Here is a 53,670-nt window from a genome sequence, read left to right as displayed (position 1 = left end):
TATATATATATATATATATATCTTTTAATTAGCTTCTTTGTTATTTGCCTTTGTAATAATTACATTATTTATTGTCCATTATAATCTACAACTTTATTTATTTATTACTTATTTCTTTAAGTATTTATTTATGTTCATGTTATAATATTTTTGTCTATGTTATTTATTTCTGTATTTATTTTTAATTATGGCAGGATTGGTCCTCCATACAACCACCTCATAAAATAACAAAATGAAAACCGCAATTTTTATTTTTATTTTTTTTTTTTTTTTATATATATATAGAAAAACCCCTAACAGGGATAATCATAACCTTAGGGGATTTACTGTATTTTTTTTCAGTAACCATAATAAGATAATTTAGAACCCCAAACACGATATTTAAAATCTATTAGTTTAATTGTTATAACTACTCATCATCTTACATTAACTCAATCTAGAACCACAAATGTGATCATTAAAATTTAATTGTGGTTTATTTGCCCAACCCATCTTTCCAAAGCTAGGAGTAACAGCCAGGTATTTGCAAAGATGGCTGCCAAATAAAACAAACAACCTCTGATTTATTGTTCAGTGAAGCTGTAAAAAAAATTTACTTCACATAATTGTTGCTGGAATACCTTAGATAAAAAACAAATGATAGAGACACAATAGGATTTTTAGTATTATTATTATTATTATTATTATTATTATTATTATTATTTGTTCAAGTTAGGCCTAAAGCCATGCAGCTGAGTTAATTAAATGATTAAAAGAAAATCCTGATTGCACAACAGAAAGAGGATTTCTACAAGTTACAGTTTGTAAGTATGGAATTTTAGTATTTTCTAGATCTGGATAGGTATAGCAAATAATAAGAGGATCATCCATCCATCCTGCAGAATGAAGTGGATCAGAGAGGGAGGTTTCAATCCAGCTTGGAGGCGAAGGGCTTTGTAGTGTCCAGGGGATTAGTGTTGTAGAGTGGCAGGTGAGCAGGAGAGCATGAAGGGAGAAGATGCAGATATAGAGAAGCTGAAAGTGATGGAATTGAAAATAAAGGATAATCCAAGAGCTTCTTGCAGAGTAGAACTTGAACAAACAGATGCTTGAGGAGTTTGCAGTAGGATCAGATGTGTCTTTTCTCCTGATCTTTTTATATTTGCAAACACCTCTTTAATTTAGAGATAGACCATCGGCTTGCCAACATTTCTCTATCTGTATTGGCCTATAGGTCCATGTGTTGACCTTTTCATTGGTTCATTTAGCAGCCATGCTCTGCGATCATCTAAAGTGCATGCATTGTATCTCCCCTGCATTTTCTATGTAGCTAAATTGGGGACATTTTTTTCAAAAGCATGTTTTTTCACCATTTATGACCTACCACAGAACAAGCGTATATATTGTTACATGCTGCCATTTTCTATTCTTTTTTGTTTGTTTGTTTCATTGAAGCTCATTTTTATTATGGTCAAAAAATTAAATAAAAACCATCAAAATAATTATAATAATAATTTTATCCAATTAATTTCTTTGTGGTCAGTGCTGCCCCAACGTGTTGTTCACCACAAACCAAAATAAATCGTTTTTCAAGATCATGCAAAGTTCAATTTGAATTCCAATGTTTTTTTGTTTTGTTTTTTCTGCAGCACAGGAACAGCCAGCAGATGATTATGTAGAGATGACTTTAAAGCATCAGCACACTTCTTCTCCAGCAATGGACCTGGCTTTTTCAGGTGCAAATACAGGCAATGTATTTATGAACATCTCACAAAACCCTTTGGTTCATATTCTCTGCTAATGTAATGGTGCTGCTACTCCTTCTTGTCCTGTCTGGCAATGTGGCAATGCCTTGGCAATACATACTGCCATTTTCTGAAGCATTATGATGTGCATGACAACATTACAACCCTTGCATTCCAAGTGTGAAATAAGTTTATTTCACCTAAAAAGAATCCTAAAAAGTGCAATTAACAAACAGAAAAATGTTTGTTTGTTTTTACTTTTTTTTCTGAATACAAGCTCCATCCATGAAAAATTTGATGTAAAAAAGTTGAAAAAAAATCTATTTCAAAGCAGAAAAAAAGTATTTGGAGTTTTTACAAAAACTTTTGTAAACACTGACAACATTGTGAAAATTTGAGAAAAAACTTTATAAATATTATAAAATATTATCCACTTGAAAATTAAGTGTTTAATGTAGTGCAATCATATCCTTAAGTTTACCAGATACACATGAACACACTTAAAGGTTCACAAGAAAATGTTCAAACAATAAAAAAAATACAAAAGTCAGAATGCAAAACACAACAGGAGCACCCTAATGGTGCGTTCTCACAGAAAGCGGTGAAGGTAGTGATTTCCATGAGTTCACTGCTCTGCATTTCAGATGCACAGTGTTACACCCTGGACCGCTTTATCAAATAGGAGGAGCTTCAGCTGTGGGAAGCTGACACCCCAATGATGTGGGGGGAAAAAAAACAGCAAATAAAACACTTTTTTTTGATAAACATGACTGTAATAAATTCTGTTAATGCTTAAACGTGTTTCTTTTATGTGTACACTGTTAAACATCCCTTCTCACATTGAGCCGGGCTAATCAAATGATGATCGAACAACCTCCAAGTAGATGATCTGCAGTTCATAGAAAAAAATTAAAATAAGCATGATCTCACTACAATCATCAACAATAGATTTATACTTCACATAAATAAGGAGCTAGGGCTTTACCAACAAGTGCACAGTCCAATTCATTTTTTCTATCTTTTCAGCCACAGTTATCCCCACAGTGTTATGTCTACAGCCTTATAAATTAGGATAAAGCCATCATCGCCTAAAGGAAAGAATATAGTGAATATGTGGCCCGTTCTGTAGTGACACCTTGTAGACTCTACTTTTTGTCTTTTTGCCATACCCCAATTTAAAAAAAAAAAAACAGTTTTCTATTGTCTCATCAGGTTACTCCCCCAATGCATTCTGCTTTGTGACAATGAAGTTTAGAATTTTCACACTGGATGAGACAATATTTATTGCCACACAGAGATTTCAAAGTGACTCAGCAGCTTCTAACAGCGACAGAAAAAGCTCACAGCTGTTCTATTTGTGGAACATCTTTAACTCCTTTGTTCTCCACTGCACTCCTGTAGGAGGATGTTTTTTTTTTATTGACTACCTGTCACAGGAGAGTCAGAGATGACTCTGTGATGTAGGACAAAAAGATGCTTTGGTAAAACAACAAAAAGAGAGAGCAAATCCAAGTGAGTCAGTATCAGAGAATTATAGACTACAACACTTCTGCCACCTTTGTTTTAAAACGCTCCAGTGAAAGATTATTAATCTTCTAGGAAAAATGTAAAAATTCTTGAAGAAGTTAGATCTGATAGTATGTTGATAATATGAATGAATTAGAGCAAGAGCTGACACATCACCAGTTGTAGACGATGTGTTTATAGACAATTCTATAATTGTTTGTCAGGAACTTGGCACTGATAACTGGCTTAATTATTTATTTTATTCACCTGTCTAACCCCCTCCAGTTTCTTGTTACTGTTCATCTGATACACCTGCTCTTGCCTCTATTTAACCACTCCAATAGCCAGTCCCTGCTTTGGCTTCATCCTCTGGATTATCCTGCCCTTCGTCTGCCCAGATCTTGTCTCCTACTTGTTCTCCGTCCTCCAGGTCTGTAGCATCTGCCGCAACTTGTTGGCAGCTCACCAGCTGGATCCTACCGCATTCTCTGGGCACGGACTAAACTATTTAACCAGGTTAACGGCTAATGTTCATAATTTTCCTCCGCCAGATTTACGTGGTCACTAACCTGTGTTTCCTTTCTGCAGAGATTCCTGCCTTAAATACCCTAGTTGCTGTTATTCCAAATCTGACGTTTTTTAATAAAATCTTTTGAGTAATCTCAAAGTCTGTCTTGCCTTGAATACTGGGTCCTCTGTTTGAGCTTTGACATTTTTCTGTACATCTCCTTTGTTTTGAAATAGGCTGCAGACATCTACAACTGATATGTACTGTATGTTATTATCAATAACTTTTGCCAAGTGTTTGCCTCAAGGTATCAAAGTCAGTCAGTCATAAAGTCTCTGTGCTGGAAGAAAAACCTCTACACACTGCTGGGGAAAAAAGGTGTAGCAGGGAATCTCTGATAATGTGTGTTAATGACTATAGTGATTAACACATAGTGAAAACAACAAGTTCTCCACTGCATTCCACTTCACTGACCTGTCAGTAATTTCATAATTATTCCTGATTGCCTTGGCAGTAATTGTGTGGCTGCACTCCAAGCAGTTACCTGCCCACCATAAATGTGTTTTTCCAAGTTCAATATCTGTTTACTTGTTCTGCTTATCAATTAGCTAGAACTGAAGTGCATAACGTGCCCTTTTGAATTTACTCTTTGGTCTGTAATATAATTCCCAATATGGCAGAAAATACATAAGAGAGAACGATGAAGTGTCTCAATGAAAGCAGGGTCTGTTTTTTGCAATGACACACATCCAAATATCATTTTTTTGCATTTTGACAAAATGACCTCCTTAATGAGTTTGTTGATTGTAGTGGTTGTGTTACTCAAATGGAAAATGTAGCATCTCTGCATTATTAATAGTAGTATGCCTACCTCGCTCCACCACTTCATCAATTAGGAGCACCTTCTCTCGCTTTCCCAGTACCTGACGGACCTCAACTACACTGAGCGGGACATGTGACCTATGTAGTGTGGAAAGCTGAACAAGAGTTTGGGTGCCAGTGTCCCTGGGTCACCCAGATCCAGCCCAGGAGCTTTGGCTGGATAATAGCTAATAGATAATAATCATGGCCTTCTGTGCAGGGAGACAGATCAACCTAAATTAGTTTTTGAATGAACAAAGATTTGTCTTTACTATTTTACTTAAAGGTATTAAAGAGTATTTTTCACAAAAATTAAGTGTCCAGATTAATCTAAAATGAACTAATTGATAAATGGCATTCTTGCACTTATGGCCCCCCCCCAAAAAAATAAAATCCATAAACTTTGGCCATGGTGAGGCAAACAAAACATAGCCAATCTACTTTGCCTACTGTCAAAAGTGGATGGCTACTTAATTGTCAATTAAACATTTTACGTACGTGCCGCCATGATGTTATTTACATGGGCTCCAAGCGTAACTCATACGCTGTTTGGCTAGTGGTCCACCATTACGCCGAAGGACGAAGAAGTACTCCTACGCTTGTTTGCTGCTGCAGCTTTTTTTAAGCTATTTTTTCAGTCTTTTGTGTAAACTGGACCAAAAATGGCTGAAAAGTATTTTGACAAACCTAAACAGAAAAGAAAGCCTGTTTTCAAAGCTAGGGTAATTAGCAAGACAGGTAGCATTACTTATAAGGATCAAACTTTTCTGATGGTAAAAACTGAGTTTATGTGCCGATTTTGTCATCATGGAATGTTTTTTATTATGAATATGCTGGATAACTTTTTATCCGTAGGTCCTTACAGAGAAGTGGAATATAAACAATCTAAGATTAGATTTATAATACGGCCTCAGGATCACTTCAAAGGTAGGAAGTCGGAGCTTTATTCTAGAAATTGTGATTTAACATGCTGTTATTTCTTTATTAATTGTGTTTCGGTGCTCATGGTTTCAATACAATGATTTTGGTGGTTGAAATGTGGAGAATCAAAGCTTTCTAAGGATGTATAACATGTCTATATTGGTAAAAGTTTAAACTGTGTTAAAAAACGGAGCGCCAGTGTTATGGCAGGCAAGTATTTATCAGTGTTCATCACAAACAGCCGTCTGACATATATCTTCTACCACAGAATGCTCTTTCATGCCTTTAACCCCATTTCACAACCACAGCAAGCCCCTGAATGGTTAAAGCAACACAAATTGACAGGGTTTACATTTTTTTTTTTATTTTAACATTTGTCCACCACAACCACACATGTTGCTTTGCTCAACCAGTATTCACTGCCTGCATTGTTTGACAGGCATCCTCGACATCTTCGACCATTTGTTCACTCCTGAACACACTTTTAAATGGGAATAGCATGGAAATCACTTATTCCAATTGCCACATAAAAATCAAACTTTATCAATGGGCTTTTCTGTCCCCAGAGCTAAATTCTTTACAAAAGCTGTCTGCCTGAAGAGAATAACACATCAGAGAATCCAGAGATTTGGTCAGTCTAGAGAGATACTGTAAAGAGCAATAATTACAAGATTTATCTCTCTGTCTTAACACTAACCCTGTGGCTGTGCTGTGATACACGGGGGGAGTGGTGGACAGAGTGCTTCACCAGCGGGTATGTGAACAGTTGCAGCTGACAGATTTCATGGAAGTGCAATAAGTTTTGAATTTTGCAAGGGTTTTCAGTTTCAATTTGACACAGGCAAAATGTGATTTCTGAAAACTTGAAAAGCCTGGTATTTAAGGCATTAAAGAGGAAGTAACAAGATAACTGCCAGAGGGGACACACTCAGAAGATGACCTTTGTTTTGAGTGACTTGAATAAAATAATCAAATACTCCTGACTTGCAAGGAATGCAGTGTTTAAAGCCCATTTTATAACATCCAAGTAATGTTATGCTGTTATGCAATTGAGGACAAGCATGTGATTCCTGACACCATCTTATAAAAGCACATGGAGTCAACAATACAGTCATGGTAAAAAGAAATCACACCTCCAGTCAATTTTACAAACTTAATATATATAAGAACTAGTCTCTATCAGGTCCTTAAATTCCAAGTGTATTAGACCACAGATATGAGTGTGTTACTATTTATTTAACAAAACAAGTTGGAAAGGTACAGTGCCTAAAGCTCATTTAAACATTTCAACCTTTAGCAACACTTCAGGCTTCAAACATAAAGATATAAATTTGTTATTTTTTTTTATGAAGAATCAACAAGTGGGACACAAACATGAATTGGAACAAAATTTATTGGATATTTTAAACTTTTTTAACATACAAAAAACTGAAGGACTGGGTGTGCTAAATAATTCAGACCCCTTTAGTCGATACTTTGTAGCGCCACCCTTTGCTGCGATTATAGCTTTAAGTCATTTGGAGTCGGTGTCAGTTTTGCATATCGGGAGTCTGACATTTATGCCCATTTTTTTTGCAAAACAGCTGGAGCTCAGGGAGGATGAAAAGGGTTTGTGAACAGCAGTTTTAATGTCTTTACACAGATTCTTGATTGGATTCAGGTCTGGTCATTGGCTTGGCCATTCTAACACCTGGATATGTTTTTTTGTGAACCATTCCATTGTAGATATTGTCTTATGGTTTGGATCATTGTCTTGCTGGAAGATAAATCTCCCTTCCAGTCTAAGGTTTTTTTCAGACTCCAACATGTTTTCTTCTAGAATGGTCCTGTATTGGGCTCCATCCATCTTCCCATAATTTTCTACCATCATCCTTGTCCCTACTGAATAAAAGGAGTCCCAAACCATGATGCTGCCACCACCATGTTTGACAGTGGGGATGGTGTGTTCAGGGTGAAAAGCTGTGTCGCTTTTACACCAAACGTTTTGTGTCGTTGCCAAAAAAGATTGATTTTAGTTTTATCTGACCAGAGCACCTTCTTCCATGTTTGCTGTGTCTCCCAGGTGGCATGTGGCAAAACTTTAAAGTAGATGTTTTATGGATATCTTTAATTAATGGCAATCTTCTTGCCAGTCTTTTATGAAGGCGAGATTTATGCAGTATACGACTGATTGTTGTCCTATGGACAGAGTCTCCTATCAGCTCTAGATCTCTGCAGTTCAACCAGAGTGATCATGGGCCTCTTGGCTGCATCGCTGATCAGTCTCCTCCTTGTTTGAGCTGATAGTTTAGAGGTACGGCCTGGTCTTATTTACAGTGTACTGATACTCCTTCCATTGCAAGATAATCACTTGCACTGCACTCCTTGGGATGTTTAAAGCTTGGGACATCTTTTTTGTATCCAAATCTGTCTATAAACTTCTCCACAACAGTATGATGGACCTGCCTGGTGCCTTTATACAGAGACTTCATTAAACACAGGTGGATTCTGTTTATCGTCATCAATCATTCAGGTCAAGATAGGATCATTCAGAGATCTTTACTGAACTTCTGGGAAGGCTTTGCTGCATTGAAAGTCAGTTTTGTAATTGTTAAAAATGTTTAAAATATCCAAAAAATTTAGTTGCACTTCATGATGGTGTCCTACTTATTGTCGATTCTGTTGGGAGCTGGAGAAGTACCACCTTCCTCCAGCAGAGTCCGCCGTGGATCCTCCTGAGCCGAGCCTTCGACGCACCTGAGGTTCGTTCCATCATCAGAGGATCCACAGTATAAAAGCTGTCTTCAGACCTTGCCTCGACGCCGCAGTGTTGAATCTAGTTGGTTAGCACCTGTGCCAAAGAACCTTCTGAGAATCTTTTGTTGCCCTCTGAGTCCTGCTAGGATTCTAATCCTTTTTGTGTCTCTGTTTCCAGGAAACCAGTTTTTCTCTGTGAAGCTCTGGATGAGCTTATTCCGCCGAGCCTGCCCTCTGAGCCAAACCCGAAGACTTCTCTCTAGATTTTCCCATGCTGCTCTGGATTAAGAGCTGGAAACCCAAAGCCAAGGTCTGCTCCTTCATCAGAAGTAAGACGCTGAAGCAGTTATAGGACTCTGCTGAATCAAACCTTCTCTGGACCCAACAGTTCCTCTCTCTGAGCTCAACCCGGAACCCTCAAGGTATTAACCTGAACATTACAAACCCAAACCCAATTGCTCTCAAAGCTAACTGCTCTGTTATCTACACAGACTCCAGTGAACCAGTCCCCAGGCCTGAACCACTTCCAGACATTATTCCATGTGCTTGTGAACAATAAACATTGTTAAAACTTTTACTCTTGTTTCCGCCTCCGTGGTGTTCTGCATTACTGGGTCTCATCAGTGAACCCATCATGACAGATTCTTCATAAAACGTTTTTTATATCTTTATCTTTACAGGCCTGAAATGTGGCATAAGGTCAAAAAGTTCAAGGGGGCTGATTACTTTCGCAAGCACTGTAAAATAAAAAACATTTATGAAATGTAGAAACCCTACATTTTACCTAAATGTGGAAAGAGGGTGTATTTCCTTTTTACAATTGCATGCTCGCATTTTGATGTTTTGTAGTCACACAATTCCTCTATTAGCTCTTAAGAAAATCCTCAAGGATATAAGAATATGAGGACAAAATTAAAAAGGAGGAGCAAAAAGAAAGCTCAAAATCAAATCTTGACTGTAAAAAAAAACCATGTAGGTATTAGTTTCTCAAATACTTTTATGAGTATACTTTTTCAGGTTTTTAGATTTGTAGTAATTTCAAACGACACAGTGATAGCATTTCTTTTTATTCATCTTATGTTGAGAGAGGAGGATGAAGGAGGTAAACGGATAAATCTTTTACTGATTCATAATAACAAGGAATGGAAGACAAGTCCAAGTTTGTATTGTAAACTGTATGAAATGTTTCCTTTTAGTAATTAATGATTCTATTTACAATATGCATTATAGATTACGGAGGAGTAGGAATAAATACATATACAGAGGTGGTCGTCAAACAAATGAAGCTCATTACATTTTAAGCAGTGTTTTTTCAATGCAGTATTACTTTTACAAATCAGTCCTGATGGCAATATGGGGACTTCCTTTAGTGATTCACTGCCAAATCTTTACAAAGACATACCCCACACACCCACACACAAGCGACAGGTCTAGACTCAACCAGATTTGCATTTAAAACATCCAGTTACAGACTATGATCTCAAATAAATACCTTTAAAGTTCACAGGTTTACATGGCTATTCCAGATATTGCTTAGAAACCTCTCAGTTGAATGACAGAGGGGCCAAAGATAGCTGTCTTCAAGCTCTTTTTTTTATATATAGGTATCCTTAGCAACATTTAAGAAATGGTTAGTTTCCATTTTTGTTTATTTTTGACTGTGTCTTTCACCTTTTACACTTGGGTGCATGATTCAATTTTGTTACTTCCACAGTTGAGATGAAAGTCAAGAAAAAAATAGTGAAAGCTGAGATGACTTAGACATAAGAGGAATCCATCCATTATAGACTTATTCAGCCTTTAACTCCACAGATCACTGGGCGGAGTCGCAGAAGAAGTTTATTTTGGGGTTAGGGGAGGAGTCCTGATGCCTCGTTGATGAAACCTTAGGCGCGGGCATGTTTTTGCCGTCACGTCGGGTCACCGTCATTGGTAAATAGGCTGGACATACTCTGGGGGGAAGTAACCCACGCGTCCATGACAACGACCCCTCCAACGTACGGAGTCAGAGCAGTCCATGATTTCTATTACATCTCCACGCAGGAAGCGCAGCTGTGACGGATGGTGGGGGGTGAAGTCGAAGAGAGCGTGAGCGTGGTGAGAACGCTAGGTAGAAAGAAAAAGAGAGAAATATTTGTTAGAGGCTGTGGGACAGTGTTTTTCTAAACAAAAAAAACTACCCACCAGTGGGTAGTGGGAATTTATGGGATATGGAAAAGGATTTTTTATAGCAGTTAGTTAAAAACGTCCACCCCCTGTAGAGATACATCAATGATAACATAGAATAGAATAGAACAATTTTATTGTCTACCATACACAAAAATGGCAGAAATTTGCCTTTGGCTTACTCACACACAACAATGTAATAAAATACATTAACAAACAATTATAGAAGAGTTCATTGCAGACACAGCAGCAGCAGATTCGCTTCATCAAGGGAATGGAACAAGTTACAACTTGTTCAGCTCCTTGATTTGCAGAGGGTACAAATAATTTCTGTACACATTTTTTCTTGGCACAAGGAAATCTGGATCTCTGCCATGAGATGTTGTGCCGTTGAACTGTATGGCATCCTGTGCTACATGTGCAACTTATGCCTGAGGCTAGGTGGAGTACCACAGCTGTGGAAGACCTCTTGTGTGGTATCAGTGCCAAAGAACATCCAAAAGACCTCAGCAGCTAAAGGCCGGTTCATCAGCTGACTTCACAGATGATGAAGAACCTCGAATGGTTAGTCTTACACCATCTATGCCACCTGGTGAAGACTTCATTGAATTCACTTCAGTTTGTGTACTATCCTTGGGTTGTGGCAGATAATGCTATCATCTTCCTCCTGCACCAAGCTCTGACTCACCTACTGTAGAGAAACCTGGAAGCACTGTGAGGATTATGTTAGTGGAATCCTGATGTCTACTCGCTGCTAGCTATTTCAAGGAAGGTAAAGAATCATTTAGCTAAAGGTTATTGGTTCTTGATTAAGCAAATCATTCAATAAAACATTATTTGGCCAAATAATTTTTTATTCACCTCGTGGATTTGCATTGTGAATTGATCTGAAAACATTCCAATTTCTTTAAAATTAGTGAAAAGCTAATTTGATCATATCCCAAATTATTCCAGATAAACTTTGGTTTCAAACACAGAATCCATCTTAAACTGTAAAATGTTTTTCAACCGTTTTCCCCTTCCTCTTTTTACATAGTAGTTAGTTTAGTTTAGTTTTACTAGTCTTAGTTGAGAGTGTTAAACTGAAATCCGTTTCACTTGGAGCTGAATGATTTTTGTTAATAAAATCGTATATTTTGAACAGAAGTTGTGGTGAATTTATTCCATGTATGTGCAGAACTAACTGTTTGACCATGATTAGTGCTTGAATCACTCTTTTATCTATTGTTCCAACACACAGTTAGTAGGACTGTGTGTCATAAACAGTATATAACAGCTGAAATAATATCTGATTAAATAAGATATTTTACCACCCCTACAGGGGAGGGCAATAAACATCTTAAAGTATCAGAAACATAAATTCCCAGCGGGCTGGGAATAGAACTTAACTATAGAATCATGACACTATCGTCATCTGTGATCTCATGACCAACCCAATGCACTGCATTACTCTAATGCTGAGACAAATTTATTTGTTGTTGGCCTGTAATCTTACTGCCCTATTTAACAACTCTGCCAAGTTTATTTTTTTTTTTAGCAGTTAAATGACCAAACCAAGAAACAATGTTAAATGTCAGTACGATCTCAATTAAGAACTGATAAACCCTCAATAGGATGTGGTCACTGACTTTAAAACCCCTCAGCTGGTAAAGCAGGAAGAGCCCTTGCTGTGCTTTGTTCTAAACACAGTCAATATATTCATTAAATGTAAAAGAATTGTCCAAAATTATGCCTAAGTATTTGAATGAGTCCACTTGCTTTACATCCTGTCTGTTTAATTGAATTGGTTTAAACAGTGGTTTTGACAGTTCCTGTTTCCGTTGGCTACTAAGGCACGTTTCTTTAGTTTAATTGACATTTAACTGTAGATTACTGTTCTGAAACCATTTCATGAGATTGATCGTTGCATTTACATAGAGAGCCATTAAATAAGCATCTGTGAGACGTGCCACCAATGTCGTCAGCATATTTGATCAATGTTACATGGTCATATCTCAGACATATCTGATTTAATTTGTGTATATTGAAAATAACAAGGGTGATAATATGCACCCTTGGGGCAGACCTGTATTTAGCACTACACTGTCAGACATATTCTGCTATAACAGAATAATCTGTTATAGCAAATGTAGTAGATTACAGTGCTGCAATCTACTAACAAAAAAGACCTGTCTGGCAACATGAAGTAGTGTAAAAAATCTCCAAAAGCATCATGTCATGGTCCAGTTTTAAAGAAACTCGAATGTGGGATTAAAAACCAATTTACTGACATCTGCTGGTCCAGAGTACTGCATGCCTTAAATGATCCATGGGAGACACTAAAGTCCAAAGCCAGAACCGGCCAAAGATAACAAAAAGACTGTCTCTCATTTTTCTGAAATATCTTTACGATCCCTACTATTTGTGGAAACTAATAGTGAGAATTGATATGAGAAAAGTGTCACTTTTTAATTCTGTTACATCTTTTTTAAAAATAAAATAGCATTTCAAAGAAAAAGAAAACCATGCCATCACTCCAAGTTGGTGGAGTGATAAAATGGCCAGTTTGACCTCCTGTGCACCAAGATTATACAGCAAACATCAAAATATGAAAAAATGTATTAATTATTAATGTGATGTAAAAGATTAATTGAACCAAAGGTTGGAGAAACTAGTTATTTTGTCTGGGTTGAGGCTGCTTTTTAAAATAATGTTAATTGTTTTAAAATACTTCAAAACAATTAACAGCCTCTTACTAAATTTATTTCCAGTTTTGTGAAAAGTTTAATCAGGACTTTCATGCCTTTTTTTATGCATTTATCTGATCTTTGTTTGTCTTTGGAATAAAGTAAAGTTTGGTCTTAAACCAATGTTTTTTTTTCCTTTCTTTCCTTTACTAAATAATATTGCAGTTCTATACTGCTTTGGAAATTATTTCAGAAAAAAATCATAATTACTCTAATAAAAATGCAAAAATGTGGCTAAAGTGAAAATGTGACTCAGTAGTATTCACACTCATTTCAGCAATGAAACATTGAATGTCTGGAAAGCATGAGTCATCATCAGAGACCAGCGGCCTCACGTATGTAGGAGGGTTACGCTACAGGGGACTGGGCTAAGATGCATGTGATTTAATAAACTTCAACCCACGGCTTGCTGTAGAACTATAAATCAGAAACGATGGATCAACATGCCTTTAAAAACACAATGATGCACATTTGTTCTCAATTAGAAACTACTGCATTCATTTTTTGCATCCAAGACTAATTATATATCTTTAAAAAACAACCTGGTGAAAGAAGTACTGCTACACATTCAATGATTTGTATGCAATAATATGTCTGCTAGTATTTCTATTATTAAGTCTTCATATTATTTTATCTCAGAGAGAGATCAAATAATTTATTCATCATCATTATTTTTTTAAACTGTTTTTCCAAACATTTCAAAGAGGATGGAAGGCAACACTCCACTGAAAGAATGATAAATCTCAGACAGAAAGGGTTGTGTACATATATGCAACATGTCCCAGTTAAAACCTCTGGGTTAGCAGCAAACTGCTTTTATGAGATAGACTAAATATCCATCCATCCATCTTCTCCCGCTCATTCAATCAGGGTTGCAGAGGACCCGGTGCCTGTCTCTGGCAGTCTATGGGTGAGAGGCAGGGTACACCTTGGACAGGTCTCTAGTCTGTCCCGGGGGGCAACACAGAGACACACAACCATGCACATACACACACTCACTTAACTTAGCACAATCTAGAGATGCAAATTAACCTAATAGTTATATTTTTGGTTTATGGGAGGAAGACGGAGTACATAGACATAACCCGTGCATGCACAGGGACAACATGCAAACTCCATCCGGGAATCAAACCCGGAACTTTCTTGCTGCAAGGCAAAAGTGCTACAAACTGTACAACACCGCAGCCCACTAAATAACCTTTGAAGGTAAAAAGCATAAAAAATTAAGATGTGCAAGAATTCATTAACAGAGTGTAAATGGCTCAAAGCGGTATGATTAGTCTACTTTTGGCTAATAAGAGAAAAAAAATCTCAAAAATCCATTTTGTGGCGTTAGAATCCAGCACATTTCCTTTTTAAGCTTCTACCTGTGGCTCTTTGTCTGTTTTAATGCAAATGAAAAATATTCACTAATAATTAAAAAAGGAGAAAAACCATAAAAAACAATTTTAAGTATGCCAAACTATTCAAAGAAAAAAAAAAAATTTCCCAAATTTTTTAAAAAAAAAAAATCAACTTTCAACAAATCCTCCTCTTAAAACCCATAATTTATTAAACTTTTTAAATCTAGCACACTTTTACTAAACTGCTTATTTTACACAGATATACTAGTGCTGCCTGACAAGCAGCATGTGTTTTCATAAAAATTTCATCAGGCAGCTTCATGAAACACAAAATCTACACAACTCATACTTTAAAAATGATAGAACTCTAACATAAAAAGGTTATTACAGAATAAGAGAAAATAAAACAGCTTGAGACAAAAAAAAAGTTTAAATATAGAATGATGAGCAGGACGATCAGATAAATGGACCCAGTGATAAGAAACAGTAAAGCTGATGTGAGCCAGGCTTTGGTTCAATCATCAGCTTTCTCTGTCTTGCTGTGTTTTTCCTTCAGCTTCGACAGAAGTCATGCTTTTCTTCTCCCCTGATAGCCGGCCTCCTCTGAAATGTGTTGACTGGTGAAGTAAAAGCAGTTTAAGAGCAGCAGAATAAAGACTGCTATTTTAGGAGGAGGCATCTTAAACGTAACTAACCTCTTAGCTGTCAGTCGTGCTCCCATGGAGGAATGTGGAAGTGCTATGAGCTTGGAGCAACGGGAGACCGAAAAGAATACCGGTACTAATGTTTTTATATTGCATTTGTAAAAAAAAAAATGTGGCAAGAGTGATAAGTTAACATTGCTGAAATTTTGGATATTACTTTATGTTTGTCTATCAACTTGTTTTAATTGTACTTTTTTTTAAATAATGTTGTTTCTACTGTAAGTTTGTTATATGTATTGATTGTGATGCTTTTTAGTTGAAAATGGACCCCAAGAAGACTAATGGGGATCCTTAAATAAACAAACAAAGCTTAGGGGGGAAATCTAAAAGACACAGAAGGGTTAGATTTAAAACACAAAGATTTTATGTATAATTGAGCTGCACTGCAAAAAAGATCTAGAAATAAGTAAAATCCCTTAACCCTATAATGCCTGTTTCTGAAATGTTTTGCGTCTGACACCTTTTGCATAATTTAATGGTAAAAACTTTGCTCAAAATCCTATTGTACACAATCAGTTATACCTGATAACAGAGGGCAGAAGACTACACAAAAAATAATCTTGACTTATCACATAGTAATAAATTATTAATATCAAAAATGTATTTCAGTTTTTTCTTTTTACATATTTTGTTAAAAGGGCAAATAAGGAATTAAAACCAAAAAAAAGTAATTTTCTGTTTTGTTTTATTCTTGGATCAGGCTTTAAAGGGTTAAATTAAGTGTATTTATCCTTAATTTGAGTAGGTAGGTAAAATGATTTGCCAATGCAATGAGTATTTTTGCTTTTAAAATAAGACAATTAAATAAAAGGCACTTGAAATAAGACAATGCAAAGGTTTTTCTTATTTTAAATGTAAATGTTTTTGTTCCATCATCAAAGTGTCTTACCTATCTCCTCAATTCAAGAAAAAAAGCATTTAATTTAAGAAAAAATTACTTATTTATATTTCCATTTTCTTGCTGTGCGCACTTTGTGATGTTCCCGGTGTTTAGATCACCGGGAACACCAAGGCTTTTGCACTGAGAGAGCTCCTAGTTTCTAAGAACCCTAGAGTCGTATTCTGCTGGAGGTTCATCTCTGCTATGAGTGGCTCTCTTCTGTCCACTGTTGCCACATGCCCGCTCAGTATGAGGTCCTGCTTCAAAGATAATGGCTCATAGCATTTGGCTGGATTTTTTTTAAGAGCAGGAAACGAAACAGATCTTTACTTCATTTTATTCTAATTGGAACAAACTAGAAAGTATGCAATCAAACCTAATTTTTTTCCATTTGATCGGACCAAACTGACTTAATATTATTGTTAATAAGATGGATCTGGTCCTAAAGTGTGAATTAGAAATCTAAATGCATTTTGAATTAATGTTTCTTGTCTGTGATGTGAAAGATTCAATGTATGTTAGTTTTTTTGCAAGGTATTATATACTAATTGGGAATGTTAAGGGTTAGGGTGTGGTACCTTGCCATGTCCGTGCATCTGAGTGATGTATAAAAGAACAACCTATTCATCTTTCTGTGGTACCATGTGATCAGTGATAGTTTGGAAGGAGTAATAGGGCCCATCCATATTGGCATCCTCTTCAGTACCCACTCAAGCCCAGAGAGAGGCCTCACAGCAGTACAATCCAATCAGTAATGGAACAGACGGCAACTTTGTTCTAATTTTATCCCCACAGTTTTCCACACATGACATTTAAGACTTTAAAAAAAAAGCCTCTCATCCTTTGATTTTTAACCATGGAAAAAACAAAAACAATGACAAAAAAACTGATGAGGGGGCATATGAAAGAAGGATCCAAACTTTGTATTGGCAGAGCTTTTCATATGAAGACAACAACAAAGTGGCACAAGGACACAAGGAGAGCAGGGATGGGGTGGGGGGAAATATGTGGAGAAAAGGGCTGAAAATGATTTTCTGTTCGGTCACGCACAGATAAAAAGAGTCATGTAATGAGCTGGGAAGAATTAGTTTGGGAAGATTGACAGCACAATGGGGGTGACAATACAAAAGGCAATGAGATGCAGCGTTTAATTAGTTCCAGTCTGTGATGCTGACCCATATAGATGAAAGGAAGAAGTTATTTTATAAGATATTGATTCAGTGTTTGTCAACTTCAAAAATGTTGACATGTTCATTCATAGTTCTGATAGGTGTGGCGTTGCATTAGGTATTTATGTATCATAATGCTTTGCAATGAGTAAAGTCAATGTGATCCATAAATCACACTAAATCATTACTTCTTGACCAACATGCTTAGCCATAACACAGCAAAAATTAAAAGCGGAGCGTTATTCTACCTAAAATGACTAATAAAGTATTTTTGAATTAGGTGACTAGGTTTACTGTAGGACATGTTTGTCTCTTTTGTTTCAGATAGTCTCATTTTACAGCATTCAAGTTGGTTGTTTTTTTTTTTTTTATTTAGGCTCTTTTTATATATCAGCTTTGAAGTAAAACAGATGCATGTCACTCGCAAATAAGAAGAAAACTTTGGTAAAAAAAATCAGGCTATTAAAAAATGTGATTGTATTTTGTTGCATCGGTGTCTCTCAATAATTCTGACCATACTGCCACTCTATTTAGGACGTACAATTTATCCCACTCTTATGTTAAAACTCTAGTTTTGTCTCCTGAAGCATTATTATAACGCTCCGATGCACCTTCTCCAGATATGCTTGTTAAGAGAACTGCATGCATTTCCTTTCAAATCACTCCTAACATATGGTTTATTTAAGGAAGAACCTTTTTTAGACATGAATATTATATTTGTAATTCAAATATATTGAATATAAATATTCAAACCTGCTTTATCCAGTTATAGTAGGTATAGTTTGGCTGTTTTGAAAATCCACCTTCAATAATAAAGAGAAAAGAAAGACACAGCATTTTAAAGTGACCACCTACTGAATATCACCAACCAATCTGAACTTTAAAATCCAGGCTTTTACAAGCTGATGGAAAGCTTAAGTCCATCCTTTTTTTAATAGCAGAAAAAAAATAAATATAATTATGTTTCATAAGTTTGGGGTGAAAAGGGCTGCCTGAGTCTGTGGGACCAGATTTACAGCAGTAAATCTTCTACATCGCAAAAATCAATATATGTGGATCATCTTCACATGAGCTGAAATTTCTGCATTTATATATGTATTTATATTCTCTCCCAGTATTGCTTTCTTATCTGGTCATCTTCAAAATGCTACAGACCGTTGCAGACCAGCTATCTGCAGCCAATACCAATTTCTTTTCCCTTCTTTTCATTTGCAGGCTGCACTGCAAGGGAGCTTTTTTTTTTTAAAGGCCATGGTTGATTTCTAAATGAAAACATAAATTGATGAGCTTCAGTTAGATACATCTGCAAGACCTAAATAACAGATGGCATCACTACAGACAAGGCTCCTTTATAGAAGCTAATCTTGTTATGTTCAGGTTTGCTTTGGGAAGATAGGTCATAACATGCTTCCTACAAAAATGATCCAGTGTTTTTGAAATAAACCAAACCTATCAAGTTAAAATGATCATTGGAGGAGACATGTTTACCTTTAAGCGACTTCCACTGGTTTTTGAAATAGAAAAAATAAAAGTTAAGCTATTCTTAACCAGCCTGCTTGTTAAAACAAGCATATATAAGACAAAAACTAAAAAGTATGTGTTCACATGTGGATGCACAGAAGTCATTATTTGTACAGTATAGGAAAATTTACAGTGAGACTAAACAGTGTTTCTCTTGTTTGGAAGATATTAGTTAAGAGCTTTTATTATATCTTCGATTGCATCTCTTGAAGGCCAAGAGGAAGAAAAGCCTGCTTAAAAAACCAGTGTGACAGCAATACTACTTCTCTGACCTGTGTTTATTCTACATGGTAAAAATTGCACCTGCTGATAGTTGGTGCAAGTCTCCACTGCCTCCAATGATGCCTCAAGCTGCAGTGCAAATGAACACCTCACCCAGAGAAGCTCTTTTTCTTCCAGTACCCTTGCTAAACCTTATTATTTCCAGCCAAAATGAAATACTTTCTACAAATTATATCATTTCTATGACCAAGTTCATTATGCTAAAAAAAAAATGCTTTCCACATGAATGCTAATTTCTATAAAAGACCTTCTGGTGATCTTATTTAGCTGAAAAAGAAAGCAAAAAGGTATTTGTGGAGCTTTAAATGCACATTTTTGTTAAATGTGAATCTGCTATACATTGAAAAAGTAGGTATGGTAAAGTAGTGTAATAAAAAAATAGCATAGTATTCAAGTTTGATTCCTCTTTGTTTGTTTTAAAGAACAGAAAATAATATAATATGTTAATATATGACTGACTTTCTAAGGTTTTTTTCTTTTCCAGAAGTAATCTCTGGATTGGCTGAACACTTCCCTGGTTGGATTAGGGGAACACTGTATAAAATACTCATACAGATATTGCTACAGAATATAATAAAATACAACTGAATATATTTTCTTGATTATGGGCCAAATTAAAAGAGCTAGCTGAATAGTCGATTGTAATAACCAAAATTGCCTTCAGATCATAATTTTTCTTATTAAAATTTAAATCGAATCCAAAGAAATAAATCAACTTATGTTCCTGCAGGGATCAATTTAAGAAGATACCCTGCCTTCCAAACCTTTATGAGATTAAAATGAATACCTTCTGTGCTCTCTGAGAGAGAACCACACTCAAAGTCTTTTTTTAAACAGACGTGATTGAGTCATTGCCACAAGCATAGGAGATGTAGTTCTAAAGAACTACATATCCTCTCACTTCCTGTTACAAGAACATGACCATTTTACTATAAGAACATCATGTGGTAAATTAAATTAAAGAGAATTCATGTGTTGTTCTTGAATCTGTTCTGTGTGTGACAACATTCAGCTTCTATTATCAACAACATTTTTAAATTTCAGAATGAGAAAGAATGAACGACTCCTTATAACAACAGTCTGGTCATTTTAACACAATAGTTCAAACACATGAAGACACACTCTACTCACAGATACGCTGTTTGCCTCAAATAACAAATCCCAAGGTAACAACGTATAAAACACTTTAAGATAATAAAACACTAACAGTAACATAAACTCTCACTGATATGCTTAGAAAGAATAATTACATTTAAACACTTTATTGTTTTGGAGCAAAATCCCTGCTGACGCAGATATCAGGACTCTTGATATCAATATATTGTTTACCATATATTTATTGTATAGATACCCGTTAAAGAAGGCTTCTGTTGAAGGCTTGGATTGGACATGAGCTCTGGATCAGCATCCTTTTTTAGAGCCAAGGACGATATAAAGAACGGAGTGACCTGGAGTCACACTCCTCTAATATAAGTACATTCACATTCAGAAAAAATACTTTTTCTTGGCATTATTCAAAAGCTGCCATGTTGACAGCATCTACAGGTTGCTGAAGACGTGATTACCCCAGCATGCTACTTAATGCTGTAGTTATCTACCACTGAGCTGAGGGGAATATTATTTTCTGACCTCCCTTTCCACACATTTCAGTGTGGTTGTTGGTAAGATAAGTATAGGTACTTATTCAGCTGTGCGGTCACTTGCAAAAAAGAAATAGGCCCCAGTGTGATGTCATGTTGCCCTCATAAAAACAGGAAGTCACACAATATTAATTTGAACTTTCTGGAAACGCATCAACAAAAATGTGTGATATATAAAAGGGTTTCAACCAAGGGTGCTCCTCTAAGCATGGGATTATCTTCCTACCATTAAACATCCTTAAAATTATAGGTCATGTTTAAAAGAAATCTGTGTCAGTGAGAGATTATTTTACTGCAGCAAAGGTTGCATAATTATTTTTTTCTTAATTCTTCCCATGGATGTAAGTGCAAGGTATGTAAAGGTGACATTTTAAGAACATCGGTTTGACGTAAGGAAGGACAGGCACAACAAGGTAAGGACAGAAAAGGGTAGCAAAGAAGGACGGACATGATGGAAGGAAGAACACAGGGAGATAATAAGGAAGAGAGAGAGAAGGGAAGACATTAAAATCAAGAGAACAAAACATTTCAAACTGACCAGGAACCCTGCAATGCACCCAAGGTACATAAAAAAATAAAAAGCGAGGGACGTTCTTCAAACCTCATTAATCATCCTGTGCACCTGTTTTCATCTTTAGCACTCATACCTCCTATGTAAAAACACAACCTAAAATAATAACAGAGAAAAAGCCAAAACAAACCAATATTTCTCAGCTAAATATTCATAAAACCCTGGTACTGATACTTGCAGAAGAGTCACTTAATTACCTCCAGGAAACAGAGTACCTACTCAAATGTAAGCCCAAGGGAATAAATGCAACATGATGAGTATTACCACACCGACATTGTTAGAGTGATACCAATATGCTCTGAGCACTGCTCTGGATCTAAAGCATCTGTAGTGACTGTGTAAGCCTGTGGGTGCAGCTTCTCTGCCACTGACAGGAATAGCTGCCAAGAAGTGCAAGCTTGTCTTCTATCGGCAGTCTATTCATCACCTTTTCCACAGGGACGCCTTTGCATATGTATATATTTATACCTGCTAAGAAGTGGGAAGGGTGACAGTAGCATCCCAGGAGGAAGAACAGAATAAATATAGGAAAATAAATTATTTCTTTGCATGTGATACAACCAAGAAGTTCATTTGCTGTTTGCTGTAAATCAGCTTCACCTATTTATTTCATGTTCCATCATCCCAGTGACAGAGATTACTGATTTTGCTGCTTCAAAATGGCAGCAGTTCTAAGATTTTTCATTATGAACAGCACCTTTTTTATAAAACCCTGCTGCTGCAGTCAGCCAGCATGTGGAGTGCCTCTGGAAAGGTCCATTACAAAAAAACAACAACATACCCCTTAAAGTTGAGGCAAAATGAAAAATGAATGCTTGGACTGCATGTAATGCTTGTTGTCACCCTGTTGTGACTTCAGATTCAACAATTACTTTACTGTATCTTAACGTTTTATTTGCTATTGGAACTGTAAGCGACAAGAATTTTGATTGTTGATTAGAACAGATGTGCTTTCTGTGGTTTAGCGAGCATGATGACACTAAAAAATGATGGAGTCTACAGACATAGGGAGATAGAAAACCGGCACTATTAGTATACGGAAAAACTTTGAAATTAATTGGTAAATTTCCTATAACCAAAAGACTAGAAAATGGGAAAAATTCTTGAAATTCTTCTTAAACTTCTTGAAAAAAAACATCAATTTGCATGGTTGCCATGGTAAAATAAAAGCCAGGCAGAAAGAAAGAAACAATGAGTCATATATATGCTCACCCTTGCAAAGTGCTCTGGGTCTCTCAGAAACACTGTCCTCTCCTTAGCAATGCTGTTGCTGTGGTAAAAGTCTACCAGCTCGTTGAGGGAGGAGAAGGCCTCGTCCCACACGTAGTACTGGCTGCAGCGGTCCTGGAGCACCTTGAAATGCTGAACATGGTCCCCATAACTAAAAGAACACACAAACAGAGAAGAGGGGAAATTGATGTTTTGAGTGGAATGGAGTTTATTATATTCTACACAAACAAGAAATCAAAATCATCATATGATCACCAATCTTATGCCATAAGTCATATTCATTTTGAGCACTGAGGATCAATGTCCAGGCTCGTTTTCTTTGAACACTGATGGAGCAAAACGCTTGTTTTTCTGTCCAAACCGCTGCAAATCCCTCTCGGCAAGACACTCCCACAGGGACTTGTGATCCTGCCCCCACCGTGCTTGGGGATAAAGCAGCTGATGCTTGTCCATGTTTTTCTTCCTCCAGGAGAGTTTTATATTGAAGAAAGATAATGAATGGAATCCCACACAAGCCAAGGAACAGAATCTGCAGAGTGATCAGAGGCTAAGTGGACCTCACAGAACTGATTCTTGAAAAAAAAAACTTTAAGATACGCAACACTGGAGGCATGGACGTCTTAGAGAAAAGGACAATAACTTCCTTGCTAAAGTTGCTGATCATTGGAGTCCACTCAACATTTTCCAAAGGTGATCACAGAGGTTTAGATCTGGTAAAAGTTAGGGAAACCATTAAGAACTAAACCATTTGGGGTTTTGATGATATTGATGATTCCATGTATTCACTGTTGTTTAAAGAAAGCTAACAAGAAGCTAATGACGACAGCATGGTACCCCATGCTGGCATGTATTGAACTGTTTTCTTTTTAAAGCTACAAAAAAAATCTTATTTAGGGTAAAAATGTTATTATAATGAGGAATATTATTTGATAAAAAAAATTGTATGTTAATAAAACATACTTAAAAAGTGATGGATGGCTTGAACATGCACCAAATGTGACTCAATCAACTCAACCTTTGTCCCTTTTCTGGCTGTGCAAACAATAGCTTAAAAAACTTTATACTTTATTCTCGGCCTACTTCATAACAGGGCCTAGACCTACTGCTATATAGGTCACCATAAGGGGGAGCTGCAGCATGGTTAGCCCCATCTTCTCACAACAGAGGTAAATACTGAAACACATTTAAACAAAAAAAGTGTCTTCATGTCACAAGTTGGTTTAAACAGAAAATTCTTTCAGGTCCAGCTTTGGATAGATACCAACTCTACTGGCCTTCAGTCTGCAGAGATTTCCCTGTGGCTGCACAGCTGTCAGCTGTTGAAGCTGGCATGTATTCAGTCTTATCCGTTTAACTCTTAAAAAAACTGCACTGACCTTATTTCCCATCTATTTTAATTGAATTAAATGCTAGTTTTTAGGACCAACAAGACAAATAAAAAAGACTTGATTTGGTAAGAGATTTATGCATTTTAATAGTTTCAAATGTGTTTCTCTGCATGTCTGTGTGAGTGAGTGTGTGTCTGTTTGTATTTTTGTTAAAAGAGCTATTAATGACGTTTACCTGGGCTGCTTGTGGGTTTTTTGTATCACATTAAGCCAACCAAATGTCATTTTTTGGTCAAATCTCATGACACCGACCATTTGAGAATTACCTGTTAAACTGAGGTCACACTGGTCTGGCACCATTTCATGACACATTTTGATGAAAAAGAACACATTATGTTTCCATGCATCTAAATAGTGATGAGCCGCAGCTAGTGACACATTTAACTGTAGCCGTGGTGTTAAAGTGTGTACTTTGATGTGATAATTGAAAGAGTTTGGCCAGTAGAAATTGGCAATCACCTGCTCCGTTGTCCTGCTTTGTGGAGGTTGCTAAGTAACTTGGAAACCTATCTTTAGAAATCTGGACATCTCCTAGTGATTATGTGCTTATATAACTGTTGCAAATATGTAGTGGAAATCAGCAAACGCCCCCATATTTCTAAACAAATCACAGAGGGTGTATGTGTGTCCATAAGGCTTACATAGGTTAATGGCTTTTAAAGTGTTATCACATTGTTTCCATTCATTTTAATTTGATCTGATTTCACTTAGAGATGGTTATAGATTCTTTAGATAATTAAAAAGAAAATTTTCCCTGCATATGAAAATAGCAGAAAGTAAAGTGTGTATCTGTGCAGTGAGGTTTTTATTAAAAAGGAAAGATCGTTTTCATCACTTTTGTTTCAAATGCTTGTATGCTGAGAATCTCAAAGGCCCACAAATTGTCATGATTGACATAAAAAACACAGAGAAATACAAATTTAAACATGGAAGTTACATAAAGATCACAGTCATTGATACATGGATTTGCAACTGTCCCTTTCACCTGTAGTTTTTATCCAGGTTAAGCAAAGAAATGTTGGTTTGGATGAGGTATAAACCTGGGTTAAGATAAAAAAAATTTTTTTATCTTAGTCAAGCAAAAATGCTAGAATCCTTGCCAGAAAGAAACTCAAACTCAAAGGCTGCTTAAATTAATTTGGTATAAAGTGTTTTCATAGTTTTTAAAAGCTATGAATTTACGGAATATCAACATGGGGAAAGTGGGTTTTTTTTTAACTTGAGAGCCAAAAATTAAGGTAAGTTAGTAAAAACATCAAAATATGGCTAAACATTTAGTGAAATATTTGCAATATGCTTTAGTGGAAAATAACAAAAAATTTTGCAAATCATTTATCACCTTAGAAATTCCATTTAATCCTACACATACTTTATTGTCGATTCAAAAATAGTTGTTTATCAAGGGACAAATCATGCAGGAAAAGGAAAACGAGGATGAGTTATTTTGCTGGGAATCGCATTGACAATTCTGATAATTAACTTCCAGAGATAGTGCAGAAGCAGTTAGCTGTAATAATGCAGAACACATCTGTCTCTGCTGGATTACAAGCACTCCCTGCACATTCTTTGCAAGTGGCATCTCATCTCTCCGATTCACCATAATTAGGGCTCTCAGCAAGATATGGAGCGATTGTGTTTTCTCCCCAAGTGAAAGGAAATGGAAGAGAGAAAATGAAATAGAAGCAGGGATACAGCAGACAGTCCGACACAGATGAAAATAAAAGTTATTTTTGAAACTTTAGCTTTGTACCAGCACATACCGGTTTCAGCAAGGCTAAGAGTCCTCTTAGCTCATGGTTTCTATCATCAGTCTTTTCTCACTTCCCTATTCTCATCTCGCTTTGGCCTCTGCCAGCATCTTGTTTGCTAATCTGCTGTTTTAAACTGCAGATGTGTGGAATATTTTTAACGACCAAAATCGCACTGCCAGCTGTCAATGTAAAAGAGAATGTGTGTTAAGTGCCACATAGAGTCTATGTGTTTCAAATCGTAGGTTTAATTACTTTTGTTGCTGACAATGTGTATCGTGTGAATACTCCTTGTTGTTCCGTTTTATATGCAGGACTTAAAGCATATTGGCTGTGTGCATGTCAGTCTGTCCTTGCTATGCATGTCATAGGGAGGTGGTCTAGGCAACATGGAGCATGAATAAAGTATCACCTGTTTTAAAGTTGAGTGGATTTATTTGTCCTCTGAGACTTTGTGATACGAATGATAAAAGACACTGAGTGGGAGGATAAAAAGTTAGAAATGTGGCTCAGTGGCACCAAAGGTGCAGAAGTGAACAAAAGGCCTAAAACTAATGAATCTTTTATTGCAATAGTAGATTTTACACATTTATTTTTGTTATCTAATCTTTAGTTTTAGCACAATTGATTAAATGTGATAAAAAAAAAAAAATACATCCGCTTTTGACTGCAGGAGGGTGACATTTGTAGCACCTTGACCTTGCTGCAAGGAAGTCCTGGGTTTGAATACTAGCCGAGGATGTAAGGAGTTATCATATTCTCGCTGCATAAGAGTGGGTTTTCGTGGGTAGTTCTGACTTCCTCCAACATTTCAAAAACATATCTGTTTGGTTGTTTGGCTATTTGAATGTCTTCTCTTTGAGAAGATTCATCGCTCTAAGGTGACATCATATAAAGTCGGGGTGCGGGCGGGGAGTGGCTGAACACTTTTTACAAAACATCCTGCTGCATTGACGGGTCCTCACAAACTCCCTATGCTAAAGGAACTATAATAGTAAGCATACAGGCTCCTTTTCCTACCTCCTTTCTTAACACAGCACTATTCGGACAGTGCTTACCACAAAGAATCTTAACACCCTTCAAATTTAGCCATAGAGTTCTTACTGATTTGCTGTATTCAGATGCAATCAGTGCCTTTAGTTATTGCAGGTCCATACTATCCTGCCTCTTAGGAATAAATTTACACACTGGGTCATTTCAAATTGTTTATTTACGACTTTTTTATGAAATGACCTTTAATACTTGTCATTTATTTGTTTTTAAGTATTTGTGTTACTGTCATTAATTGTACTTTTCATTGTAATGTATTTTATTCCCTTTTGGCATTTTTTATTATTTTATTTTTTTCAGGTTAACAGCAGTTTTGAGTAATTTTCTCTTTTCTGTTTGCATGTTTGATCTCCTTTATTCTATATTTTCTCTGATGCTTTTCTTTTAACACTTAGCTATTTTGCTTGTAAAATGCTTTGTCCTACTAGAACTGCTGGAAATGTTCAATATAAATTAACAAGACCTTGATTTTATCGACACAGAAATGGTTCACCGGGTAGAAATAACCTTGTTCCATGACCATCACACTCCCCAAACCTAAATAGAAACTCAGAGAGAGGAACTTTCAAACCACACCCTCCCCCTTCTCTCGCTGTATTCTCTAAAGTAGTTGATTTAAAGGCGGGTGGGGGGGGTTCATGTCCTGTGGCAGGTGTATGATGCCTGTTAAACTCTAACTGACCTAGTTCTATTGCACACCCTTAAAAAAAATAATCTGCTCCTGATATCAAACATGTGGAATCTTCAGGATGATAAAGTTTGCAGACTAGAGCACATTTGCCTGTGCCAACGTTAGCTAGTGACATTCTATAACAAAGATGAAAAGTTCTGTATACATTTTGAAATTAAAACTAATAATTCTAGTAAGATACTGCTGTGTGTTCCTTTAAAATTCTTAAAAGGTTAAGATGATACCAAGTTACAATCTGTGATATGTATAACTAATTATCTTTCCACAGATCTATTGGCTCATGACAACTTTAGCCCAGTTTAAAATAAAATAAAAGCATTACAATTTCACACCTCAGTTTCAAAACAGAAACAGAAAAATAGAGCGAGGCTAAAAGAGACATGGGGACGTTGGCAGATTTGATCTTTCATCAGAGTTAGTCTTATTGAAGCTTCAGTGAAGTAAAAACCTGCATCATCTATCAAATCCATACACCATAAACATTTCTGTTCTTGCTATTTTGTGCACAGTGCTGGCTCATTCTCTCTTTATCTAACTCTGTCTTATTTTTGTCTGTGTGTGTGTGTTGCTATCGCTGTCTCTCTGATAAAATTTGATCACTGAGCTGTGGTATTAAATTTTGCCATTGATCTGTGGGGTCACGCTAAAGAAATCCAAGAGTAAAAAAACAATAACAATGACAAAAAAAAATAAAAATGCATTTCATGGCTCATGGCTAGAAATCTTGGCTTAAAAAAAACTTTAAAGGAGCCTTATACCAACCAAAGCATATTTTTTTTTTTATCTTAAGCTACCAGTGTCATGGGATTAACCTACTTTTTAATTTTCAAAAATTGTGTGAAGTTGATGTATCTGTATGCTAAACAACAGCTTAGCTTAGCAACATGGAAAAAAAAAATCATGTAATCATAGCTGACAGGGCTTTTTACCAGGTTAAAAAAGTCACTTTATATTTTTAATAAATGTTAATACAGTTTTTCAGACTTATTTACTCTGCAAACACAGTTTAACTCCCTTCATGCTAAGCTAAAATACCTAACTCTAACTCTCGGCAGCATTGCTTTATATTTGCCTTACTGTTTAGCAACATTATTTCTGTTCCTCTATAATGAGATAAAAGCAAATGTAAACATTTTTAAACAGGGTGTCATATTAAAACCAAGTAAATAGCATAACTTTTTCCAAAAATAAACTTCAAACCGAATACACTTGTTCTTTACAAGGCATAATATGTACTTTAATGTTAACATTTCCATGTAAAACACACTCAACATACTATTTTGGAAATGTGATTATCCCTGTAATTATACCTTCCATACATTAGTTTCATTCATTAATTGTGAGTCTTCAAATTATACCAGATCAGAGCATTTAAGTAGATAGAAATGATTGAATTATTGACTGGTGTGGTCATAATAACCAGCCTTAATAATCTACAGTATCCTGATGGTTATTTTCTACAGTGTGTGCAGCAGTTTGACTTCTATCCAAAACATTATGGTCAAATCAGTAAAAAGATAAGAAAGTTTAATGCTTTATGATTCAGAAAAAAAATGTGTTCAATTAAAAAATGCTATGCTTCTAGCTAGTTTAGTCTGAACGTCTTTAATTTGAAGCTACCAGCAGATTTTATTGAAGTCTGACACAATCAGAGAGAAATAAATGAATAAGGTAAATGATAGTTAATACACTAGAGAGATCAAATTACATGAGAGGTAAGAATGCATTCAGAAAGATCCTGGAAATATTTTTGATGTTGTTCATTGCTATCTTTATTAATAAATACGTATTTTTCATTATTGTTTTAGGCAAAATAACTAACTGTTCTTTATAGGAATTTTTAGGGCTTTTGCTTCGGGTTATATGACCTCATGTTCAACGCAGTGCTGACAGGGGGAAGAGCTGCTGCAGGAAGTCCTGAACACATAAAATGGTAATGGTAAAAAAAAAAAAAAACAGAAAATAATAAGGTCAGTTATACAAACATCTTATTTTTGGACAGGTGGACGGGTGAACAAAAAGACAGACAGATTACAAATAAAAAAAAAAAAAAGAACATTTTGTTGGAGCTTGATCTTTCAGATAGTTGTACTATATTACATTATATAACTTTGTCAGCTGCTATTTTAATTAAGGAATCCTGATTTATTTCTGGGTGCTTTAAGCAAAATTTTAACTATTTACAAACTTTAACTGTTTGTAAAAGGATTATGTAAGGTTTTTGCTTTGGGTGATTTGACTGTCTGATGCAGAGCTGACGGGGGTAAGGGATGCCACGCAGAAAAAAAAAAATCTTTAAGTTTCATCAGCTTTAATATCTTATTACTAATGTTTTCACTTGTTGTCATTTATAATATGGTAAAGGCTTTGTTGTTGTTTTTTTGCAAAATGGTCGCTGTTAAGTGTTGGCTTGTGTTTGGGGTGCAGATAGAGTTTGGGGTGCAGATAGAACGTGGCATTTGTGTAAAATCACTTCTAATGTTCGACTGATTTCTTACTTCCTCTTTAGAAAGAGCAGGTTCTACCAGATCATTTTGATCGTTGGATTTCTGCTGCAGCCTCAAAGCTGTACATAAGCCGCGGAGCTTTTAGGCCCCCTATTTATAATCCGATCATTTCTTTCTACTCCTGCAGATTTATTTTCTCTGAGCTAACAAAGCTGATTGCTTCTGTTCGCTTATCCCCCATTCACCAGTTTTTGCTCAGTAGTGATACTATAAGGAAAACCAAATATAATCATTATCATTTCCCCTTCTTCATAACTATTTCTATTTCCCACTTGAATGTGTGCAAATTAGTGCTTCGTTGTTGCTATATACTTTGCCTTGCATTTGAAATCTTTTTTTTTTTTCTGAACAGTGTGTCAATCAAATAATGGCTTAAGGTGGTAATGGAAATCATTCTAGTGCTTAGAATCATAAAATAGAACAATAAGTACGCACAGTCTTTGCATAGATATGCAAGTCTATTCATACGCAACTGTATGTATCTATTCCCCTGGAGTCTAGGACGTGCGCAGTATTGTAAGTCTTATAATGTTTATACTTTCAGCTTTTGATGTACCCTCTGGACATAACAGAGCCTGAAATAGAAAACTATGCCCATTTGCTAACAATTTATAGACATCACTTGTGCTAATTAAACAAGGTTCTTCCATTTAGCTGTGATCTCATTGGATATATTTCTATCCATGGTTTAATAGACAAGCAAGCATATAGCGCCTCAGGGGTCCTGACTAGAGATCTAAAAGGGTTTTTAAACTTAGCTATATATTATTGATTAAAGAGGATCTGAGCTAAATACAACCTAGAGGAAACTCAGCTGTTCTTCAAGACACCAAGAATATGTTTCATAGAATAACTTGCTTACTTTTTCATTTGTTGACACATTTTTAACCTGCGCTTTAATTTATTCTTATTTCATTCTGAGGTCCATCAAGTGTGAAATTACCCCCCAAGTGAGAATAGTTGCTGTATTGAACTTTGTGTGGGTTAGTCAAAAGTCAGAGAAGCTTACAGAGTGTCTTTAGTGTAGGTTTAGCCCAGAGGGTCAGCTTTCTCTAACACTGAAATAATGTTTCTGATAAGGGCCTCATTATGATGGATAACGAGCAACATGAACGAACTACCAAATTCAGTTTTTACAGTTTGAAACGTTTGCAAATAGAGGTCAGTAATATAAAAGTACATCTTCTAATTGCGTTTTTTAAAGAGAAATGAAAAAAATCTCTTTTTATACAGTCCATCTTTTAAATATTTTTCTCCTCTATATGCTCCCAACATTTAGAGATCCACATTGAAATAATCAGAGGATAACTGGAGGTAATAACCGGAGGTATAATATAATATGGCCACACTGATACATAAAAAAATCTCAAGCTATTTCAGTATTGACCTTCAGCTCATTTCCCTTGTTGGGTTTTGTGCATCTTTTGTTTGTCTTTTAAATGGACTTTGTGTAACAATTTTATCTAATCTGATGTTTTTCCTGCTGCTTTGTGTACCACACTTTTTCCTTCCACTAAACTTTTTTTTATGCTTGCCACATTCTGAACAGGCAGTAGTTTTTGGCCATGACCTTTTAACTTTTAGTATCCTTAGTTAGGATGTCCCTGACTGTCAGCTGAACAACTGTAAAGTCAACAACCTTCCCTATGATTGTGTAAGAAATACTAAAACATTTCTTTATTAAAATACTCTTTTGATTAATCTTATGTAGGACCCTAATTTTTTTGAAGAATTTCATTTTAGGTTTTCATTAGAGAAAAGCTGCAATTAGCTAAATTAATTGTAAAAAATGCTTTAATATATCACAAAGCTTAATGTATCTATCTAATACTGTACATGTAACTAACAGACGTTTGGTTGATAATCAAATTTAACCTGAGGACATAGTTTTCTCAGTTTTTGAAAACAATAATCTTGTGGGAAGCCAACTATCGGATTACCTCCTCTCATGTGTTGAGTTTTGGCCATGCACAGATTTTTACATGAACCTATTTTTAAGAGGAAATACTTTTTGTTTCACATGACCTTAAACTATTACAGGAAAAAGGCTACAGGAAAATGTTTGTACTTTTCTGGGTGTAAGTGTATCCAGCGTTCATGGAAGGATTTATGCAATGTTGGAATTCACGGAGTAATAGTTAAAAACAGGAAATAGCAAGGTCGGGTATGTGGAACTGATATTTCCAGAGAAACTGTTTATTAGCTTACAGTATAAACAATGTGTGTATATCTGGATGAATAGTCGTGTGAGGAGACATGCGGAAAGATAGAGGGACAAATGGACATTTACAGTGATTTCTTTTTAGAGAATGTACAAGGTAAATACTTTCAATTACCGTAGTTACAAGTAGGCCAAGGGGCAGATGTTAGAAGGAAATTCCAAAATCTCAAGCAAATAGAACAAAATACTCGTTCAAATGAACAGATATTTAAGTCCCAGCAAAGTGTGAATGCATTTCTGTCTAGTCAAAGAGAATTAGGAATCCATCCAGGGAGGACAAATTGAAAATCTATGAAAGTCCTGGTTGGCATAATTTCTCGAAAGCTACGTGGTCAACAGAAAATCCTTTTACACGAATTCTGCCTTTTAACAATAAACAGAATTTAAAAAAGGCCCCAAATACTGTCTGTATTCATCAAATCTCAGTTATCAAAACAGCACGGCCATGTCTTTATTCTATACTTCCTCTTATCACTTGTTTGTCCATCGAAAAAAAAGTGTCTAATTGTAATTGCACGCATTTGATATAAATTTGAAAGTAATGGCTTTTGTTTCTGCAGTTTCTAATAAAGAGGCTTTTGAATATCATCCAACATAAATGGTACCGTAAATGGCATGTACTTATATATTGCCTTTTTTAAAGTCAGGTAACTTGACCAAAAAGCGCTTTACACTACATTCATTCACCCATTCACACACACACTCACACACTGATGGTGGCAAGCTACATTGTAGCCACAGCTGCCCTGGGGCTCACTGACAGAAGCGGGGCTGCTGTACACTGGCGCCACCGGGCCCTCTGACCACCATCAGTAGACAATGCAGGTGAAGTGTCTTGCCCAAGGCCAAAACGACACTGAAAGTCGGAACGGGGCTTGAACCATCAATCCTTAGATTTCAGGGCAAACTACTGCATCTGACGCCCCTGTCGCCCTAACCTAAATATAAAAACCTTTCAGTATTATAGAATCCATCTGTCCATTTTGCTTCAGTAATTAAAGGTTGTATCGGAGAAGGAGCAGGTCCAGAGGGGAAACAGACATTCCTCTCCAAAAGGTATTGACCGCTCTCTGTAGGTGATCCCAATGTTTTCTCAGCTAAACCGGATGTATTAAGACAATATTGCTTCTGATGGGTCTGCACCATGGCCTTTCACCAATGTGATGTTATCAGATAAATTCTGGAGGTATTCTTATCAGTAGCTTCATCCACCTGAGTTGATAGTTTTCTATGTAGTGAAGCAGATGCTCTCTGCTGACGTGAATCCATATGAGGATGTTCCATAGCTTATTCAATGGCCACCCTACAGATGAAACCACTATCAGACCACTTTAATCTGGCATGTCAATCTTTTGGTAATGATTCATGGCTCATGATCTTTAGTAGTAACTGCCATTTCTTCACCACAATAGACTGGAATTATTGCTGACAATAATGCAGTCAAGGTCTCCTTCGGGGTCTCCATCCTTCCAAGAGACTTACTCTGATCCATCGTTTGTCCTTGAGAAACATGACCTCAGGTTTAAAGAAGTTAATCCTGCACAAACTTGCTTCACAATTATCTGTAATTATATTCAATCCACACTAAAGATTATGATTTGGAGATGGAAATAATGCCAGAATCTCCAGAAGGCAAAAACGCGACCCTGAGTTTCATGAACCAGGGTTCAGAAAAGCTAAGAAATGGCATGCACCTCCAAGAACAGCCCAATGCTCTAGGAACATAGTAATTCCCAGGTCCTATAAACATGAGGTTCAGGCAATGAAACTCCAATTATCCTCTCAGTAGGCTAATTCTGATCCACAATGATCTGGTCCACCATTCCAGAGTAAAAACTAAACTGTTCCTCTTAGGTTCAAGGTTTGGTAATCAATTGGAGCCACCAGGCCAACAATCGAGACATTTCCCCAAGAATTTCAGATGTTTAACCCCTTGATAGTTTGCTAAACTTTTCTGGTCCCTTTTCTTACTTGAAAATTTGCAGCACCAATGCAGGTAAAACTTAGTTAAGAATCAGTTAAAAGGTATAAAACCATAGTTAAATCTAAAGCATTGTCATACATAGAGAGTAGATCAATTTTATTTTAAAAGTGAAACTATCTGTTTCTAAGTCTGTGCCACACATTAAATGATGATTTGCAACAATTTGCATTACCAATAGATTTCACCAAATACATTTTTTTCTTCTAATATTATAAGTAAATACAACTTTTAAACAGTGAGGTTAATCTAAGTTGAACCAAGCCGACTTGAGACTAGTATCTCTTTGGATTACTGCTGTCAAAATGTCTCCCCTGACAGTAACACTGTCAGTACCCAAAAACCACACAAACAGCGCCTGACCCATTTTTCAAACTGCTGCATAAGCCAGAATCTGCAGCCTGTCAGACATCATTCAACAGCACACAAAAAAAGGCTTTGAAACCATTCCTGACCACTCTTGACAGAATTATTTCTCATACATTTCCACCCTTTTCACCTGGGTCCTTCTTTGAGACAGACGTCCTCAGAGGAATTAAGGATGAGACCTGTTGAGACAGCCACCTATAATACTCTTAGCTACTTATATCCCAACGATGAACCAATCAAAGAATCTTGCTTTTGCTGGTAAAAGCGCCAGGACTAGCAGGATTAGTCTGGAAAGGCTCAGACTCTGGTCTAAAACCGATACCAATGCAGGAGGAAGGAGATTACACTTCCATCAGAATTACCCATTATACCCAGCGCTTTTCTGAAACCATAACTGTCAAGATTGCGGACACAATGGAGGGTTGTTTTAAAGCTGCAGTATCCCAATTTTTTAACCATTTAAAGTCACCTATTGGCACTTTTTTGATGAAATTATGCCTTTAGAGCTACATGGGTAATTATTTATTAGAAAATATAATTGTCTCTCCTAACCAAAAAACAAAACACTTGCATTCAGAGTGAAGCTGCCTCTCCTGTCTGGGTGCCGCCAGTTTCATAAGGTTGACTTATCACACCAACCCTTGAAGGCTGAACAAAGTCAGAGACCTTAAATTGCCAAAAATAATATTTTCATAACTTAGATCCGACAACGTCATGTATAAGTCTGCCTGAATGACCATTCTACCAAGGTCCTGGAAAATGGCTAAGCTAAGCTTCCCTCACACCTCATGGTTTACCCTATTCCTCTAGATATTTCCCTAAACTATCAAAAGTAGAGAAAACAAGGGAAAACTGCAGACTGATCTGTTTAATTCATCAATCCATCCATCCATTTTCCGTCATGCTTATCCCAGCTGGGGTCGCGAAGGGTGCTGGCACCCATCTCCAGCTGTCAATGTGCAAGAAGGGGGTACACCCTGGACAGGTCGCCAATCTATGGCTGGGCAACATAGAGACAAACAGGACAAACAACCATTCACGTACCACACCTAAGGACAATTTTAGAGAAGCCAATTAACCTAACAGCCATGTATTTGGACTGTGGGAAGAAGTCGGAGTACCCTGAGAGGACCCACACACGCACAGGGACAACACGCAAACTCCATGCAGAAAGATCCAGGTCTGGGAATCGAATCCAGATCCTTTTTGCGACAAGAAAATAGTGCTGTATCACTGTGCAGCACCTGCTTAATTAATTTCACTTTAAATTAAATGATCATCAGCCATTTTATAAATATATATGTTTTGTTTTTTTTTAAATAGATCGATCAGAACATATGATAGGTATCCTATACTTTCATCTAATTTAATAGCATATATCTCCTACCTGACAGACATTGAAAATTCCCCAGGGGCACTCTCACTCTCCCTGACGAGGAAGGCACCGCACTCCCTGTTTCTCAGTCGACCCTCTGCCACACCACGAGATATTCGCCCTGCAAACCAGCTGGAGGATAGGGAGAGAAAAAAAATAGGAAAAGCAAAGACAGATATCAGCAAACGAAAAGTTATAGTGCACCACAAAAGGCTTCATGACAACTGGAACTTTAAGAGGCTTTCATCCTCTTTGTTTTTTTTTAGGCGACTGAACCTATCAATGTGTTCTACATAGAAATGTGTGTTAAAAAAAAAACACACAAACTTTAAAAATAACATGTTTGATATCTATTAACCATTAAACTTCAGACACTTCACAGGAAAAAACAATGCAGACAGATACAATAAAGAACAAATCAAGGTGGGGAAGAAATACGGCAGGTTTCTAAAGTTATTTTTAAAACAAGATGCTAAATTTGTGCTTAAAACAGATCACTGAACCGTGTATTATTGTTGTCTACTGGATAACATGAGCAATTGTGTCAGCTTGCATCTAAGTATTTGCTCAGGGGAGTTTACAGCAGCAGTTTGCTTGGAAGCAAGTATTAAAAGAGATTTTCAGCTTTTATGAACCAGATTGCTAAAACAAAGTGTATTTTGTTTGTTTCTGTCCTTTTATATTTTGTCATTATACATATTGGAATATATCTGTTACCACACACATTTCATTGATTTGTGAGGGTTTAGACACATAACTCCAACTAGATCATGCTTCTGTGTTCTTTAATAAATCACAGCTGATCTACTCATTATGTTGTCAGATTGGTGTTTTTGTCACAGTGAATGTAGGACTCAGCTGGTGTCCAAACATCTGATGAAATACGGGGAGGGAACCAGCAGATTAACAGTAAGCACACACACACACACACACACACACAGACGGCTGGATTGTGGACTTATGTAAGGCATCAAGTGAGAGTGTCCCCTTGGGTATTCTGCCTTATGCCAGACTGCAGATGTCCAAAGCAGAGCAGAAAGCGCCTGGAGCTGCATGCAGCCACTGGATGATGAGCTTTTAGATGGACTAGCACTGGACGTGTGAAATCAGTCAACCGATTTGCAAAACAGTTGAAGATGTGTGTCAGCACTTGTGTCTGTTTATATGTGGGGGGCTTACGCATGTGGCCTCAGGTTGATGTAATTTTTTGGCACAAAGCCTTTCCTGTTGTGGAGCTCAGCGGTGTACCAGTTAGGATCATCTTCCATGTTGGTGATCTAAAGGCAAACACACAAATAGACATTTAAGCACATGAAAAGGTAATGACGTTGGTACAGGTTATAAATGCACGAGAAAAGGCAATAATTACTACCCAATAAGTACATCTCATAGCAAAGCCTATCAGCTGTTTACTGTAATGCACTGCCTTCAAATACATTTCAACTCGGTTGTAATTTTGTTATCAAGAATATTTAAACTGGCTTAAATTTCTAAGGTTTTGTAGCAGCTAATTCAGCACTTCTTTTGATAATTCGCCAATTTCAGAATACGAAACATAGACTTATTTTTAGATATTTTAAATGTTTGTCATATTGCACAGAAATATTTGAGGACCTAGATCCCAATAAAGATAACTTACTCTCACGCCATATTTATTAATGTAAATCCATTTCAATTGGTCCTGTAGGCTAAAGATAAGGGCGAAGGGACCTAGGACACATTTGACTTGTCTTAAAAATGGATGTAGGAAGAAATCCATTACTTATTATCTTCATGAATAAAATGCTCTGAAATAGAACATGTGATACATTTGAATTGTGTTTACTTAAGCTTCAGTTTTTCAGTTTTATCTTGATCAGCAGAACAAATTTAAGAACATGTCTCAATGCAGTACTGCATGTTATTTTTTTATTATACTCTGACCAAAAGGGTTTAGGCAGAAGTAAAACTTATTGCAGCCGATTCATTTTCTTGGAGCCAAATTATCATCATATACTTGCTTAAACTTCTTTAAATTAATGTTAAATCAGAACATTTTAGAGCTCTGTCATTATGTAATTCACAGAGAAAGGCCACTGATGGCATAGCGCCTCCATCCTTTATTTGTTAAAAGACATATACTGCATATATGGCAATGGTTTACACATTCATAAAAACCTGAATTAAAACGGCAACAGCGTTAACCCCACAAAGTCAGACTTAGGATCTTTTGACATAACCTCTCTTATAAAATCCTCCACAAAAGCTTTGTGATGAAGATGACAGGATTACAATAATATTTGTCTATATGATTTACTAGTTAAATACTGTTTAATACTTGCAATTTGTGGAAATGTCTTAATCAACAGTTTGATCCAAAAAGCACCAGTTAAAGAGGCCGTAATGGACGTAGACGTCCCTCTCTCCAGCCACTTGGGCCAGCTACCCCGGATGAATCCCAAGGCATTCCCAGGCCAACCAAGAAACAGTCCCTCAACCGTGTCCTGGGTCTCCCTCTGGTTCTCATCCCAGTAGGACGTGCCCAGAACACCTCACCAGGGAGGCGTCTGAACACCTCAACTGGCTCCTCTTGACGTGGAGAGGCAGTGACACTACTCTGAGTCCTCCCCTGATGACTAAGCTCCTCATTTTATGTCTAAGGGAGAGTCCAGACACACTACAGAGAAATACTTTAGGTTCTAAAAAAAAGATCTATGGAAGGATGTGAATTAGTTTTGGTCTTTCGTTCATGACTCAAAGCTCATGACCATAGATGAGGGTAGGAACGTAGATCGACCTGTAAATCACGAAATTTGCCTTTTGGCTCAGCTCTCCCTTTATCACAATGGACTGGTATCGGATTTGGAGGTAATGATCCTCATCCCGGCCAGTAAGAGCTGTAGATCATACTCTTATGAAGCCAATAAAACCATATAATCCATGAATAGCAGAGATGCAATCCTAAAGCCACTAAAACGGTTCCCCTCAACACCTTGTCTGTGCCTACAGATTCTGTCATAAAAGTTATGATCAGAATCTGTAACAAAAGGCAGTCTTGGCTGAGTCCAACTCTCACTAAAAATGTGAGACCAGGCTTTGACAGCGGTCATACAGATACCTAACAGCCCTTATGAAAGGGACTGTGTCCCCCGAGGGACACGGTCGAATGCCTTCTCCAGATCAACAAAATACTGTACATGTACACTGGTTGGGCAAACTCCCATGCATCCTCCAGGATCCTGCTGAGAGTGTAGATTTGATCCAGTGTTCCACGGCCAAGACGAAAACCAAACCGCTCCTCCTGAATCCGAGATTCAACAATACAACGGACCCTCCTTTCCAAAACCCCGGAATAAACCTTACCCGGGAGGCTTAAGAGTGAGAGGTGTAAATAGGGGAACCACCACACCCTAGCTTCCATTCCAGGGAAACTTCCCCCGTTGTCCACGCAATGTTGCAGAGTTGCATTTACCAACACAGCCTCTCAACCTCCAGAGCCTTAAGGTACTCAGGGTGAATTTCATCCACCCCCGGGGCCTTGCTACTGGGGAACCTTTTATCCACCTCGGTGACCTCAGCACCAGAGACGGGAGAACCCGCCCTAGAGTCCCCAGGCTCTGCTCTCTCAATGGAAGATGTCTTGTAAGGAGGTCTTCGAAGTATTCTGCCCACCGACACACGGTGTCTCACGTAGAGATCAGCAGCACACCATCCCCACTATAACAAGTGTTTGAACTGCTTCCCTTTCCTGGGATAGTGAAACAGAATCGCTTCAAAGCCGTACGAAAGTCTTTCTCCATGGCCTCTCCAAATTTTTCCCACACCCAAGTTTTTGCCTCAGTGACCAGCCAAGACACCTGCCGTTTTGACTGCCGGTACACATCAGCTGCTTCTGGAGTCCCACAGGCCAATAAAGCCCGATAGGAATCCTCCTTCAGCTTTCCAGCTTCCTTCACCACTAGTTTCTGCCAGCATGTTTGAGGTTTGTTGCCACCACATGGACCGTCAACCTTTCGACCACAGTTCCAACTAGCTCAAGAATAGAGACACGGAAGATGGTCCACTTATAGACTCAATGTCCCCCACCTCTTTCAGAACGTGTTCAGAGCTCTCTTGGAGCGGGGGAGTTAAAGCTCCTTCTCACGCAGGCCTCTGCCAGACATTCCCAGCAAAATGTGAATCATTCATGGTGTCAAAATGTACATACCTATTGGACACACAGAGTACAGCTCCAAATGAATGATTCTCCAACTGCTTCTGTTCTGGAGGTGCCTCTGATACACTGACATGCCTACAGCATAAATCAGTAAGTGATGCGTTCCTGCTGTGACAAAGCGTGTGTCACTGCGTGAATAAATCAGGTTCTGATTCCTGCAGTACATGAATTGCACGAAGAGTGATGCTCTGTCACTTTTTTACATACTATACTAATGAACTGAAAAAAGACAGGTGTGAATTAGATAGACGTTTTTCTGACATAATATGGAGTTTTATCTTCTTCAGATTTGATAGATTTGTGATACAAAAATTTCATTTAGAGTTATGTTTTTTTATTTCCCATAACTTCACAATAAGATAAGTAGAGAGAGAGAGATAGCAAGTGCATGTGGAAAATGGAAAAATGTAGATGTGAACTATGAAAATAAGTTAATTCGGTTTAAATTAATTGGAACTTAGAACTTGTTCTTTTAGGGAGATCATACAAAGCCTAAAATAAAGAATCAGGTCAATCAAATTACATAAAACTAAAAGAAGGCTATTTATTGTTATAGCTGCTGCAGTATTACAAGTTTTTTTTTATTTTATTTTTTATTTTTTTTATTTTTTTTTTTTACATTTGTTCATTTTGATTTAAAAACTAACAAAGGCAGTAGGTTGTGTATTTTAAATCCCAGCCTGCCTGGTTTCAGCACAAATACTAACCTTAGAGTAGGTTTCTTACATACTGGCTTTGAGTATTATATGTGGTAGTAACATGTATTTTTTGGGGGGATGTTTGCCAAAAACAATTTTCCCCGCCTCCTCCCTAACCTCAGAAACTTCATTTCATGCATCGGCTGGCTGTAATGGCTACACTGCACGTTTTATGTGGGCATGTGATCGGACCACAGATTGATTTACTGCTCATGGCATCAATCATCATTCACTCACAGAGCTAAATGATTGCCCTATTATTGAGCTGGTGCTCAACGTTCAGCCAAACAGAAGTGTTTCTGAATATAGTAGGATGGAAAGAAATCCTTTCTAAGCTACCTGTTGAAAAATCCCATCATTCCATCTCATTTAATCTTGTCTTTCATATAGTTATTTAAGGTAAAGCTTACCAATCAGATGTTAGCATTTTTAGAGCCTTTCTTAACAATTTTAATGATTTAATGATACACTGTAGATAAACTAAAGTGAATATAGTTGAAAATACCTAAGAATTTAATCATAATTGTAATAATCAAAATGGAAATGTATAATAGTTGAACACATTACTGGCATATTTGAAGTAGTAAGATGATTATTTTAGACAATCACACTTGTGAAATTATTACATTAATAAAATATACTATAAATGATAGTTTTAACCATTAGATTTTATCACTTTTGATGCCTTCACACTTTACAATTAAGATTATTTGACAAACATTTCTTACAGATTCTGGAAAATAAATAACATTCTTACCACATTAAGACTGAGAACTTTAAGAATAAGTACATTTTAGACATAACCCTGCTGACATCTGTATATCAGCTTGCTATAGAAGTATGCGGCAGGATCAGTTGAAGTTTGTTGAGTATTGTTCTTTAGTAAATGTGTTATCATTGGGAAAACAAAGAAAACAGGTGTCTCTGAACTCCTCCTTTGTGTCCCGTGTGTCCAAACTTGTCCACATTGTCTCTCGGCTTTAAACAGAAATTCAGACTTGCTACTTTTTTATTTATCTGTGAAACTATTTTTACCGGTTCTTTATGAGTCACCACTTTTCTCATTGTGATAGATCCGGCTCCAAACAGCTGCCGCACAATAAGGCATGAACAAAGCAGCGCACCCCAGCAGAATAAGCTCCTGTTCTTGCTGGGAACTAAGTTTGAAAAATAAGCCTCTCTGGCACTTTAGACACCAGCTTCTATTCAACAACTGAAAACAGTTCAGTGCATTTTTTAAATGATTATTTCATCATTTTATCTTTTAGGGTAGTGACACAATTATAATGAGGTTTCTAACCACAAAACAAGAAATATGAACACCATTTAAAGTGATGATTTGATAAAGGTTGTGTTGCCAAGTAGGAAGAAAGAGGGCATAAAGCCAACAGTGCTTCAAGTGAATATCCTATTCAAGTTAGTAATTTATCACTGCTACCATAAAGGATATGATCTCCAAAAAGCCAACTGTAATTACTTGTGCATCAGATATAAATGCCACCTCACTGAAAGCATGAGTGACTTTGCAGACAACAGAGATTAGAAGAATCGTTATTTAAATGCCAGAGGAGGTCCCCACTACAAATTGTATGATTTTTAAAAATGAAATCGCCAAACATTTTTGCATTGCAAAACCATGAGTCTATTTAAGCAATTTTTCTATTTTACTTTTTTTCTTAAATTAAAGCCACCGGGTATGATCTAACCCCACTGATTTGTCTGTGTGGGACTCTTGAACAGCTGCAGCTACAGTACAACCTCTTCATAGGTGTCAAAAGTATTAATGTTTATTACTCAGGTAGAATTATAAACACTACTGTGTAAAAACACTTTAGTAGAAGTTGGAGTATCAATTTAAGCTTTTTACTGAAATAAAAGTTTAAGTAAAAGTATGCAGTAAACAATGTGAAGGACAGATGCTTTACTGCACTACCCTATTAAAGGAAAGTTAGAGTATCAATTTAAGCTTTTTACTGAAGTAAAAGTTTAAAAGTACAATTTTTTGAGCTACTTAAGGTATAAAAGTAAAATTAATGCAGAAAACAATGCAAAGGACAGATGCTTTACTGCACATTTTTCTGCAGTTCTGGATGATAACTTCCTTATACTTAATTTTCTTAGTTTTATAACTAACGGTAACAGTGTCAAATTTAACTTTGAATCATCTTGAAAAACTCTTTATTTTTGTATGTGTAGAACAACAAGTTGGTGCAGCACCGAGTCAAACCACAAAGAAATGAATTGTCTGCATGAAACCAATCATTTTGATGTGTTTTGTTTTTTGTTAAATAGCAACAGGCCTTAAATAAAAACAAAACTAACAATTCTATTTTTAAAATGTAAGGAGTAGAAAGTACAGATAATTTAAAAAAAATAAAATTAAGGAATAAAAGTAAAACATAATTACTCCAGTAAACTATAGATAGCCATAATTTTTACCTAAGAGAGGTAACAAAGTATTTGTACTGTACACTTCTGAACCTCTTGCACTATAGTCAAAAAATAATTTCACCTCAACAGTTTCCATTTTTGAATAGCCAAGTTGATGTACCTCATCTTAAAAGAAAATCATAAAATCTTTTTTATGATTGCCTTGCAAACTTTGCGTGTTGAGTTATTTTTGCAAAACACATTAACTTTCTATCAAGAGCTGAAGGCAGAGATGGTTGTTGGTACCCTCTTTCCTGTGTTGTACGAGTTAAAGGCAGCTGGTGCTTGGTTTACCTCAACAGCAGAAATGCAAGGAAACCACAGTATTTTATTTGATGGTTGATTCTAACTGCTTGAACCGTAATCTATCGAAATCATAAATCTAACCTAATGGTTGGTCAAATTGTAGCAACATTTTGTAAATCGCAGAAGCTAAAAAGGCTTAAGACAACTTTATGCTATTACTGTATTTCTTTTTTGCTCTAAGAACTCCATTTAATCATCTAAAGTGCATGTTTTGCAATAGTGTTCTCTTTTCACTAATCTTCTCACTAAGTTAACTAGCTGCTAGATCAAGCAATATATCTTCTATAAATGCCACATCGGATGTTGGAGGGCAGATCAGCTAATGACATCTCACCTCAGTTTAGTGGCTTATTGTTGCAGGTCAACATTTGCTAACCAACTCTTTGCTTTTCAATGGTTTCCTAAACTCATTTTAATAAGTGAACAAACATTCACACCAATTTATTCACATAATGGCGCTGTTATTTATGGCTTTACAAAGGTTTAATTTGAGGGGTAATTTAATTAAATGGTACATTTGTAATTGATCATTTTATATCGGGATCGTTCCACATGTATTTGGGTTTTGTTCCCATTGGCGGCAGGTGACTCTTAAGTATGAGAGAATTGAACTAAACCAAAGATATTCTGTGAAACCTCCTAGTAGATTATTTTTATTTCAGTCCTGTAGCCATATTTTCTACGTGGTTCAATAGGAGGCCTCAGTTCCAGTGTATGAATATAAAGTTTCATTGCTGTAAGGTAAACCACATCCTATGATCTCATAGAACAAAAAAAAAGAGGCAAATGCAAACATTAAGTAGGCCTATCACGGCTTAGAATTATCTACAGGAAAATGGCAAGAAAGTATAATGAAAAAAAAAATCCATTCCACTTCAAGTGGTACTAAAAACATGAACTAGTCATATTCAACAGAAGTAGTTTTGTGCTAAAAAAATAGAACTTACATTGAATGTATATGTGAGGCACTATAATAACAACACTGAAGTAAGGTAGCAATAAAGCAAAGTTTGACATCGAGAGGACAGTTAGAACACAGACACATTCATCAAGAACTGACTTCACATACAGAACAAGAACTTGTAGTTGTTTCATTCAGTGTTTGCAGTTTTATCAATTCTATACCAGATATATTACATATGTTTTACTGCCCCAAAAACAGAATGGAGCAAGGTAACTCTGAATGATTGCAGACCAATATTTGGTCATAGGTGTAAAAGTAGCACTAGTAGAACGTATCAGATTATAACACAGTTACAATACAGTGATACCAGAAATGACAAACGGAAGACAGGACCATAATGGTTAAGTCAAATTCCAATTGCAGTGAGGGTTTATTTTTTTTAATGAACCAAAACGTACTCTTTAAGCTCTTTAGATTACATTGATTTTTTTAAGCTGTAATCCAACATGAAGACATAGAACTTTATAACACTTCAAAAAGTTTGAATAGATAGATAGATAGATAGATAGATAGATAGATAGATAGATAGATAGATAGATAGATAGATAGATAGANTAGATAGATAGATAGATAGATAGATAGATAGATAGATAGATAGATAGATAGATAGATAGATAGATAGATAGATAGATAAAATTATTTTCTTACCCTGAGCATGTCTCCCTTGTTGAAACTGAGTTCATCACTCTCCGTGGCACGAAATGTATACAGTGCCACTGCTTCCATGCTGTAACCCCCAAGCACACACGCATACACACACACTCACACACCCACACACAACGTTGATACCCCTCTAACACCCAAGAAACCGGCAGAGAGAGTAAGGGGATATATGTCTAAAAGAAAAAATAAGAGATCCTGTCAGATACAATATTGGAAGAAGGGAAGGAGAAAAAAAAGGTCTATTCTGTCCTTGGTGCCTCAGTGAGCATGAGAGTCAGAGCAGAGGATGAGAGTGAGTGAGCGTGGCGAGGGGAAAAACACAACTGGCTCCTGCTCAGCAACACACTGCCATGAGTAACACTGTGAGAACCAGGGACGGAGGGAGAGAGAGAGAGAGAGAGAGAGAGAGAGAGAGAGAGGGGAGAGAGACAGACAGACAGAGCATGGTGGTAGGAGTGGGAGGCATTTCCTGTGTATATATTTATCTTATACTCTCAAAGTGGCTTCTGTGGATTGCATGAGCTCTCTCTTCAATCGGTTTTCTTGCATGAGAGTTTTTGTTTGGGGTTTGTCATCCTGTCATCTCACTAGCTATCTTTAGTTTCACATCATCAAGGTAAATGTGATCTCAACCCCCCCCCCCCCCCCACACACACACACACACACACACACACACCCCTCCCTCCCTCCAGATACTCCACCCCCCCCCCCCCCCCACACACACACACACACACACACACACACACCCCTCCCATAAAGTCGGCCACTGTCAGCGACCCTGTTTCCATTAAGGTTGGAGAGGAGAATATCTGGTTATATTATGTACGTGCTTAGACTGTGGGTGTGAGTTATTGTGAGTGTGAGGTGACTAGTACATTTTACAGTGCAATTAATGCTACTAAGTTAAAATGAACTTTTCCCTGATTTACATTTAAAAAATGTTTTAGAAGTGTGCACACAATTTTAAAGAGGAAGCAGTTGGGAAGCAGTAAGGACCTCTCCTTAGATTTCCAAAACAACTTCCTATTACAATTTTTCAGATTTAAAAACAAAGGCTTTTTTGCAGATATCACAATTATTATGCTCCCACATTTTTGAACAAGAGCTAACTCAAACACAGTGACCCTAAAAATGGTTCACACTCCTTTTAACAGCTTCAGTAGTTTGTTTTAACATTGCATGATTTCCACAAGCATCAATATTTTTCTGTGTTTTCTGTATGCCGTCTCCTATAAACAAACTCACTTTCTTCCAAAGAAAACATGACGGTTTAAACTATCCCAAAACCTGGAAAAAGTTATTTAAAAAACAGACTTAAAGAAACATTGCACAAAAAAACATAGTCCTTTGTCATGGTGGAAGAAACCATGGACAGTGACATATACCTGGCAGTTTTTTTCTGCATCACATTGGGTAAGAGCCAGCATCCAGAGGGCGGGGGAATTAAAGACTTAGACTGGCTCGTCTGGGGATGTCCAAACCTTTTATCATGAACTCAAAATGACCAATTTAAATTAGTTGGTGGGAAGAGGGAAGTTGTGACTGTCATAACCTGTTGTGCTGTGTGCAGAACAATGGTGTGGTTTTGTGTCTCTTGAGGGTGCTGACTCACTGTCTTTCTATTCTGCAGTCATGGATTCTTTTAGTACCCAAATACATAATCAGGGTCTTTGCTCCCTGTTATACAGCCCAGAGTTATGTCTCGCCTCGTTAGTGTTTTCCCTTTTTGTTTCAGATCCCGAGGTTTTAGAGACAACTGGATTACTTACCTGTCCACGCAGAAATAGACTAACCCCCTTTGCTCAAAAGATTCTCTTGAGATTCTTCCTGCTGCTCCCTGAGCTTGGTGGATACCACTTACCTGCCCGTCCACCTCCCGGGGACCTAAATGAAACCATTTTGAAGAAGATCACCAACGTTGCCCAGCACTATACCCATCTAGGTCCCAGGAGGAGAGCAGAAACTTTCATCCTTGTTAATGTTTGATCATCACAACCTGATTCTGCAAATCTCCAAACAAACAGTTCCTCTCAACAGTTGAAGAATAATCTCACTGCTGTTTTTGTTATGTATTGTTTCAGTTTTACTCAAGTGAGGAGTGCATCCTGACTTCATCTGTTTCACAACGGCCAAATCAGGCTTCACATGGGGTGACCTGACGTCCCAATTTTCTAGAGAGAGTCCCCAGCAAAAGCTTTCCTTGGAAATGTTTCAACAGTTATTGCAGCAGCTGTTTAGAGGAGCTGATGGGGCCACCTTTAACAACCAACAGATAAAATAGCAGTGGGCAAGCTTATATGATAATATGTATATTTCATACAAAAAGTATGCCTCTGTTTTGGTATAATATTTAAATAAAAAGGCAAGCTCCAGGTTGTCCTTTACAAACCATAATGTAAAAAAAAAATAAGGTTACAGTTATCATATAATATGATCTGGCAGCATTCAAGATGAGATACAGTAACACTTGGTAAGGTCTATGTTGGTGCAGAGTATGGCCAGTCATCTCCAGAATTCACAGCAGTAAAATATTTGACAAATGCCTTAAAGGGAGACCTATTTTAGAAGGAAGCCAGAGATGGACAGGTTTGGAAGTGGTGGACTGATCCTATTTTAAAGGTCTAACCATAACTCACTCTTATTTAAACTTTGGGATCTCTGTTCACAAAATCACCTTGATGTGCTCCTGTTTTATCTTAAGCCTTTTTGCTATTGAAATTAGAAGGTTAATCCCGGTTCTTCATGGGTTGACCTGCTGACAATCGGCATTTGGCTGTCTAGTGCCAGCACAGTATGGAACAAGCGAGTCGATACTACAGATAGTACTCAGGGACTCAGGAAGAATGGGAGCCTTCAGAATACCACACACTTGGCTCATCTGGAGCAGGATTTCACCTCCTGCTATTAATTGTCTCTAGAGAAAAATAAATTCTTATTTTCTTTTATCTGGTGGGAGGGATAGTGATGAACACAATCAAATAAACACAAATCAAATGAGTGTTTTGCCAAATAAAAAAAAATAAAAAAAACACAATCAGTGCCAGCTGTACTTCACACTAGGCTATGCCAAGAGAGAGCTGCTGCAGACAGACTAATGTTAGCCTCTGAGGTCCCCTGGCTGCCACGGTCCTCTCAACATCTGAACTTTTTTTTAAATTACACACTAAATAAGTGAATGGGCCATATAGTGACGCCTAAAAGTATAATGTTATCACCTCAAATGATCTTAAAATGTACCTTTATAGAACAATGTCAACAGAAAAGGGAACTTTTAACTTAAAACTCCGAGCTTTGAGCACTCCACTGGAAGCTGCTGCTGCCGCAGTGCATGCTGGGACAGCTGTCAATCTTGAGAATGCACAACTCTGCTTGGATGCATGCTCGATAAAGAGGAAGGCAGTGAGCTCAACATCTGTGGACTTTCTCCATCTTCGGTCTTGGGTTCTTTTGAATTGTAGCAGTGCTGGGTCTGAGGCTGAGAAAGTTTCACGAGTACATGAGAAGGCACAACTACACATATTAAGAAACAGATAGAGTTGTCTTTACCTTTAAAAAGCTGCAGGAGTGCTACGGAAGGATGTAAACAAAGCAACAGCGGGCTCAATTACCAGGCCAGGCCGAAAGAAAAGATGTGCAGATGGAGGAAGCGAGGCTGCATAGAGGGGGCTAACGGCGAAGCTAATGAAGAATCCCCACAGACCACAGCTACCATCAATCCTGCTCTCCAACGTCCGCTCGTTGGATAATAAAATGGATAATCTCCTAATCGAACTCTCTTCAAAAAAGGAGATATGTAACTGCTGCGTCATCATTCTGGCTGAATCTTTGCAGCATCCAACAATACCGGACAATACTATTAGCCTGGAGGCCCTAACACTATACCGCTCCGATATGAACAAAGAACTCAATGGTAAGACTCAGGGTTGGCGGTCTGTGTGTTTACATCAACAACAGCCTGTGTAAAAATGCACAGTACCCTCAGCGCTAACACAAAAGAGGCCATGAAAACTCTATATACCAGGCTATCTCTGAGCTCCAATCTGCATACACAGAGGGTGTTTTCATCATTGCTGGGGATTCTAACCAGGCTTACTTGAAAACTGTGCTCCCTAATTTTTACCAACATATGGTTTACTCTCATATCATAGATGCATTCAGAGCACCTCCCCGCCCACACCTCAGTTCATCAGATCACCTATATGTCATGCTAATCCCTGCTGCTCAGAGCTAAATGGACAGCTAAATAGGTTCTAGTATGGTCCGAGGGTGCCATGGAGAAACTTCAAGACTGTTTTGAATCATCTTCAAGGCTGCAGCAACCTATGACAACATATTAAATATAGATGAGTATGCTATGACTGTGTCAACCTACATCAACAAATGCATTGAGGACATCAGCATCAAAAAAAACATCACCGCTTGGGCCAACCAACGACACTGGATGAACGGGGAGGTTTGAAAATTGCTAAAGGCACTGAACTCAGCTTTCAAGTCTGGTGATAAAGAGGACACTGAGGACAGTGCGTGCCAGCTTGAGCTGTGCAATCACATCAGCGAAGCAGAACCACAGCCAGAAGATCTAGGATCTTTTCCACGACACCAGCAACACCAGGAGGATGTGGCAAGGCATACGGGCGATCACAGACTATAACACAACCTCTGTAGATGCAGAAAACACTGCCTTTTTAAATGAAATAAACAACTTCTTCGGAAGGTTTGAGGCAATAAGCATCACTCCAGCAGTGAAAGCTGTTCCATGCCAGTGAGAGGAGGCGCTCAACCTGGACATAGCTGAAGTGAGGAAAACTCTGAGGAGAGTCAACCCAAGGAAGGGACCCAGCCCCGATAACATACCTGGGCGGGTGTACAAGGAGTGTGTAGGTCAGCTGGCTGGTGTCCTCACAGACATTTACAACACCTTGTTGGACCAATCCATAGTTCCAGCATGCTTTAAGTCTTCCACCATCATTGGGGTCCCAAAGAAACCTCAGGTCCTCTCAATCAGTGACTACTGGTCTGTCGTTCTGACTTCCATCATCATGAAGTGCTTCGAAAGGCTGCACAGTGTAACAGTGGCTAGCACTGCTGCCTTGCAAGAAGAAGGTTCTGGGTTCGATTCTCACTCCAGGGTCTTTCTGCATGGAGTTTGCATGGTCTCCCTTTGCATGCGTGGGTTCTCTCTGGGTATTCTAGCTCCCTCCCATAGTCCAAAAACATGACTGGTTAATTAGCTTTTCTAAATTATCTTAAGGTGTGAATGGTTGTTTGTCCTGTTTGTCTCTGTGTTGCCCTGCGATAGACTGGGCCCATCCATACATCCATTATCTGACACGCTTGTCCCGAGTGGGGTCGCAAGGGGTGCTGGTGCCTATCTCCAGCAGTCAATGGGCGAGAGGCGGGGTACACCCTGGACAGGTCGCCAGTCCATCGCAGTGTCAGGGGCCAAACAAAATTATTTAATGGGCCACAGTTTGTACACTCGTGGCCTTGACTCTGTGGACTCTGTGCATGTTTGAGAGCCACTGCTTACACCTTGAGTGAGAATGACTGTGAAGTCTAACATGAGCTAAAGCAAAGAACAAAGATAAATCTTCAGCAACTGATATGAGTCTATTGGGATTTGGACCATAGCAACTTCAAAACCACATAGTTATTTTCTAACTAACAAATAAACATGGATTTGCTAAGTAGGTATGATGAGCATCATGATGAAGTACACATGTGGAGGCAGCAATTCTTTAAATAGCGAGAACATTGGCTGCTCTTTTTTATCAACACCTTCATGCAATCGGGTCAACAAAGAAAAACACGTTCCATTATTCTCTTTTCAGTAACAGGTCTCCGATGAAGTCATTTCCTCTGTAACACCTCAGTAACCCCCCCCCCCCCCCCACTTCTTTGTCTTTCATTGCAAACACAAGCACTGAAAAGCATTCACACCTTATTTAAACTGCTTCTAGAAACAGAAATAATCCACTGCTGATCATATTGCAAAGGATGTATAATCAAATCTATTTACAGAGGGCAATATGCGTAATTAAGGACAAAAAGAACAAAGGTGCAACCCATGTCCGATGTAGTGTTATAGTAGGCAAAATCCAAGGTTTAGTAAAAATATATAGTGCACGATAAAACTCTGTTCTGTGTTGTGATAAGAACATTTTTTTTCTCAGCCTCAATATGCACATTTTGCACATTTAAAATATGTGTCGGTGAGACCTGGAATCTTTGGGTCTCAATTTTCCCAAACGCTTGGAAGCAGATAAAGTCCAAGCGGAAGAGCAGGAAAGGTGTCGCTGTGCCTTCTGTAGTATGATCCGTCCAGGAAATCCCCTTTCAGCTGACCATTTGACTCAGCTATATGAATGTCTGCAACAGGAAGCAAACAGAGATGGATACTCTGATTGAAGAAGGAAAGAGGAAGTGGAACTTGCTTTCAGCTAAAAAAGCTAAAAAGCCTAGTTTCCCCTTTCCTTGTCATTTGTATTCGAGTTTATAATTCATGTGTGGGGTTCAAAATCTTTTTTATATTTTTCAATATTGAATCAATATTCAGTGCACATAATAATAGCATGTGTACATAATTGTAATGTATAAAGATTTCATTCCATCGGCTTTGCAAATCTATAGACTGGTATTTTAGGCCTTTTTTATTTGCTAAAAATGCTCAAGCTCAGTCAAATTAGACTGAGAGTGTGAACAGTAATTTTTAGTCATGCCACAGATTTATATTTTTATTAGAGTTAGGTTTAGAATTGGAACATTAACATTAACTGGAACATTAATCAAAACCATTGTAGCTCTGACTTTCTGCTTTGGTTGGTTGCCCTCCGTGAATCTCTGTTTTCATCTTAAGTTTTTTCATGTTTTTTTTTTTTTCTAGTTTTTACCTACTTTTTTGTTTTTACTTCAGGATTTTCCTTTATTTTACTTCATCTATGCATCTTCCTGCATGCCTTGTAGATCCGTGCAGGTAAAAGCCATCCATTCATTACAATCATACAGTGTTACACAGAATGTGTTATGTATTTTGCATGTAGGCCAAACATTTGATAAGGAAAGCACCAGGAGAACTTCTGTTTTTTTTCTTTTGTGTGTGTGTGTGTGTGTGTTTGTTTTTTTAAATATGCCATTCTGATTGCCACTCTTCTGTATACCAAATTGAAAAAATTCACACTAACAGTTAATCTGTCTGCGGATTCTCTCTCCAGAGCTCTAGATCTCTGCAGCTCCTCCAGCGTTACCATGGGCCTATGCGCTGTTTTGCTCCAGCCTGCAGAGGTAGCGTGGGGTTTGATTTAAAAGTTGTAGGATATTTAAAAAATAGCCGTGTGTCAGCTTACTTCAGTTTCATTAAAGCACTACCCCAAATTGGATCATGGACAAAAAAATACACTTAAAGACGTTAAAGTTTGTGGTTGCAAAGACACAAAGAGTGGAGGAGTTCATGCAGTATAATATTTGCAAGGCGCTGTCAATGTGAGTTATTTGTGGTTTGTTTCTTAGTGGAGCGGCTGACTTGTCAAAAGCAGAGTGGGCAATTGTTATTATCTATTTTTTTTAGGCTTGCTGTTTCTAAAGTGTTAGAATCTGTAGGTGGAATTTTCTTTGTCTCAGCCACATGACTTTTCTCTCACTTTTATTGAAGCTCAGCTGATGCAGTTACATCACTTCCTGTGTCCTTTTCTGAAGGATAAAGCATCGCATGGGGGGTTTATAATTAATCAATTTATGTACAGCATGGGACATATGAAGGCTAAGGTTCACACAGGTAGGCAGGTACAGAGAGCTTTTACTCTAAGGCACATTTAAAGTGAATATAGTAAGTTCTGTGCTTTTTGTCATTCATAGTGCAGCTAGAAAGTACAACTAAATAAACACAGAAATAAATCAACCGTACCCTTTCCAGTTATATTCAACCTAAAAACAAGACAGTGTCCATTTTTTCCTCTTGTTTCGTTTTTTTATCCTTGACACAAGCTTCTCTGCTGGGGTGACATTAACATTTTATCCTGTCAGGTGCAATGATGCAAAAAGCACAAAAAACACATGCATCTCTGTGCATCTGTGTGTAACAGGAAGCCAGTGGGCCACAGCGGAAAAAAGTCAGGTGGGCTAAAATCTCTTAAACTCCCTGCAAAGACAGACAGAAGCACAACCACTGCAAAGACAAACCTGAAAGCAAGGCTGGATTTCTATTCTGTCAGCTCCAACTGCACGTGTTCCCTAAAATAACAAAGAAAAAAGCAACTCTTTAGTTCCTCGTATTCTTGTCTTCTTCTTGCATTGTATTTTTCCATGACATTCTTTTGAATTTGAGTCCTTCTGTGGTTTTTCACATTCATATTTCTTATGCAACACTCAAGCACATACATAAAACCCACAAAAAAAAGAGAAAAGAATTCTGCAAACTTTGTAGGGGATTTCTGCTCTCTTCTATTCTTAGTGCCTAACATCTTCAAATTTAGCTTACTCAGTCACTGGGTCAACTGTTTAAGACAAAGAAAAAACAGATATAAGCCAAGTTTGGACTAAGAGTTTGGAATCAAACATCACAAAATATGACATCATTTTGTCATTCATATAATTCATTGGT

General features: G+C 37.3%; 1 protein-coding gene across 1 annotated transcript; it reads right to left on the bottom strand.

Moving 5' to 3' along the window:
- Positions 1–9,528: 9,528 nt before the first annotated feature.
- Positions 9,529–45,394, bottom strand: LOC107088092 (GRB2-related adapter protein-like). Its single transcript, XM_015380032.1, has 5 exons — positions 45,060–45,394; positions 36,998–37,095; positions 35,831–35,950; positions 22,471–22,639; positions 9,529–10,362 (listed from the first exon to the last, which is right to left on the bottom strand). Exons 1-5 carry the CDS (start codon positions 45,135–45,137, stop codon positions 10,183–10,185), a joined length of 645 nt encoding a protein of 214 aa, XP_015235518.1. The 5' UTR covers positions 45,138–45,394; the 3' UTR covers positions 9,529–10,182.
- Positions 45,395–53,670: the final 8,276 nt, after the last annotated feature.

This window comes from Cyprinodon variegatus, unplaced genomic scaffold (assembly GCF_000732505.1).
Source record: "Cyprinodon variegatus isolate N-32 unplaced genomic scaffold, C_variegatus-1.0 Scaffold206, whole genome shotgun sequence".
In the NCBI taxonomy this organism is placed as follows: Eukaryota; Metazoa; Chordata; class Actinopteri; order Cyprinodontiformes; family Cyprinodontidae; genus Cyprinodon; species Cyprinodon variegatus.
The sequence above is the reverse complement of the archived record's forward strand: the minus strand, read 5'-3'. Positions and strand labels throughout refer to the sequence as shown.

Coding starts and splice junctions, on each gene's coding strand:
- LOC107088092 (XM_015380032.1), bottom strand. CDS start 45,137: ATGGAAGCAGTGGCACTGTATACATTTCGTGCCACGGAGAGTGATGAA. Junction 37,096..45,059: donor ACAAGGGAGACATGCTCAGG/GTAAGAAAATAA, acceptor GTTTGCCTTTAG/ATCACCAACATGGAAGATGA. Junction 10,363..22,470: donor ACCCAGAGCACTTTGCAAGG/GTGAGCATATAT, acceptor CTTTCTACCTAG/CGTTCTCACCACGCTCACGC.